At 38.8% G+C, this 60,100-nt stretch overlaps 1 protein-coding gene across 1 annotated transcript; it reads right to left on the reverse strand.

Moving 5' to 3' along the window:
• Positions 1 to 31,526: 31,526 nt before the first annotated feature.
• LOC148872364 (protein RETICULATA-RELATED 4, chloroplastic-like) lies at positions 31,527 to 40,785 on the reverse strand. Its single transcript, XM_088969359.1, has 8 exons — positions 39,906 to 40,785; positions 37,744 to 37,812; positions 35,185 to 35,316; positions 34,731 to 34,784; positions 34,572 to 34,616; positions 33,501 to 33,640; positions 31,821 to 31,946; positions 31,527 to 31,726 (listed from the first exon to the last, which is right to left on the reverse strand). Exons 1-8 carry the CDS (start codon positions 40,437 to 40,439, stop codon positions 31,678 to 31,680), a joined length of 1,149 nt encoding a protein of 382 aa, XP_088825485.1. The 5' UTR covers positions 40,440 to 40,785; the 3' UTR covers positions 31,527 to 31,677.
• Between the last annotated feature and the right edge of the window lie 19,315 nt (positions 40,786 to 60,100).

A 60,100-nucleotide genomic window follows, 5' to 3' on the forward strand; every position in this document is an offset into this window, starting at 1 on the left:
AAACTCGTTAACCAAGAAATTCTCAAACAAACTATCCAAATAAAACTATATATTTCTACGTGATTCATTTAGTTGAATCAAACCTATTTCTTGAACCTGCTAGCCTGCTAATTAGTTTTATTTCTTTGTTTTTAGTATCCAAATAAAAATAACCAAAATAATGGAAAAGATAATTAGTCTATTCAAATAAAACCGGTTGGGTTTGACCGTTTGAGGGAGATGATAGTAGTAGGAGAGAAAAGTTCTTAATTGGGTTGCCAATCGGAATTGATGGCAACTCTTATGTGCATATTTGTTTGTGTGCACATGTATATTAATCTTCAATGGAAATATCTTCCTCTGAGTAATTGATGTGAGTAACCGAGTATAACAATTCCTCCTATTTTTTAGGCAATAATTAAGATGGATGAAGATGGACTATTCTTTAAGAAGAATCTTGGAAAGTCTTCAATCTTAGTCAATGGCAAGGAGGTAGGACTGGACAATGTACAAGTTTCAGTTCAAGTAGTTTGATTGAGGTATTGTGCCTACTTCGACAATGAAATTTCCTTATTAATCTTTCAAAACTGCAGATTCTCTAGATTGCTTGGATGAATCACATTGTTTTTATGATTGAAATGCATCAATCATGGTTTTAGAAGGCAAGTTCTTAAGGATATGTGGAAGGATTCTGCCTTAAGGATTTAGCCTCACATTGGCTTAGTGAGGTTTATGCCTCTAAGAAGCTTAAACGTAAATACTAAGACTCAACGCAATGAGAAGTACACTTCTTATGCTTCTTGTTTGGTATGAGAAAAAGGAAAAGAATTATTTTCTTGATGTTTACTAGGGCTGTACACAGGCCAGTTTGTTTGGTTTTATATACTTTTATCAACTGAACCGGTAGCTCGTGTATTCAAGTATAACATCGGTTCTACCATTTATGGCTTAGATTTTCTCATTTACACATGAAACCTATCATTTCATTTGCATTACGTGACTTTTTGTGCGAGACAACCTGACACAGTTTGACAACAACTTAATTAACAAAACAACAAACATGAAGGAGGTTGGGGCTTTTGCATACATACGTCAGCTCAGGTCGGTTTTATTTTGGGTTACAAAGACATAACCTACAACCAAACCAAGCTTTTGGTTCTAAATTTTTTTAAACTGAAACTGACCAAGTTTCGTTAAGAATTGACCATTTTGGGTTGAGTCGGTCTAGTTTGGTCAATTTGATCAATTTTTAATATTTTATGAACAACCCTAATACTTACTAGCGGGGACTCATGCGATGCATGGGATTTGTCAAAGAAAAGTAAACAACAGAAAATGATAATTATTATAAGGAAGGAATGTAATGTTGTTTAAAATGATTAATCTTTATTTTAATAATTTGTTATAAAAAAATTTTGTAATTTTGTAATTTGGATTAACTATATGAATAATTTTTATCAAAAATAATAAATTACTATTAATTACATAACGAAATAATTATTTTATCCATATTTATTTATTAGTGTTCTATTTTATTTATTTTACTTTATTAATGATTAAATTTTACATTTTTTTTGTAAATATTACTTAAATATTAGTAAATATATAGAATTAAGTTGTAGTTGTAATTAAATTAGTCTAAGCTCAAGCTCGAGGTTTAAGACTTAAGATTGGGTTTTGGTTGATCCTCAATCTGATCCAATCCCCAAGTTGCAACCCTAAAAGCAATGTGAAAGTTGTAATTAGATAAACCAAACTGAGTATTTTTATCACAATTTGAACAAGAGAAAAAATAGAATGTGAGGGTGTGTTCAATCATTGAAATTGATATATTTGTTTCTGTTAAGGCTGGGAAAGGACAATTATGTCCCTCACTTACAAGAAAGAATAAATAGAGAAATAATATTGTACATATGATACAACATACAACTGTACTCCCAAGAGCCAAAAATAAGGAAAGAAAATGCAAGAGACACAAATCGGTCTCTACAGTACAACCCATGCATACATTATTTTTAGGTTTTTAATTATTTTTAAACAAAAATTATTAATGATGAAGGATGATTTGACCCGATCTATGAAACGGCGACACGTGGACACTGACCCGACGTAAGAGACAGTTCAGCATTGCGGCCTAGTACAGCTAAGTAACGGGCCCATAAAGCAGCTCACCACATCATATCACCCAAAAGGAGGAGCTCGCCACGACGCAAGCTCCGGGTTCCCCGAGCTACCCCCAAGGGGATATTCCGAGGCAACTTCAGCTCGCAAGCTAAGAAAACCAGCTCACCCGAGCTCCCGAGCAGACAAGTCATCCCGACGACTAATTCTACTAAGGGTACTCCTGGAGTATTTCGAGCTCTCTGCAAAGTAGCTCGTGAGTGGGCCGCACGAGCATTCCACAGGAAGCTTCTATCTGACAGGCCGTACCAATCAGACTGCACCATATACCTTATGGGTTGCGCAGTCCCTGTCCTTTCGACAGTCTGCGCCCACGTCTCTCAATAGGCAGAGGCGTGCCTGTCACTTTGGGGACGTGTCACTCGCCACCCATACACAGTACTAACTTAAGCATCGGAGTATTCTCACCAGGTAAATCCCCGAGAATCTTTCCTTTCATCTTCTCAGGTGCCGTTCGTTGCCAGCAAGGAGCCAGTCAGCAGTCAGCTAGGAGTGTCCAGATCGCGCTACATCATTTGGCGTCGTCTATGGGAAACACTTCAAAAAGCCTTTCTCTCTAAACTCTTTCAGTTCCTTCTTCTTCCTTAAAACAATCCAACATTCATGGCTTATTCTAGCAACATCGGATGAAGCACGGAAATGGATAACTCCAGGGAACAACCCCAGCTTCCTACTGTCTATATCGGACAGTTCACCGTCCCCCTCTCAGCGGACGGGATTCCCAGCTTGAACATGTCTCTCACAATGGCACCTATCATCGCCCCACTCTCTACTACAGTCGGAACGACGTTCATCGAACCTTTGGTCGCGCCCCCAGTGGCCAGCCTAAACCGGTTGGAGGACCTGATGCAGTGCATGAGAGCCATGCAGGCCCAAATGCAACAGTTCCAACAACTTTAGCTCTATCAACAGCACGTGCTGCACCATGTCTCCTAGTACCAGTATCAACAACAATTCCCCCACCTGCCCCAACCTCAACTTCAACAATCAAAGTTTGGGACCTCGATTCTTGAGAATCAGTTCGAGATCCTGGCAACAGACTCCAAGCAAGCCCCTTTTGTCCGTAGCCATCACCAGCAGATAGGACAACCCCGGGCGCAAACCGTTTTGGATAGCGCGGAGGTGAGCAGCACGAACATCGAGCCCGTCAGGAAGCAGAGACACCGACGCCGAGCTCACTGATCTGTCACTTGCGATTTGCCTGAGCTCATGGGCAAAGAAGAGGTAGGCTCGGCTGAAGCCAAAGCTCCCCTCCTCTCAGTTCCATCCCCCCTGTCTTCCGAACTCCTAGCGGTCTCGATGCCCAAGGATTTCAAGCTCCCCCCTCTTGACAAGTATGACGAGTCGTTCGACCCGAGTGATCATGTAGATGCCTTTTAGTCACAGATGCACCTGGCACGAGCCAGTGAGTGGCCTTCTCCACTACATTCAGGGGAGCAGCCCGCACATGGTACCGGAACTTGGCACCCGGGTCAATAAGAAGTTGGGTGCAGTTCGCACAAGCCTTCACGTCCCACTTTGTCACCAACAAGCGATGTCCGCAAACTGAAGAAAGCATCTTCAACGTAGCACAAAGGGAGGGAGAGTCCATCAGGAGCTATATTAAGCGGTTCAATGACGCTTGTATGCAGATATCGCGCCTAGATCCCGCCGTATGCCTTGCAGCAGCCAAGAAGGGCGTGAAGCACAAGGAGTTCAAGTGGCACATGGTCGTCATCCAACCTGCGACCATAACCGAGTTTCTGAAACTTGCAGATAAGTTCATAGCCACCGAAGAGGAAATCAACCAGAAGGGTGAGGGAGCACCCGAAAAAAGAAAGAGAGAAGGAGAACCTTCCAGTCAAGAGGACACCCGAAGAAAAAAGGAAACAGCTCGGGGTGCAAAGCCGGGTCAACTGTTCCGAGTTCCTGCTCCGAACCGAGCTAATTACACTCCACTGAAGGCAAAGTAGGCCGAAATCCTTATGGCGATCAAGGATGCCCAGTACGTGAAGTGGCCACCCCGTCTGAGGGGGAATCCCAATGATAGAAATAAGAATCTGTGTTGCAGCTTTCACAAATACCATGGTCACAGTACCGAGAGTTGTAAAAACCTCCGCGATGAGATAGAGGAGCTCATCCATCACGGATATTTGAGAAACTTTGTACAAAATAATAATAATAATAATAGTAATAGAATAGGTTGGCAAGGGGAGCACGGTAAAGACGTTCCCGAGTCCAGCAGCAGGCCGACCGAACAATCGCAGAGGCAGTCTCCAGAGGAGAGGCCAGTTCGGGGGACCATCCACATGATAGTGGGAGGTTCAATCGTTGCGGGTTGCACTTCCGCGGCAGCTTGGACGTCGGTTCATGAGGTCACCCGAGAGGAGCAAAACTCCCCAAAGCGGCCAAGAACAGAAGAGAATTTTCTTCACAGAGGATGATGCGCGAGGGGTTCATTACCCCCACGATGACGCACTCGTGATAAAGCTGAGAATCAACGATTTCGAGGTTAGGCGCGTACTCGTCGACTCAGGTAGCTCGGCCGACATACTTTTCAAAGCTGTGCTTGACCAGCTCTAGTTGTAGAGAAGCGACTTGAAGCCCGCAGACACTCCTTTGGTAGGCTTTAGCAGAGAAGAAGTCCGACCCCTTGGGAAAATAACAGTACCTGTAGAGGTCGACATGTGGCCATGTGTGGTCAGATTCGAGTACAACTTCTTGGTGGTAGAGGCCCCCTCGCCCTACAATGCCATAGTAGGTCGACCGGTCACCTATGTCCTACGGGCGGTGGTCTCCACTTACCATTTGGCTATGAAGTTCCCAACAAACTTCGAGGTGGGAGTAGCACGGGGCAACCAGCTTGAGTCCCACAAGTGCTATGTTGCCGCCCTAAAGGGGAAAACCAAGGTAGCCGATGACCTTGAACTGGATCGACCCATGGAGCAAGACAAAGAGCGAGCCGCGCCCACGGAAGAAACGGTCGCGTTCCCGACCTCGATAGCAGACCCAGCTCAGACGCTCCAAATCGACGCTTCCATCCAAGAGCCCCTACGATCCGAACTGGTAAGTTTTTTACTTCAAAATTTAGATCTTTTTGCATTGTCCATGATAAAAATGCCCGGTATAGACCCCGGACTCATAACTCACAAGTTGAACACTGATCCTGTAGTTAGGCCCGTTAGAGTGAAGAAACGCAACCTAGCCCTAGAGCGGTGGAAAGCGGTCGACGAGGAAGTCGAGAAGCTCCTCGCAGCGGACTTCATAAGAGAAGTCCAATGCCCGAACTGGGTAGCCAACCCGTCTTGGTAAAGAAGGCCAACGGCAAGTGGTGCATGTGCGTCGACTACACCGACCTGAACCGAGCTTGCCCGAAAGACTGCTTCCCACTCCCCCGAATCGACCGTTTGGTGAACGCGGCAGAAAAGACTTCCTTCATCACGGAGTTCGGCCTATACTGTTACAAGGTTATGCCCTTCGGGTTGAAAAACGCAGGGGCAACTTTTTAGAGACATGTAAATAAATTATTTGCACCGTTAATCGACAGAAAAGTAGAATGCTATGTGTATGACATGGTCGTCAAAACTCAATTCTCACATGAATTAATACAAGACTTGCGTTTTGTTTTTGAAATTTTGCTTAAGTTTAATATTAGATTGAATCCAAACAAGTGTGTGTTCAGTGTAACCTCGGGTAAGTTCCTAGGATACATCGTTAACCAGCGCGGCATTGAAGCCAACCCAGATAAGGCTAAGTCCATCTTGGACATGAAACCACCTCGAAAGCTGAAGGAAGTTCAGAGGATTAATGGCCGCATAGCCGCCCTAAGTCGTTTCATGTCTAAATCGGCGGACCGCTGTCTGCCGATCTTTAAGGCAATAAAGAGCAAAGGGTTTGAATGGACCCAAGATTGCCAGCTCGCGTTCGACAAGCTCAAAGAATACCTTACTAGCATGCCGATCTTAACCCGGCCCGATGAGGGCGATATTTTATAACTCTACCTCTGGGCGACCGCCGAGGTGGTCAGTTCGGTACTAATAAAGGAAGTAGATCGGGTCCAACGACCCATCTATTATGTTAGTAAAGTATTGCAGGGAGCAGAAACGAGATACCCGGAGATGGAAAAGCTAGCATATGCATTGAAGCCAACCCAGATAAGCTCCGCCCATACTTCCAAGCTCATACTGTTATCATCCTTACCGACAAACCTCTGAGGCAAGTATTGCTTAAGCTCGAGGTCTCTGGTTGGTTGACGAAGTGGGCCATTCAGCTCAGCGAGTAGACCTCTAGTACAAGCCGTGAACTGCCATTAAGGCCCAAGCCTTAGCAGATTTCATAGCTGAATGCACATTCAGCTCTGAAGTTCCCAGTCTAATTGAGCGCAAGGCTCCCACCTCGGGTGAGCCCGAAGCTCCCGAATCGGCCGAGTTTGAACCCCGTGAAGTAGTAGCTAGTGTGGCACCTCTCCTAGCTCGGCCAACTGCGAGCTGGGATGAGGAGCCATGGATCCTTCACGTAGATGGCTCCTCGAACCAACAGGGCAGCGGTGCCGGAATAGTTCTGCACGGCCCAAGTGGCATTAAACTGGAGTACGCGCTACGCTTTGAGTTCGAGGCATCCAACAATGAAGCAGAATACGAGGCGCTGATAGTCGGACTAGCCTTAGTCAGAGAAGTAAAAGCCAAGAACATCATTATCTGCAACAACTCCCAGCTCGTTGTTAACCAGGTCACGGGCAAATATGAAGCTTGCGAGCCGACCATGGTCGCCTACTTAGCCAAAGTTAGAGAGACCCTGCTAAACTTCCAGTCACACTTTATCAGACGGATCCCTAGGTCAGAAAACGCCGAGGCTGATGCCCTGTCCAAGTTAGCCAGCACTAGCGACATCACCATGAGAACCGTGTACATAGAGGACCTGTCTCGACCTAGCATTCTCGGGGGGGCAGAGGAGGTCGCTCTTGTTGTTCGAGCAGAGCCAAGCTGGATTGACCCACTCACGAGCTTCTTGTTACACAGGATCCTCCGTGTAGATCGCAATGTAGCCAGAAGGGTTTAACGCCAGGCAGCTAAATACGTTATGATAGATGAGCGGCTATACAGGAGATCCTACACGCGCCCCTACCTGCGTTGCTTGCGACCTACCGAAGCCGAGCCCGTACTCCGTAACACTCATGAGGGTCTGTGCGGCGGACACTTGGGGGGTAGGGCCCTTGCCTAGAAAGCACTTCGGTAAGGGTATTATTGGCCAACAATGAAGGCATACGCCATTGAACTCGTTAGAAAATGTGACAAATGTCAAAGACATGCCAATATTTACCACCAACCCACTGTCAACCTCAAGTATCTCACCAGCCCGTGGCCCTTTGCGTAGTGGGGCATCGATCTACTCAGGCCATTCCCGCCAACAACAGGTGGAAAAAAGTTCTTATTAGTGGTGGTGGACTATTTTACCAAGTGGGTAGAAGTCGAGCCCCTCGTGACGATCACAACCCGAAATGTCCAAAACTTCTTTTGGAAGAACATCGTATGCCGCTTCGGACTAACTCGGGTATTGATTTTCGACGTGGGCAGATGAACTACCCAGTATCCTATGGGCCTACCGAACCATGGAGAAGATCGCCACGGGAGAAACACCCTTCAATCTCACCTACGACACCGAAGTAGTGATTCCCGTAGAGATTGAAGAACCTGCATTGCGCCTAGAAGCATATAGCGATCAAACAAACGAAGATGAGCTATGTACCAACCTCGACCTACTCGATGAAGTAAGGGACCTCGTGTACATTAGGACTGCAGCCTACCAGCTGAGAGTAGCTCGGTACTATAACGCGAGAGTCAAGAGGCAAAACCTCTGTGTTGGCGACCTGGCCCTTCGTAAAGTTATGGTGCCTGAGCCCGGTGCTGGCAAGCTTGGGTCCAACTGGAAAGGTCCTTACCGAGTGAAACGAGTGCTCGAGGAAGGAACATATGAGCTCGAGACCCTCGAAGGGAAACAAGTACCTCGAGCATGGAATATTGTCACCCTGAGGCAATATTATCTATAAAAATCAAGTGGACTATGAGTCCCTTCCAAAGCCTAAGGGCCAGAAGACTGAGCTAACATGACCTCGGTAGAAGAAGACCCCAGCTGCCACTTCAGCCTGGGAGAAATCCAGTAGCAGACTACGGGTCCCTCCCAAAGCCTAAGGGCTAGAATACTGGGCTAATATGACCTCGGCACAACAGGACCCAGCCGCCTCTACGGCATGGGCAAACTCTGTGAGTGGGCCACGAGCCACTCCCTCAGCCCAAAGGCCGAAACACCGAGCTAACAAAGACCTCGACGTTAAGAAAGACACTTCGGTGGCGAAGACAAGGTATGAAATATCAAAAGCGTAAGCAGCTCGGGTTTAAACCCTACGAAGCATAGCTCGTCCTAATACATTAGTAGAACTGAATAGCCAACCAATGCTTAGCTCGGACATACGTTGTAATCACTCCATGGTATACCACAGGGGCCTTAAACGTGACAAATCGGGATAATGCCTACCGAAGAGCCCTACTTCAAGTATGTAACTTTAACGGCTCAAATGATGAGATTGCTTTAGTAAAAACAAAGAGAGTTCATCATACTCGGAAGAAGGAAGAAACTTTCATTGACAAAAAAAAAAATCCGCCTCCTCATCATACTCAGGAAAGGTTTGATCATCATAGGGCACAACCGCCCAACCGAAAACTTGTGAAAGATCGGGTTTACGGCACCTGAAAGCCATAGAAGCCAAGAGAAACGCCACCTAAAGAATCCGCCTCCTCATCCTCCAGAGAATCAGGCTCCTCTTCATCCGCTTGGTCCGTTGTCTCAGGAGATAGACCCTTCATAGTAATGCTGTCGAGGTTGAGCCCGGGGAACTTCTTTCGAATCAGCCACCGATAGAGCTTAAACCCTGAGCGGTACGATCCCAAACCATACTCCACCTGGAGGTCATGAAATTCCTGGGAGTCTTTTGTTAGACAGCTTTGTATGCCCTTAGCTTCAATCAAAATTGATGTACTTTATGAATTTGTTGTAAATGAATAAAAGTGCATATTTGATTCATGTTCCCTTGGTATGTTTCTGTGTAATACCCTTAAACTGGACACTTATTGAGACTCGTGTTAGTTTACAATGTTCACAACCAGTGGGTCGGTCTGGGGAGACCTATCCTGACAAGGCTGACACTGTGGTGCCACCAAGTCGGTTGGGGTGGCTTGTCTCAGCTACCGGGGTGAGACCCTAGGCACATACAGTGTGGGATTAATTGAATCTTTGAACTGGACCAGATTTCCAGTATTGCCCTGCACCTTGGAGATTGATGGGCAAAACTGGAAAGTTACACCCGACCCCTAGACTCGATTATGATAGTACACTAGGTGTCGGATTAGGCTGTCTTTGATGTACCAATCAGTGAGATCCTTAGCGGGGGTCAAAACCTGGGTATGTTGGGACAATCCGAGAATTCATCTGAGTGGGTGATCATAGTGACAGGATCAACCCCTTTGTCGGACAAAGGTAATGATCGGGGATGCACTCTCACTGTTGGAAACTAAGACTGCCGGCAGCCGATTTCAACCGTTGAGATTAGTTTTGCAAAGTATATTTTATATGAGATATAAAAGTATATATATATTATGGTTTCTAAAATATTTGCAAAAAGGTTTTAATTCCCGGGATCCATATAAGTGGAGAGTGCAACACTGTTCCTTGCAGCCGAGGGAGAGGTCCTCTCTTGTCGGGCAGTGTATGATCATTAAGGGATGAGAGGTTAAGTGTAAGACCATTGAGGATAATACCTGATGGGCTAATCTTGCATCTGCCCACAGTCCCTGGGTGTTACAAGGTGGCTTGGCCCAGGGACCACTTAGGGTAAGTGTTGGGCCCATAGAGCCCATTCGATGGGTGTCAGGGGTGCACTGTCTTTAACAGTGTATTCGACCATGCCTTGTAACAAAGGTTGGGCCGAACCCATGTGGCTGATTTGTAGATCAATGCTTGGGTCCCATGCCATACAAGAAAGCCCAACTGTGTAGCAGTTAGGAAGGTTAAGTGAGCACATAAGCTTAATGGGCCTAAAGCCCATTTCGAACTGGGCTATTTATTTAGTTAATTAAAGGGGCGAATTCTGAGATGGATTAGCAGATAGGATAGGGTCTTAATCCTATCCACTCAGAGAGTCCAAATCTGAATGTGATTTAGATCTAAAAACCTCCTAATGGGATTAGGAGAAAGCTAATCTAATCTGCAGATAAGATAAGGGTTTATCCTTATCACTAGAAGAGATGTCTGATCCAAAAATGATTTGGATAAGCAGCTCCTAATGGATTAGGAGCTGATCTTTTAAGTTAACAAAAGGAAGGAGGGGGTGGCAGCCTTTGGAAGAGATACATCAGATCCTCTTTAGTGCTGAAATCAAGAAGAGAGAATTCTGCACCCTACGAATACTCTTTTGCCGCCTCCCTGTTCTTGCCACCCTGTTTGCTAGTTTGATCTCCAGTTGTGGGAGAAGTCAAGATTGGATCTTGACATTAGTTCTTTGATAAATGAGTGAAAAGGAAGTTGTGCTCACGTACCATTCTACTGATTCTTGCGAAGGACAGAGTTCTTGGGGAAGAACACTGCTGATTCTGCTCCATCCTGCACTATGCCATTTTCAGTGGGAGTAGTCTTTGGATCCTTCCTTGGGCGTGAACACCTTCGTTGGGAGATATCACTTCTCCGTATCAAGTATAATTCTCTCCTATTCCTTTTGGTTCAGATCTGGTTCAGTTTAAGGTTCAAGAATGATCCTTGAAAATATGATTTTCTAAATAGGGAATGTGATTCCCAATTGAAGGGAGAGAAAAATTTTTGAAATTTTCCCCTTTATTCCGCAATCTTTGGGCATCCATGGGATGGATCTCTCATCCCTTCATCTTTAAAATCCCATACCACTTTCTCTCGCTCAGCCTCCACCATCTGATCAAAGTTTCAGGTCTTATTCAGAAGAGTGGACTCCAAGTCCCGCACCTGTTGCCTGAGAAGCTCCCTCTCCCCCGCCATCCTCGACGATTCCTCCCTATAGCGTGCGCTCTCTTCAGTAAGCTGAGCGATTTGAGCCTCCTGGTCATGGACGAGCAGCTCCTGAGACTCGCTCCCCTTGCGGGTGTGATGGAGCTCGCCCTGGATCCGGTCGAGCTCGACCTGGAGCTTCTGGTTGGCAGTACACTAGTCGAGGGCGTCGACGCGATGGATGCACGTCTGGAGAGCCATGGCATGGATGACAGAATTTACCTAACGGCGAAAAAGAAAGATCAGAAGACAGCGAAAAAGGGCAAAACAAGAGAGGAAGAGGGAAAAAGGTCACTTACCACCATGCAATGAGTAGAGGCGAACGTGGAGAAATCCTCGGGCTCCATGTTTCCCCACTAAGTGATTTCATCATTGGTGATTGCCTTCCGACTCCTCCGGTGAGCTACTAGATAATCATTTACCCCTTCCTATTTTCCACTGGGAATCGGGGGTAAGGACGGGGCTGAAGGGGGTTAAAGGGTACCTTCCCCGACTGAGGGAGCTCGCTTCCCCCAAGGTTAGTCCCACTAGTCCCCTCAGGAGGGGGCATCGGAACCTCGGGCGAAGGAGAGGGCAGGACCGACTCGGTACACCAGAACTCAGTGCTTCCTGAAGGCGGGGTTCGGTCGGGGCGCGTCCTCTTCACCTAACATCTCTGGCTACCCGAGAGAAGGTGGCACGAATCGACAATAGACATGATGGCTGCCACAAGACCACAAGGCATTAGTCCAACAATAAACAAAATGCATGTGTACACAATAGTCACAATGCACTACGCAACCTAAAAGACCGACCTACCCGGGCTCAAGCCTACTTGCACGAGCTTCTCCTCGGCTAAGTAGTCCGAGCAATGGAAGCCTACTGATGCCCAGGAGAGCATAGTTTTCTGAACCTCAGGGTCCAGCTTGGCCCCGGGGTCCTGGATAGTGCCCCTCCAAGCAGTGGGAAAGGGCCACCCCTCGGGGTTACGGACCACAAATTAATCCCGCTTCCAGGCGGGAATCTTATTCGACAGCTCGTATAAGAGCTTATAGCCGTGACGGGGGGAGAGGTAATAAAAGCGACTCTTCGGAGGGGCCCTAGGAGCAGCATTCTTTATACAAAGGATAGAGGCAAAAATATCAAGGTCCAAAGGAAGGCAGTACTCGTGACACAGGGATATAGTCCCAACCATGTTCCGAACAACGTTGGGATGAAGCTGGTCAATAGTGACATTGAAATGATTCAGCACCTCCACTATCAAGGGGTGCAGGGGGAGATGCAAGCCAGCCTCGAGCTATTCTTGAAAGATCACTATATCATTGGGCCCATGCTCCCAAGGGAAGTTGCTAGTAGGTAGGCTATAAACTAGGTCCCCAGGGAGGTAAAAGTAGTGGATCAGAGACCTGAGTCTCTCCATTGTCATTAAGAAAGGTCAAAGGTATTAGGCTCCCTCCCCCTAGAAGTAGATGCCATGTCACTAGAGGCTTCCCGAGCCTCCGGGATATGCTCCCAGGCTCCTCCCGAGCTCGAGGGAGCATCATCATCCTGGCTATCGCCCCTGTGATAGGTATGGTGTGGGTACCTAGACATGGCTGAAGGCGATTGGGACTCACCAGAGTAGACGGGATGGAGCAGACTAAGGAACTCGAATAGGCTAGGTGAAGTACGTGACCTCATAATCCAAACGATGGCATGGAAGAAGATAGGGTCCGAGGGGGGGCCCCTATTTATAGCCCTCGTCCTTTCAAACTGACGGCCCGGATCAAAGCAGATCCAATGGTCCGCAGACATCCTGACCGCATGCCTTCCGAAAACCGGAGGTGATTGGCGGCACATCTTCCACAATTAAGGTAGTCATAGCCGCATGACATTCGGAATTAAAGGCCACCTCAACACGTTTTCAGAATCCAAAAAGTCAGGAAAGTCAGAAGATCTCTTGATTCCCGCAAATGCATTTAATGGGGGTAGTCAATCAAGTTTGAATTTCGGTCAAATCAGTCAATCGCGCTTCATAAACTCCTCACACTAGGCGATACTCTTAGCCCGAGGAGTGGGGGGCAATTGATGAAGGATGATTTGACCCAATCTATGAAATGACGACACATGGACACTAACCCGACATAAGCGACAACTCAGCATTGCGGCCCAGTACAGCTAAGTAACGGGCCCATAAAGCAGCTCGCCACATCATATCGCGCAAAAGGAGGAGCTCGCCACGATGCAAGCTTCGGGTTCCCCGAGCTACCCCCAAGGGGATATTCCGAGGCAACTTCAGCTCGTAAGCTAAGAAAACCAGCTCGCCCGAGCTCCCGAGTAGACAAGTCATCCCGAGGACTAATTCTACTAAGGGTACTCCTGGAGTATTCCAAGCTCGCTGCAAAGTAGCTCGTGAGTGGGCCGCATGAGCATTTCACAGGAAGCTTCTATCTGACAAGCCGTACCAATCAGACTGCGCCATATCCCTTACGGATGGCGCAGTCCCTGTCCTTTCGACAGTCTACGCCCATGTCTCTAAGTAGGCGGAGGCGTGCCTTCACTTTGGGGACGTGTCACTCGCCCAGGTAAGGAGTACATCACAACGGCCACTTGTGCAGCCTTGGAAGGTAATGGCTGTGCCAGGAGGCCCAGTGGCGGTTATGCCCGATCTCACAAAGAGCGCCCCCATAAAAGCCCTCAGGGCCGAGGAGAAACTTCTTCTTGAAACCTCCAATCTCTCGAGTATAGGAAAAAAGCGCGACCTCCACTCTTAGTCTTCGTTTTTTCCTTTACTTCCCATACACAATACTAACTTAAGCATCAGAGTATTACCACTGGGTAAATCCCCGGGAATCTTTCCTTTCATCTTCTCAAGTGTCATTCGTTGCCAGCAAGGAGCCAGTCAGCAGTCAGCTAGGAGTGCCCAGATTGCGCTACATCAATTAATATTGAAAATGAAAGAGCTATGGGGGATGGGCTACCCCATTGTGTAGCCTAATGAACCAAAAAAAGATAAAACATAAAAGATCCTGAGCCAAATGTTTGTCACACTTATTTGTGTTTAATATGATAAATATATGATAATAGAGAAGTGTCTAAATGTTTTTTTACTATAGCATCAAGGGATGATACATTTTGACCTAAAAGGTTGAACGTTAACTGCCACCAAATAGGAAAACAACTCCAATTTTAAGTTGGTTTTAAATTTATATTTTATGTCTATCATTAATAAAAATAATTATTCTTTATCACACTTATTTTCTCTTTAACATGGTCAATTAAAATAGGATTTAATGAAATAATGGAAGTTAATATTCAAAAATACTTAAGAGAAGGAATTGAATGAAGAGAAACATAGTAATTCAAATTATATTTTGTGACCTCATAATTAGAGAGGGACCAAATTCAAAAAATAGGGGTATTCTAGTTAGGAATAGGATTCAATAAATATTAATAGGAGATAATACCTTAAATGTAAAACTTAATGAGTATAATTTGAATGAGGAGAAAAGTGGTTGTCAAAATTACATTTGTGTCTTTACAATTAGAGAATGACCAAATTCAAAAATTAAGGTATTTTAGTCAAACAAAAGTTCCACACTCTCATGTACACTTTTAATAATAGTATAGATATGTAGTAAAATTATGTATACATATGAATATTATGTATAATTATATAAAGTTCATAATTGATAAATTTAATATTTTATTATTTATATACATTTATTATACATATATACTTTAAAAATAATTAGTTTTTTTTAATTTTTAAATTTTTTGGTCATTTTAAATGCAATAAGATGGTTGTGGATTAAACCCAACCTACGTAGCAATTAGGGTTGTTCACGAGTTGGGTTGGGTCGGTTTACTAATGTTTTTCCAACCAACCTGACCTAGTCGGGTCACCTAAAAATGAAACCGAAATCGACCCTATGTTAAGCAAAATCAAACTGATCGGTTTGAGTCGGTTTCGACTCTACGTAGTGGTGACTTAGTTGCTATTAAAGAAAACCGACATTTCCTTAATGGGTCTCATGATGCTTGTCTGTACTCTTCCAATTACTTTGATATACTTCCCCCAATGAGGTGGAATGTTTTGTGGCCCATCCATGGATCCGGATTTTGTGGAGGGAGCAGAGTACTATTTGTTGTAGTAAGATTTCAATTTGCAGGAAACTATGTAATGGATGGATCAAACTATCAAAGTCGGTCAACTCCAACGAAAGCTAAGAAGATGTTCTCTGCTACTATAGATAAGTAATGGTGAAATTTAAGGCAAACACTTATTCATGTATTCTTTTTTTATTCGTTAATGGGCCATCTTTAATTTTACAACATACCTACTGATCAACTCGGTAGTGAAGGGCTCCATATAAAACTCTTTCTTTCAACCCTTTTTATTGTCAAACCCAAAGCTTTAAGAAAAATATTTGATTTCCTTTAATTAATGAAAAGAAATGGAGCCTTTTGATTAGTTGAAACTCTATCTTTCTTTCAACCCTTTTTATTGTCAAACCCAAAACTTAAAAAAAAATATTTGATTTCCTTTAATTAATGAAAAGAAATAGAGCCTTTGGATTGGTTGAAACTCTATCTTTCTTTCAACCCTTGCATTGTTTGAAATTCAAGTAAAGATGCCAAAAAATTCAAAGTCTAAAGTCTGGATGAAACTCAATCAAAATCCATTGTACGAATAGTGTAGTGTAGTGCCTTGTTTCAATTCCAATTTCCATAGAGTTTTGTGGAGGGTAATTGGTGAGTAACCAAATTTGAGCATCAAATTTCAGACTCCAAAGCATTGCACTAGTCATTTTTCCAACTGGTGTCCACTTACACTATAGAGATGAGAGATATATAGGTGTTCACTTACACTATAGAGAATAGAGATGAGAGATGTATATGATAGGCTATAGATGATCATTAATCATCCACAATCAATGGTTAAGTTTAAAAACAAGAATTACCGAATCCTCAATCAATGGAATTGGAATCCAGCTCTCATTTCTATCCAAACTCATTACCCAAGACAAATTTGAATTCAATTCAGGTAAACAAATTCTTCATGTAAAAACAAGTGTCAAGTAAAGTTTAAAAATAACCATAAATTGAACATCATTTCAGCCATCCTATGCTAAAATTTAAATGAAAAATTAATGACAAAAGTTGTTCATTAATCACTAATCCAAAATTGCTTGTAGCCATTCAAAAACTAGGTGGCCTAATAGACTTTGGAACTTCATGTTTGAAGAAGAAATGTTGCCATGCTAATGACTCAACTGTCAAGAAACAAATAAGAAAAATTTGTTTTAGATTGTCACATTACTTGGAAAATGAAACTTTAAATTGTAAAAAAAATAATTACATTTGTAAAGATTATTAAGTCTTACCAAAACATCAATCATCATTACTTAACTACACTTATTCTGTTGTTCCCGAGAATTCTAAAACAAAGAAACAAATATTAGTATGTAACCCAAAAAAATTATATAAAGTTTATTCACAAGATAACAAATATTACCTAATGCAATTTCTTCATATTTTTTCACTTCATCCATAGCTTCTCGAACATCAATTGGGATTGGTTTGGACCGTAACCAATCTTGGCCACATATAAGAGCCTCCACCATTTTCTGGAGATAGTGAACTCCTAAATAGATCAAGTAAACACCCACTTGTACTGAATGCCGATTTAGAAGCAACTGTAGAAATTGGCATGGCTAAGACATCTCTTACTATTTGAGAAAGTATAGGATACTTTTGAAAATTCATTTTCCACCAAATCAAAATGTCAAATGAATCACTTGGCTTTTCACAACTCTCTAACAAATACTTTGTAACATCATATTTACTTTCTACACTTTTTTCACTTTCTAAGTGTTTTGCAAATTAAAATGCTAAGAATCTCCATGTATCCTCTTCATTATCATCAAAATCCATTTCATTAGAAGTTTCACTTGAACTTGATGCTTCATGTCCAACATTAAAATTTGAATTGCATTCATGATCATGATAATGGTATTATAAATGATTAAGAGTTACCTCTACTGTCTCGGTTATCTCTCTAACCCTCAAACTATCATATATTTAACCAAAACAAAATTTCACATATTTTAATTTGTAACAATGATCCAAAACAATGTTAACATATAACAAGAAATTTATATTTTCAAGGTTCTCTCAATATTTATCAAAATTCCGTTTCATGTGCTCTGCCATAGAACTCAAGAGACTACCTCCACTTCTAGACAAATGAACCAACCTAATTTGCAATGCCATGAGTTTATGAAAATATGCATTTGATGTGACATAAAGAGATCCCGAAAATCACAATGTTACATTATAGAAAAGCTTTAGAAACTTCACAAAACATCTGACATTGTCCTAATCATCGTAATTAGGAGGCCCAACATGCTTATTCCCTCTCCCTTTTCCTCTCCTATTCCTACCTCCACTCTCCTCATTTTCATCCTCATCACTGCCTCCAAAGTATAAGAGATATCTTGGGTCATCCTCACCTATCCAATCAAAAGATCTTTCAAAATTTTCAGCAACTTCCAACATCAAATAGTAGAATTCCATCTAGTCTCGACATCAAGGTGAAGGGATAGGAAATCCATCTCATGGACGCCCAAAATTGTGGAATAAAGGGGGTGAATTTCAAAAATTTTTCTCTCATTTCAACTGGGAATCGAATTCCCTATTTAAAAAATCATATTTTCAATGATCATTCTTGAACCATAAACTGAACCAGATCTGAACCAAAAGGAGTAGGGAGAGATAATACCTGATACAGAAAAACAATATCTCTCAATGGAGGTGTTCACGCCCAAGGTAGGATCCAAAATCTGCTCCCACTGAAAATGGCGCAGTGCAAGGTGGAGCAAAATCAGCAGTGTTCTTCCAAAAGAACTTGATCCTTCTCAACAATCACCTAAACGGCTTGTGAAAACAACTCCTACTAATCTTTTCTCCAAAAGATTGGAGATTCCAATCTTTATTTCTCCCAAGGAATGGAGATCGAACTACTGTAGGCAGCGGTTGCAGGAAGGAGGCGGCAAGAGAGTATTTGCAGGGTGCAGAATTCTCTCTTCTGTGATTTTAGCTCTGAAGACAAGACTATTGTTTGTGGTTGTTTGTTGTGTCTAAAGGCTGCCGCCCCCTCTTCCTTTTATAGACTTAAAGGGATCAGCTCCTAATCCCATTAGGAGTTACTAACCCAAATCATATCTGGATTATCTGCAGATTAGATCAGCCATCTCCTAATCTAATTAGGAAGTTTCCAGATCTAAATTTTATTCAGATCTTGGACTCTCTAAGTGGATAGGGTGTGGGCCCAATCCTATCAGCTGATCTTATCTCAGAATTCACCCCCTAAGTGACTAATCAAATTAGCCTAGTTCGAAATGGGCTTAAGGCCCATTTAGGGCTATGTATTCATTTAGCCTTCCAAACTGCTGCCCAGTTGGGCTTCCTTGTATGGCGTGGGACCCAAATATTGATCTACACATCAGCCACATGGGTTCAACCCAGCCTTTGTTACAAGGCCTAACCGAATACACTGTTATGGACAGTGCACCCCCTGAAATCCATCAGATGGGCTCTATGGGCCCAACACTTACCCTAAGTGGTCCCTGGGCCAAGCCACCTTGTAACACCCAGGGATTGTGGGCAGATGTAAGATTAGCCCATCAGGTATTATCCTCAATGGTCTTACACTTAACCTCTCAGCCCATAATGATCATACACTGCCCGACAAGAGAGGACCTCTCCCTCGGTTGCAAGGAACAGTGTTGCACTCTCTCTTATATGGATCCCAGGAATTAAAACCTTTTGTAAATCATTTAGAAACCATAATTTATATACTTTTATATCTCATATAAAATATATTTTGCAAAACAAATCTCAACGATTGAAATTGGCTGCCGGCAGTCTTGGTTTCCATCAGTGAGAGTGCATCCCCGATCATTACCTTTGTTCGAAAAAGGGGCTGATCCTGTCACTATGATCACCCACTCAGATGAATTCTCAGACTGTCTCAACATACCCAGGTTTTGACCCCCGCTAAGGATTTCACTGATTGGTACATCAAAGACAACCTAATCCGACACCTAGTGCAGTATCATAATCGAGTCTAGGGGTCGGGTGTAACTTTTCAGTTTTGCCCATCAATCTCCAAGGTCCAGGGCAATATTGGAAATCCAGTCCAGTTCAAAGATTCAATTAATCCCACACTGTATGTGCCTAGGGTCTCACCCCGGTAGCTGAGACAAGCCACCCCAACCGACTTGGTGGCACCACAGTGTTAGTCTTGTCAGGATAGGTCTCCCCAGACCGACCCACTGGCTGTGAACATTCTAAACTAACACGAGTCTCATTAAGTGTCCAGTTTAAGGGTATTACACAGAAACATACCAAGAGAACATGAATCAAATATGCACTTTTATTCATTTACAATAAACTCATAAAGTACATCATTTTGATTGAAGCCAAGGGCATACAAAACTGTTTAACACAAGGCATACAAGTTTCTTATTTTCTATTTTTTCCTTTTCAACTCACCTTTTGAAAGTTTGAAACTTAGATGGAGATGATCTCCCATATCTTACTGCATTTCGGATTTTGAGAATAGACTCATGTAAGTTTTCCAATCCTTCTTTCACTATCAAATTCACAATATGAGTAGAACATCTTAAAAGCATGAACTCATGTTTTAAGATGGTGCCTTTCCAATCCCTAGTTCTTTTTAAATATCTAATTGCACCATCATTAGAACTTGCATTATCAATAGTAATTGTAGAAATTCCATTAATACCCCATTCTAGCAAACAATCATCAATAGCTTTACCAATTGTTTCTCCCTTATGATTAGGAACTTGATAAAAGTTTAAACTTTTTTTGTTCATATTTCATTCACTATCAATCCAATGTGTTATCAAGCACATATAATTTAAATTTTGGATTGATGACCAAGTATCAATGGTAAGACATATACGTTGATTTTTCATCACTTTTTGCAGTTTCATCTTCTCCTTAAGAAAAATTTTCATGCAATATCTAAAAACTGTGATACGGGATGGGACTATAAACTTAGGTTGCAAAGCTTGAGAGTAGTTCTTAAATCCTTCCCCCTCCACAATCCTAAAAGGCAATTCATCAATTATAACCATTTTATTAATCTCCTTTCTAGCTTCCTCAACACTAAAGGTCACTACTTTTAGCTTACCAGTAGAGAGACCATCTTCTCTTCCTTCATTTTTAGGCTCCAAAAGACAGTGTCTTTTGCCTTTTATCAACCCTATAGGAATATTTCATGCACTGTTGCTGCAAATGACTTCACATGTTACTAGTGTCATGATTTGTTGTGTCACATGCATAGTCTTTGCCACAATAGTTACATGCAGCCCTAAGTTCATCCTTATCCTCCATTTTAGTGAAATGATCCCAGATTTATTATTTTAATCTAGAACATTACCTTTTATTTTGCTTAGTGGGTTATGTCCTAGTAATTTTAAAAGGAGCAAGGGGATTTTTTTACCGGATTAACAGACTCAGAATCTTGTTGCTTTGATCCCATTGCTACTGGATCTTCAACCTCATCCTCCCCATGCACATTTTCACTTCTTTTAGTATCCATCTGAAAATAAAATACCATTAGAAATTTATAATGATTATTAAGTTTCTCAAGATGAACATCCCTAATGTAACAAATTAAGAAAAAAGCAACTAATTGGTTATAATAAAAAAACTATATGTTATTTTTTATCTAACATCAATAAAACTGAGATATATAAAATAATAAAGCTATGTTTCTGAATATATATATTTTTGGAAATGTATATTCTGATATTATATATATCTAATATATTTCAGATTTTGAAATATTTATGATATATTTTAGTAAACAATATATATATATATATATATATATATATATATATATATATATTCGGAAATATACATATTATATATAATATTTCAAAATATATTTTCTGGAAATATATATCTAATATATTTAGGAATATATATTTTTTAGATATAGATTTTTTCAGATATTTTGGTTTTTATGCAAAATCGAAATATCTTTATTTAATAGTTTTAAATATAAAATATATTTAAATTAAAACCAAAATATATTTTTAAATAGATTAGGTTTTTCATACAAAACTAAAGTTTTTTGTGCAAATATATCACAAATAACCGGAATTTTTTCAAAGCTTAAACTTAAAAACAAAACTCAAATAAAATACATTAACTTGTAACATGCATTAAATTAAAAAAAAAGAATTAAATAAAAAAATACTAACCTTCGAATGACTAAATGTGATACTTGTTGCTTGAGTCTTGAGAAGCTGATGAGACTTGAGACTTGAGCTTGAGTTGAAAGAATGAAAAGATGGGAATTGGGAGAGCCAAGTTCGAGTGATGTCTTGAAGTTGAGAACTTGAAATTTCAAATTTTTTATTCTTGAGAGTCAAATTGTATTAGAGATTGTGATTGAGTTAAGGGGCTAAGTGCGGACCAAGTTAGAAGTTACCAAGGAAAGAGAAAGCCAAATTGTATTAGAGAAAGAAGACTGAAATTTGGAAATTTCAAAAAGACTTCTAATCTAAGTAAAAAAGGACACCTAATTTTAATTGCTTATATGGTGTAAAAGACCTTGGAAACTAGGATCCTTTCTTTAAACTTTTCCAAAAAATGCAAGAAGCTATCATCTAAAGGAGGAAAGGTGTAGGGAGTAGGAATAGGGATTCCTTGTCTTGCAATACTTTCCATTAATGTCATTCCTAACTAGAAGACTAGAAGCTAAGTTAGGTTATAACTACAATAGAGATAACTTAGTTAAGTAGGAACTAAGTAGGTTGTAACTACTAACTAGTAACTAAGTCGGTTCGGGTTGGGTCAAACCAGGTTGGTCAATTTGGTTGGTTTGGGTCTCCTTATGAACAGCCTTAATAGCAATTGGGTGTGGATACAAATCTGGAGATTTCATAATCGAATGCGGATGTGAATGGAGATGAATCTAATCTATTTACAGCCCTATTTCCTGCATTATGTGTGGACTTGGTGTAGATCTGAATAAGACTTAGCTCATAAGAAAATAGTTGCTTGAGATTGGAAAATTGTTAGTCTAGCCAGGTTGGACTAAGTTATAAATGATCATCCCTAAGTAAAAAGGAGTCTTATGACATTTCTAATTGGGCCATTATTAGTTTTATTACTTTAATTAAGTTTTATATTTTTATATGGAATGTAAATGTTTATTTTATTACTTTTAATAAACTTTTTTACTTTTATTATTAATTTTAATTATCTTATTAATATTAATTATTTTTATATATACTACAAACTTATTTTATTTTGTTTTTAATTTAGGAAATATTAATTTTTATTAATTTCTTAATTTTTAATAGTTGCTAGATAAAAGCTTTCTATAATTTAATATTTTTATTAACTTTAATAATTTTACTTATTATGTTTCAAATTATTGTTTTTTGACAATTACCTGTAGGTACGTACAGCTCACCCAGACCCTCAAAGAACACTCAAACACCAAGAGTAATACCACAGAAGCACTTACGAGCAGCTTGCAATCAACCCCCATGCTGCGATGAACTTGCGGTACACCGCCACCTTTGCGATGAACATGCAAAACATTAAGCAAAGCTGCGATAAACCCACAACTCACCAAGTTCAGTTAACATCCAAACCTAAATAAACCTCACAAAGACCCATCCAAGAGACCCAAACACACCTAAGTGTGCGATGAAGCCACACCCACTATAACGTGCGATGAACTCACAATCTACGAGCCTGCTTTGGATAACGGGATAGAAAGGACAGTAGGCCGAGCCCATGGGTTGGCCTGCGTGTGCCCAGATACATGTGAATCCAAGACAGCAAAGGACTTGGCAAGCCACTATGTAGAACTGACATGGTACCGACTATCGAACGGTGACACCACTGTTGCCACATAGGACTAGTTATGACGAGCAAAAAGGTAGCACACGTGAGTAATGAGGAATCTCAATGATAAGGAAAGACAATCCTTGAGAAGATCCTCATGAAACACATGGTGATACCTCAGTATCGCACCCAATGGTTGACAGCGAATCAAATATTCCCTTCCCCAATATAGAGCGAATATCTTGAGTATCCACAACTCTCTCATTTTTCTAAGCCCTTTACCTAAAGACCTTCACCTTCCTTCACTCTCGAGGCTTCTTTTCGTCTTTCAAAGAGACTGCTCCCCCTATACAAGCCTTACCCCCCGTCCTACATTACCAATTAAATAGAATTTGAATATGAAACAAAGAAATGGAATTTGGATGAGAGTAAAATTCTCTCTCTTGGAATACAATAGGCTAATAATGGAAGATGTCTATTAATATGCTAAAAAGGATAATGATGGAACGGGTGAAACCAATGTCTTAGAATTCTCTCTCTCTCTCATTATTTTTAGGTGATTTAACTATTTATGATATTTTCATTAACTAATTATTAAACTGTTATTTGTTTCTAGCTTGGGCCAACCCCACATTGGCCTTGAAATTTGTGGGTCTACTAATTATGATATTTTTATTAACTAATTATTAAACTGTTATTTATTTCTGGCTTGGGCCAATCCCACATTGGCCTTAAAATTTGTGGGTTTGAAGCGGACTCAGGACTGGGCTGGACTGAAATGATCAATCCTAAGCAAATTGCTTTTGGTTTATTAGATTAATGAGGACAGATAAAATAAAATAAAAGAAAAGAAAAAAGAAAAAAGAAAAAAGGAAAAAGATAATGAAATTTAAGCAATATAATGGAGTAATGGAGAGGAGAGAGAATTAGTGGAGTAAGTTATTGGAAGAGAGAGAGTTAATGGAGTGATTAATAAGGAGAGATAATCAAAGGAGTTAATGAGAAAGAGAAGGGAGAAAGGAGAGCCATGCTGATATGGCATAGTTCTTTGGTTACCAAAATGTGTGGAATGAGAATTATGTGTATTTGATAGAAAATAATGTAACAAAGTTGGGGAAATTGGACAAAAGGCCATGATTTAGGTCTTGACTCAAGGATGCCATCGGCCAAAAGACTTGTTATCTCTTAAGCAAATTGATTTCCATGTGTTTTTTTTTTTTCTAAGTTTTATATACTTGGACCACTATACATCAAGTGGAAACTTGTAAGACATTTTGGTTTGGTTCGTTGTCTTGTTTTATATATTATGTTCCTCTTTATTCTATTACTACATGTATTTCAAAATAAATTGGGTTTACTAGATTTTTTAGTTGATTCTTTATCATGTTATTGTTTTTTCATTTTTCTTGTTTCTTTGGTTTTATTGCATATTTACATAGATTTTGTTGCATCTTAGAAGTTTTGTTAATAGGATTGGATTCAGAATTTACTGAATCCGATACTTTAGATCTCAAAGAGCTTAAAAAAGTGGTTCCAAATTTGAGACAAAAGGTTTCTGTCTTGTGAAGATGTGATTCATTGATTCCCTTGTTTCTTTGTATAGGCAACACATATAATAGGTCTTCTTATAATCTTATTATTTGCTTGCCGACGGAGGCCCTTATGAAAGAAGGGGCAGGATTTTCTTATCACACATTATGAGGATAGGGCATTTGATTAGCTTCTTTGTGTAAGTCAATTGAAGGTGGATGGAGAGAGGTTTCCATTAGATTTTAATCAAGCCTCCTAATTTTGGAATGAAAGTAGTTGGATGGTTCTAGCTACTTCCATGTCAATGCCTTCCCCAATATCCATGTAGAAAACAATATGCCTTACAAGAATCTTGTTCTGTCACCTATTTGGATGTGCAATATCCCACCTATTAGATTGTATACATATTTTTTCTTTTATCACAAAATGCATAAATGCTTGGTCTTTGTAGGGAATTTAAAACTACTTGACTCACTACAAGGCATTTCTTTTCCTCATCCTCCTAATCGCAAGACTACCTTCTACTTTGGCAGAAATGGTTTAGTAAGGTTAATAGGAGACCATTTAGTAGTAACTGAATCAAGTTAATTTAATGCTGAAGAGAACTTTTCTTGTAAAAGTTCATGATAGGACCTCAAGAAAAAGACGTAACTGTTCACTATTCTCCCTCACATTACCTGCCTGTAGATTTTATTTCTTTGAAGTATCTTTGTGGTTTATAGGGCCATTTCTTGGTGTAATGGTAAAATCTCATATCAACAACCATGAGAACACGGGTTCATATCCAAGAGCAATGCTTTGTGCTCCCCACCCTCCCAAAAAAAATGATTTCAGTTTTTATGGTTTAAAATTTTGATAGACAACTTTGGTTTTAAATTATGGTGTTGCTGAATTGAGACTCCCATGTATTATTTTTCTATATTTCTACTATTGTAATTACATATTCCCATCGGCTGGACTCATTGAAAAGCAACTAATTCTTTGAAAATGGATGAATTTGCAGATACGAGGAATGAGGTTCATGTTTGAGACAAGTCAAAATAGTATGAGGCAATATCTGACTAACACTGGGTAAGCAAATCTTAGTGTTGGTTTACCATCAACCATTAGGGACATAAGAGCCTGCTCCTCCCATTCATATTCATGTATACATTCTATTTTCTAAATGTACGATAACCCATTTTCTTTTCTTGAGTTAAAGCACATCCTTAATTAAATACATCATATTAAGGGGAGATGGGTTCATGTCTTCACAATACCATGTAGATGTGGCATGTGTTAACTTGGCCATGTCGAAGATATGGGATTTTAGGATTCCAAATTGTCAATTTCACATTTGTGGTCTGAAACTGTGTTGATCAAACTTTGATTAATGTAAAAATAATGTTCAAAATTTTTGAATATTAGGATCAGCAATAGGGAAAAACTCCATAGGAATAACACATCCACTTGACAACATGGTTAGGTTTGGATGCTATCCAAACCAAATTGGTGTCGAGTCAAACATGCAACAGATGATCCTACCAACTTGGACGAGTTGAAGTGGAAGGATGAAGTGATGCATCTAGTAGATCTGCAACCAAAGCATGGTCAGAGGTCCTAAGGATGAGGTCCTTGGGGAAGGCACTCTAACACTCAAGTCAATAAGATATAAGTGAAGATTGGTCAGGTCAAGCTATTAAGGGCGACCTGGTTTGGGCCGGGGAAAGTAGAAAAGAATTGGGAGAACAAGAAGTCTAAAGAATGAGAGATTAGAGAGCTTAGAAAGTGTGAACCTTGGTAGAATATTCCTTTAAATAGTCGAGTATTGTGGTGGGCTCGAACATGTCTCTTCCAAGGCTTAGGGAAGAAGTCTACTTGCCAAAGTCTTTGGGTGGCTCTACTTTCCCCGATGGGGGTGCTTATTCGGATGATACATCATATTCCTTCTAAGGTTCTCATTTGTAAGATCATTCCTTAACCCTGATATGTGGCCTCTTGATCCGTTGACGTGGTTCAAAGAAATTGGTCGGGCTTAGGACATGGTGATGTCCACATGATAGCTTGGTTAAGGCATGGCCCCAACACCAATCCCCCAGTTCTGAAGTCGAAGAAAGAGGTGTATGGTCGAGGTGAGGCGAAAGATCTCTTGTTGTGCTCAGCTAAGGAACTTAGTATTTTTGTTGAGTTGGTTGAAAAGAAATCGGGTCAGAGAAACATGATGTTGGTTTGGGAATTTTGAAATTTGATCGTTGATCGTACAATCCAATGGCCACGTCATTTCGTCTTTCCGAGCTTATGTGTGTGCGGAGTACAGGGATTGATTTGGACCATATGATGGTCTCAATCTTAATTGTTGGTTGCCTCTACAAAAAGGAGGGATGAGTCATTTACTTTCATTTTGAGCTATAGCACCCTCTGGAGTTTCGTTGGTTTTTCGAGTAGTCCTCGTCCTCTTCTTCATTTACTTCTTTTTCTAATTTGAGTAGTTCTAGTTCAGGAGTGAGTATAAGTCGAAGTGGTTGTTATTGAGACCAATGCCAATATGGTCGAGGTCAAAGCGGAAGAGTGTACAGTGGGGGTGAGGTGGCCGAGGCCCAAGAGGAGGTTAAGGGGCCAAGGTAGAGATCTTAAATGAGGAGCCCAAGGTTCCCTTGAGGTTTGGGGAGCAATGTGCAATGACTCCTTGTATGCTCGGGGAGGCATATAGCATTCCCCATCAAATTCGAGCTAAGATGTCTTGCAATTGGTGAGAGGGCAACTTCAACTTGGTTTGGCGAGCAATGCACTAACGAAGATAGCATGATTGCAAGATTGAGGTTTCTTTTAGACCACAGTATCATGACCATGCTGAGGTGGCACCATGTCTTACCTATCTAGTTGATGTCGAACTCTTCACGATACCTGGTCAGGTTCCTTTGCTTCTACACACTCCACGACATCCTTATCACCCGAACGATGTTTAAGTATTTCCTCTACTTGAAGCACCAAAAGGCCTATTATTACTTCTCAGTTTGGTCAAACACCAAGGTGTTCGACAAAGCCCCCTCCTTGATCAAGCATGATCGAGGGATTTTTCTTTGTAAAGCACAAGGATAGATGGCCCATTGTTCCCGAGTTGGCCGTTCCAAAAGTGAAGGTGAAGGCCCCAACAAAGGAAGAGATGGTAGTCTTGAGGCAAATTACAAGGGCATGTGTTAAGTAGTTCACCTCGCCTACATGTTGATCTGAGCTAGGTTGACGCAGCCCTTGTCTGGTCAGTCCTTACTCTACGGGCATTAATAGCAGTTCTTTCCTTATTCTAGCTTTTTTTTTAGTACTTATTGTCTTCTTGTGTTGTGCAGACACAAAGATGGACTCTAGTGAAGAGGCCAAGGGCTTTAGAAGATGAGGTTGTCAAGGTGGACGCCAAGGAAGCACTTCTTTCACGCGACCATCTACGAGTAACCCCTAGGGGAGTCTCGAGGGGCAGACCCCAACTACTGAAGGGGAAGAGGCCGAATTGGAGCATCCATCCCTTGGACACGTTAGAGACTAATGGCGTCGTCAAGCAGCTCACCCAAGGCATTCTACTACCCGAGATCGGGATGGATGCTGTAGGTCATACGAGCGATGTGTTGGATAGCTCAACCATTCAAGAGACCATGGCAGTAAGCACGATGCTTTTGCTTGCATCAAACCAACTCTTTTTCATGATTTTCAAGTCGTCAATGTAGTGACAAGTTTGGTCAACTATATATATAGCCTCTGGAAGCTCAACGAGTAAAGGGAGATAGAGGGTGCCTTGCTAAAGGCCAAGCTTGATAAGGTAAAGAAGGCCATGGAGGTGAAGGATGATGGCCTAAAGAAGCTAAAGAGTCACCTTCACGAGTCTAAGGAGAAAGCGAAGAAGGTAGTAGAGAAGGCTGAAATGAAGGATTCTCAAGTGAGGCAGGAGGCAATAGCTAAGACAAGGCCTCTAAGGAATTCCAATCGAGCTGAATGATTCTCTCACTAACTCTTCAGAAACCGGCTTCATGTGCTACAAGAGAAAGGTCATCGAAGAGTGATGTCCGCCAAAATCCCCAGTGCCTACTTTACTTTTTGTTGGCTTCTTTTTCCTTTCCTCCCTTTTTGTATAGCTCAGTATGTTGAGCTTGAACACTTGATAAAAGTTTTCTTCTAATAAATGAAAGTTATTTTGTCTCAATTCTTCGACCTCATTAACTTGTGTCCAATCGTGTTCGAAACGTGGCCTCAGCCTTTGGGTAGCCGAGGTCTTTATTATGTTAGTACGGGCTTAACTGCTTTCATGGTTCGGCTTCAGTCTTTGGGTGACCGAGGGCACCGGTTAGAGTTTGTGTGAGGCTAGATATGACTTCATCCCATGAGTAACTGGGACCTTAGACTTAGGCGTGCTACTCTTCAACTACCGGTTAGAGTTTGTGCGAGATTTGGATACAATCTTTGGGCAACCGAGGCCCTAGACTTAGGTATGCTAGCCTTCAACTACTAGTTAGAGTTTGTGAGACTTGGCCTTCGGGCACTCTCTCCCCAATTGGCCAATCCCCAACCACCATTTTAATGTATGTATCATGTCTAGTTAATCTGAAGGGTGGAATCTTGCCATTGTTCCTCAATTCATTCTTCTTTTCCAAAGGGCTAAGATGATCATAGTACAGTTAATCTAATCAAATGGTGGTTGCGGATTGGGTAGATAGTGCCTTGCTTGAGCCCTGAGCCACTCATGGTCTGGGAGAGTAACGCATAAACACAAGATCATGAAAGTAGTCCATGTATGAGAAGGATGTAGAAGGTGAAGTGTTTAACTATTGGGAGCACATCCATCAATAAGCTTGAAAATGGATGGTACCACAAAAATATGATAGAAAGACACTACAAACATTTGGATATATTAATTCAAATCTCACAAATACATTTATTAAAACTAAATCCATGTTTAAAATATCAAATAGCCATGAATAAGGTATAAACACATTAAAAATGCATATTTTGATAATTTATACGAAAATGTACATTATAATCTACAATACCGGAGTCATGGACATATATATATTATACAACAACTTTGTTAATGATATACCATCCAATGTTTCTATATTTAATCCTAAGATATATTAAATCCACGAAAATGTGCAAGATCCATAAATCTAAGGGTCCAAGACTCAAATTAAAAACAACTCTTATATTTTAATTTTTTTTACTAAATAAAGTAACTATATTCATGGTTTTTGAACCACTGTTGACCCGGACGGTTAGACCGTTCGGCCTAGGAACCATCTAGGCAACCAATTTCATTTTACCCCAAATCTGGTCCTTGGCCAAAAACCGTTGAATTGGTCAACAACCCATTGACCCAAACAGTCGAACCATCAACTCGTCAACCCCTTCAATGGTTTTGGCTGTTTTTTATTTTTAATTACTTTTTTTTTAATTTTGTTGTCAAAATGGGTCGTTCGTTCAAATTGGATAGTCGAACCATCAACCCAGAAACCGGTGGCCAGAATGGTTTCATTTATGGGTCGTTTTTAAAACCATGACTACAAAATATCTAATTATCCCAATAAAACCTATCATGGGCTAAAGTTTTTGCCTTAGAGGCAATCAGGTGGGTTGGAGTATTACTTAATAAATTTTTCTATATTTTATTTGTTTAATTTTTAAAGTACCAAAAAATTAAATTTAAATTTACCAAGGCAATCTTTTAAATGATTTATTTTATTTGTTTCATTGTAAACTAAATTATCAACTAATTGGGTTTGGATCAGTTCTTGCTATATTCCAAACCAATTCAAGCCCAATTGTCCTGATTAATAATTGTATCAATTCCATGTCTATCATATGTAGAGGTGTAAAGTGGGTCGTGTCAGGCCGACACAACACGGCCCATGCAAAGTGTGGGCCATGCCACCCTCCCCAGTGAATAATTTGGGGGTCAGCCCATGCAAACTCATGCCATTCCATGGGCCGAGCTGGCCCATGGGCCAAGCCTTGGCCCAAGCTAGGCCATGTACCGGGCCAAAGTTATTTTTGCCTATTTATTTAAAATTTTGAAAAAATAACTTAAAATTTTAATTTTATATGAATTTTGATGTATACAATTGGTTATATATATAACAATTAAATACATTAGTATAATAAAATAGAAAAGAATTGTTTATTTTCTTAATTTATTATATACTATATATTATTATATAATTATAATTTATATAATATATTATATATTATATATAAATAGTATATATGGGCCATGCTGGGCCGTGTCGGGCCAGGTTGCGAGCTAGGTCATGCCAGTACGTGGGCCACGGGCAGCACAGCCCAGCCCACGGACCTAAAATCTTAGGCCCAGCATGGCACAAACCATCGTGTTGGGCCTGGCATAGCCCACGTGCCATTATGCTAGGATGGTCCAAAGTCAGTCCGGGCCATGTCGAGCCAGGGCGGCATGGCCCAATTTACACCTCTAATCATATGGAACCAATTTGTAATCAGTTTGGGACTGGTACACCTTGTCCCGAACCTGATCCAATCCATTGACAGCTCTAGACAAGTCATTGGTGAATCAATGGTTTAATAAATATAGATCCATCTTATAGAACTTTCTTACTCAAAACCATTTAAAATAGTTCTTTTTTTAAACGATTTCTGAATCTGCCAATGCAAGCAAAAACACCACAAATCCCATAACAAATCAATATGTCATTGCATTTTAAACACCAAGTTCTACTGTTGAAGAGCTAAATTAAAAAAAAAAAAAAAAAGCATTCTTCCTCCTACTCTTGATTCAAATGATTTTTTCCCTCTTCTCAATGCAGATTTCAAGTATTTTTAAAGATGGAAATTCTTCCAATATCCATGACCCAAAGATTTATTCCTTTGACCTAATTTATGCAACAATTAAATGCTCAAAGCTAGAAGCATAGTGTATCATTTTCTTTATGAAATTTAGATGCATGGAAGATATTTTTCCCTTTACCTCTTATTAAATTTCAGCAATAGCCAACATCAAATGGAGAAAAAGAAAAAATAAAAGAAACGAAAATTGCAAGCTTAAATAATGACGCAAAGCAATGCGATCTATGCTTCATGTTTTGTTTCTTTTTACTCTCGAATTTTTTGAATTCCTACCCAACGAGCATAATCCACCCACCTGTCCAAACGAAACATTCTGTTATGAGAGCTGCAGAAAGGAAAACTATAGATTTGCCATGATGAAATTCCAAAAGTTAGCTCAAAACTCTTACAGCAATGACCCCAAGAATGTGTTGCCTGTCCGGACAGCAAAGCAGATTGCACTCAATATAAGCTTTTGATGGTGTAAAATGGGTTCCAAAATTCGTTGTTCAATAACACCAGCCAGTACTTGGTACCTGTTGAACATTAAATAAATTATCATTAACGCAATGAACCGCAAGTGTATTCAACCATCAGTCCATTATAAATTATAATTGGCAATTTTTTGTCCAAGAGGATATGGAATCCCCACCGTTCCAATTTCCCATGGTCAACATGCAGCGTATCTGGTGCATGATCCTGGCAGGGATTCAAACCCTCCCAGATTCAGCTATGAAAATTCTGAGTTTGTGCTCCATATTGAACTTACAGAAGCTAATGAAGTAAATGGCTATGAAACAATATAGTTTTGTACTTCGTATAAGCTTCTGGATGTAAGTCCTAGGTTAGGCTAAATAACCTAAAAGTGAAAGTTGGACATATTGTTAGATACTGGAGACTACAGATCCAGAAAATCTCAATACATTTATGTCCAAATTACATTAGAGGCTATCTGTAGCGGAACTGTGGAAGTAAACTGGTCTCACATATCAGAATTTATAACTAATATTGACGTTCCATGTTAGACTAAACTAAACAATCTATTGTAGAAAGAGAATTTTTGAACTACAGGAAAATCAACCATAAGACTATAATTTAGAAGTCCTTCATAACCAAGGTTTTTAAAATCGAATCAGACAACGAACTGGTCAGGCTCCGGTTCCCGGGTCGAACAGTCCAATCATTTGAACTGAACAGACAGTCTATTCTGACAAAAAATTAAAAAAATTAAAAAAAATAAAAATGACCAAACTGTTAAACGGTTTTTGACAAAATAACAGTTCCACAATAAAACGGAACTGATCACCTGACCGGTTCCCAGTTTTTCTGATCTGACCATCTGATCCGATCTGGTTTTAAAAACCATGATCATTACCATATCTATACTTGGAATAACATCCAACAATACCCTATCTGTAACTGATGCTTATCCACATCCAGGTGGTATGTCATTTTATCTACATGTTTGTGCCAGGCTGTCCGGGTGAAGAGCTACATTATTTACTAGCCCAGCTAATCCAGATGTACATGGATAGTCTTCATTGGCACGACATAAATCCTCTTTCCTTTTTTCTTTCTTTTTTTCTAACAATAACGGCACACAAAACAAATCCTCTTGCAAAGTAACAACCATCCTAAAAGTATATTGAAAAATCAAGGGGTTTTTATCTTGTCTCATGGTGAGTGTAGCATCACATTGATATCCATGATTTGATGCTACAACAAGGCAGAAAGGTTTAGAGGATGATGCCAAATTAGAAGGAAGAAAAGACATTTAGTGATAAACACCAAGTAACCAATCAAAATATGCACAATAAACACCACGTAAAAGGTATAATTACAGAAGTTAAAGAAAAACAGAGAGAAAGGATTGCATGGTGAAGTAGCTCAAATAACGCCAACAAATTGGTGTGAAACATGCCTAAGGTTTCAAGAAATGACATTCGGTGATAAACGCCAAGTAATCATTCAAAAAATGCATAATAAACACGAAGTAAAAGGTATAGCGATAGAAGCTAAAGAAAAACAGAGAGCAAGGGTTGCATAGTATTGTTGCCAAAATAAAGCCAACAAATTGGCGTGAACCATACCTAAGGTTGCTAGAAACAGCCATATAGACACCATAGGCAACACTAGTTGATAATATAGGGACATCCTCAGCTTCGCCAGCAAAAGACTTGTCAATTGCCTTTCTTGCATTTATCAAGGCATTTGTTATACCTGTTCCAACCTGAAAAAAAAAATGGTTTCCAACTTTCCATTATTTATCCCATTCCCCATTTGCACAAAGAATACATTTTGACGTTTCAACATATAAAATATGAAGAGATAAAAGTGATAGCAAATTTTTGTAACCGAACATATAAAATTGAATATGAAAATGAAAAGGTGACAACTATTCGCAATTGGCAGACTGTTTTGGGCATATAGGGTGGTATACATCCCATAATTAATTTATAATTTAATAATTTTTTTATTACTTATGAAAAAGAATATTTTTTATCAATATGACAAAAAAGGATCTTTAAAATAATTCTGCAATTATTTCAAAAATAGGAACTCCCAAGTCTTTCTAAAACTTGGAGCCTTTGCAATAGACAAGATTTTTTTATCGTTTACTTAGACGAGCCATATCCTTTCCCATTGAACAAAAAATCTTGGCTGCGCACAGCGACTTACCTGATGACCTAATGTGTCACTTGGATGAAATCTCTCTAGAGAATATGCAACAGAGGCATAAATATCAGGTCTTAATTTGATAATGCTTGCCCTATCAGCGAGTGGTTGAAGGGTGCATTTTAGCCTTCTAGGCAGTAACTCCAAAATGAACAAATGAACATTCTAGCAACGTATAAGCGAGTACATGACAAATATAGTGCAGAAATATGATGAACCCTAGGATAATCATTCGAAAGAATGGCAAAATCAAAAAACAAAGTTTACTTTCACAGGCTTGTTATTTGCCAATTTTTCTCCCAATCTTCCATTTTTCAAATGCTAAAGATTAGCTCCATATCCAGTCCAACCCTCCCAAAACCCTGGATAGCCAGAACCAAAATTGGGTAATGGCCTTATTTATCTTTGTTTTCATTATTTCATTTTTTTACTTTCCTGGTTTCTTTTACTTCTAGATCCAGACAGAAAATAGTAGACTGGCTTACCAGAGATGCACTGGTTCCAACTGCAAAAAGCTTGGCCCCATTACGCTGCATAAAAGACCCAATATAAGAAAATGCACTATATTTCCAAATGCATTTGCTATCTTATTCATTAAAGCAGAAAGGAAAATAAAATAAAATAAAATGATCTGTCAACATTACCACTATGGCTCCTATTCTCTGTAAAAATGAGTAGGATGTTCCAGCCAACGCTACCTGCAGACAGGATTCCAAGGCTAAATAAGTAACTGTATTATAGAGAAAAAAAACTACTACTTCAATTTCTAGAGCAGAAGATGCCGTGGAATATGGTTCCAGATGCAGTGGTGTGGACCACTTGGGGCGAAAGAAATGCTCATCTCTTTGAAAACAAATTCCTAGAGGGTACCACGATTTTTAAGAAAGTTTTAGGGACGCTTTTGTCTTGGACGGCTAGGCATGAATTGTTCAAGGGAAGATTATACAGTTCTTTTTGTATTCTGATTTTCTTTTCTATAATTAAAGCATGATAAGTTCCGCAGATTTGATTAACACAAATCTTATACTTCCTTTTCTTAAAACAAAAAAAAAAAAAACAAAAAATACTAATTCAATTATTTAACAAGTTAACAGTAACCTGAAAGGCATTATCAGGACAATTGTGGAAGAACTTTGCAATAGATCCAGCACTGACTGCAAGAGGTGGCCGAAGAGAAACTGTAGGAGCAGGAAGCCAAACAAGCATAAAATCTGCAATTATGGCCATTACCTAAGAAATAAAATGCATTAGCAAGATAAACAATTCAGTGTTTTTTTTCGAATCAATAACAAAAAAAAAAAGAAGTGAGATAAACAAATAATCCACTTTGATTAACGTGGTTTGAACTTGTCAGTAAAACCAGAAATTTATTTAGGGCTTTTGTGTTGCAATTATACCCCAATGTTTTGGATAATTTGTAAATAATTCCTCTTCGTTTTACAAATTTTGTATTTATATCCCATGTTAATAAGTTTATTGTACCTGTACTCTATATCCTCAGATGATGCAAACACAGGAAATAACTACAGGAGAGACATGTTTCTCAAAATTTCTCAATCTCAGTGATAGATTCATAAATTTTAAATTTCCTAATTTCCGGTTGGTTTCTTTTTATTGTTTGTAGCTTATAGTTGTTGAAATAAATGGGTTTTAATTAGTTTGATGAATCACAAATTGGTAAGAGTCTTACTGAATAAACTATATATATTTTTTTCTTTTTGGAAAAGATTGTAGGTCTGTAACTTTCTTGTGGCTTGATCCCTTAGGGTGCCAAAACTAATCCATTGGTTTGGTATAGTGTGTCAGTTGAAAATTTTAACTTTTAAGTGACCCATTGTTACTAAGGTCTTTTGAATCCAATACTAACCTTTGCCTTTGATAGCAAGTATCAGTTGGAATTTGAGCCTTCAATCCAATGATGTAAAAGGGTTCATATAGCCGACCAAATATAGTTGAGACAAAGCTTAGATCATGATGATGATGAAAAGTCATACTTTAATTAGGACTTTTTCCTGTATCTCCTTGGAATTATAGAGCATGGTTTCGTAATGTTGGCAAGATTTGTCAAAATCTCTGGAATCTCTCCATTTTTCTAGGGTAAAGGGCGTTCCCTCTTGTTGGCAAGATTTGTCAAAATCTCTGCTTGTCAACAAGCTAGAGATCTAGCAAAGTTAACATGACCCCAAACCCTCCTTCAACAAAGATGCAAAACATATGAACCTCCCCAAAGATTTCCAGATCCATGAATTTTAAGTATGAGATTAAAGCTGCTTTCTAAATCAGAATGCAGCAGCATCTTACTTCTTCCATGGGAGGTTATTCTCATCCACCTCCAAAAATCTGCTCAAAGCCTCAAAGAATTACTACCTATCTCAAGTTCTCAATAAAGATGGGTCTAAACCACACATGGATAGGGACTCCATAGACTCCAACCCACCAACATGCAAAACCCATTAATAGACTGAACCATAATTAAGAACATCTAGGGCTTGCAACTCTGAAGACAAAACGAACAATAAAAGCCTCCTCCAAATCATTTGATTGACGATTTCTTATGCTGATTCAAATCTAATGCCACCCAATCTTCTGAATGTGCTATTGCCCAGTTCACAACCAACTACCCAATATCAACTACTAATAACTAATAAGTGTCAAGCAAATTAAGCATTAAGCTAGCCCTGCAGCTACCTAACCCCTTGTTTCAATCATTTTTAGTTTATTTCATTTCTCCCCTCTGGGAGATGACCCCCTAACACATGCTACTTATCATCCCTTGCCTAGCCATTGTTTAGGCTATTGGACATTTCCTGGGTTTATATAAATGTTATCCTCAAATCCCTAACTGTGTTATTTCTATCATCTTGTGTCTATATATCCAGGACCCAGGATTACAATTTTTGAACCAGCCAGGAACCAACATTAAGTCCTGTTCCACCATTACATCTATGTAATTAAGAGTTTGGCCAATCTTAACTCATGCAGAACAGCTGGTAATTGAGTTCTTGCAGAGTCCTTATGGCATATAGAAATTCTTAGATATGCCACCAACAGCCACCAAAATATCTGTCAATGATGTTTTGAGGGGATGGCAGCATGTGGTTCAGTCACCTTCAGTTAGGATCCCAGTCATCAAATTTTAATTCTTCAAACCAAATCAGTGCTTCCTAAAAATCCCAATATATGAAGTGCATGTCCAAAAATCTTTCTTCTTATTCCTGAACTCCCATATTACACAATGAATAAGTGATTCTCAATATTTATATAATAAAAGGAAACCATATTTGACACCTCCAAAGCAAATGACCAGATTAACCATAAACCAATCTAAATCACAGAAAATTCTGCTCACTTGGAGCTATGATAATAGAATTAGTATATTGTGTTAGGAATACAAATGTATAGATAGAAAATTTGAAAACACAAGCATCTAAATCAAAGGTTCAATCATCAACCGTCTGTTCTACCAATCAAAGCAAACTCTAGATTTTCAACCCAAAAATACTTTCTAACCTTTTCACCTAGCTTAATATTATAATTGTATATAGTATTATGGTTCTCTACTATACAAGGATATGTTCCTCTACTACTTTGCAGTGTGTCCACAGCAACACATAACCAGATAAGAATTAAATCAATAATGCATTTTCCTGTCAATACCACATCAGCAAAAACAAAATCCAGCTCCTTGACAAATTTCTCCCTACGCCGTTCATACTCTGCAGCAGTCTGAAAAGCATAACACAAACAGATTAATATTTTACATCTAGAAGTACTAGAAGATTTACTGCCACTATAAAATAATTACAGAAACTTAAAGAATAAAAAACCATAAAAGGAAAGAAAACTCAGACAAAGAACACACGGAGATTCTAACTAAAAATGATATTATGAAGTATGCTTTACGCTACATTAAAAATGTATAGAGCTGAAAAATATACCAGGAAAATAACCAAGATAATCTAGACCTACTAATCTTTGTGCAAGCTCTTTAGCAGATTGGAGCACAATCAGTAAAAACGTTCACAGTTGAAAACAAATAGGCTAAGTCTAAATTAAAAGGAGAAAGCATTAGGTGTCTTGGAAACAAAATTTAGTACCATTGAAACATGACAACCAGTAAAGCTTTTGAACCTAAAAAGGATCTGAACCTAAGTAATGAAAAAAATAAGTGACTTAACACTGCTTAGGATACTCACAAACTTGTGATATGAGCTCAGTCACAGATAACTGAAGATTGGCCAAAAGTTAAGGAAGCATAAGCATGCTCGTGACACTTGGCTGAAATCTGCCTAAAAAGTTTACCATTTTAGTAAGCATGTTGACTAAGTTGAATCATAATAAACATAAGCATACTCATGACACTTCTGACCTGCACATACATATTTACACAAGGCTTCCTAATTGGGTCAAATATGGCTCCCTACACGACCTGTCATAATTCTGCCATGTGGAAGGTGTAATGTCAACAAGTAGGGGACCTTCAGGATTGCCCATCTAGTTCAAACTTCTAATCAACATCAGCCCTGTTACCTGTATCCCATTTTTCGTTAGTGTTTCTTACACAAACCATTGGCTGTTGAATTGTTTTTTTAGGCAGTAAACTTGTTCAAAAAGAGGAACTTGTTCTGACCATGTTGTAGAGATTTTGGGACTCAAATTAAAGTTAATACAAGGTAAAAGGAGGAATGTTTGGGGCCATTTTGGGCCAATTTTCAACATGGAAGATTCATTTGTTGATGCCTGATAAGCCTTCTAAAGATCCAATTAGAGGATCCATTCCCCTTTATATATAATAAGAAAACATCAAGACTGCAATGTAAGTCCTTCTAATGCAACGGTTAGATACTACCAAGGCAAAAACAAAGTTATCATGTTTAATGAACCAACAAGGACCAAGTAAAATAAATTTCATCCATATTAGCAATTGCTGCAAGTGTCGTTTTCTATTTGCATCATTGACCAAGATACCAAGATGCAACCAGGAAGAGGATGTAACATTTGTTAAATAAATGTCATTGCAGTCCATTGAGATTCCACCAAAAACAATTGCTTAATCTGTCTAATCATGATAACAAAATGTGCACCATCAATTAACAAAGGTCTATAACCTTGTAAATTTACCCGATGATATAATTTTTCATATTTTATACTTAGTAGTTTTATCTTCTGATATGAATCACATGGCAATCCACTTAAAACATCCTCACTTTGATACTGAAAATAAAATTATCCTACTATTCTTGAAATCTCAACTGCTTTGTTATTGTTAAAAAACCAGTCAAGCTTTCTACCTTATGCAAAAACAATGTTGAATAATTTGCCAAACCACATTTATTGGTATAGATTCATGATAGTTAAGAGGTGGCCCTGATTATGAGAAAAATGAAAGATTAAATACAACACCTATTCCAGTATCAATGCAATATTTTAAACTGTCAATTACTAGCAGATTCACTAAGCAACCTCAAGTTCCCTGGCTAGATAAATCTTCTTATTCCCCTTTTTACAGTTCAACTGAAAGACTTCTATCTAATCAAGCATACACTAAACCAATCAAAGATATTCTCGATGAGAATGACGCACTTAGAAGCCCAAGCTGGTATTTTCAGAAAATAACGAGAAATTCAAAAGCCGAAAAGATAAAATAATCAGAGATCTACTTCAATCCTGAAAAAATAGATCATTTCAAACAGGGTAGCATCGGACACATTACTGTTACAAAAGATCATTACACGGAGCCATGATGAGAAACATTTATGGTCAATCAAACAGTTAGGAAAAAAAACATGAGAGAAAAGAACAAAGAAGAAGAGGAAGACCTTAGTGAAAATGCCAACGCCGCATTCCATGGAGACCTTAGCCAAGAAGAGGTCATCGGCCAACAATCGTTCCTTAAATCCCCCAAACTTAAGCAACCACCGGAAAACCGGCGACTTCTCCAACTCAAAGAAACGGTATACAATCTCCCCCGGAATCCTTCCAGCGTCAATTGCCGCTGCCAGATCCGAGGGAATACTATCTAAAGACCTCCCAATTTCCGCCAGCGCCAGAAGCGCCTCTGTTTTGTTCTTGTCTCCGGCATCTCCTCCTCCTCCGCCATGACCACCTCCTCCGCCACCACCGCCACCATAGATCCCGCCATTTCGACCACCGGTACCGTCACCGGACGAGATGAGTACAACCATAGGCTTCCGACTCCGCTTCGCCTTCCATGTCAGCGGGAAGCTGGAGACGGATGCGGTGGTGGCGATGGGACAGGCAATAAAAGGAGAGGCGTAGGATGAACACTGGTAATTGAGCTTTAAGAAACCGATATAGCGTGTCGACGGATTGAACGTGGCGGCGATCGCCATTCGCGATTTTGTTCGTTGCTTCTCTTCTTCCTTCCACTCACTCAGTCTCGAACTGTGTGTGTGTGAGAGAGAAAGAGATAGAGAGAGAGGTGGTAGACTTCGGTGGTTGAGAAAGAGAGAAGTAAAAAACTAAAGCAAAACCGCCCATTACAAGTTGGATTGGAATCTTTGATCCGGAGGGCTAATAAGATATCCATTTCCGACGTCCAGAATGTAATCTATTAGTCAGTACCAGACCCAAAGTCTAATTCTATGAAATCATGAGAAAAGGATCCAATCCAACGATTGTAATCTAATAGTCCTACCAATGGGGGTCGGTTTGAGGAAGATTAAGTACAATTCTGGTTTTCCGATAAAAATGGAAGGAATTTTCAATTTTGACACCGGAGAAAACAAAAAAGGAAGAGAGAGATTGACACGTGGCAAATTTGAATAAGGCAACGAATAAAAAGGGGGGGATGAAGTGATGTTACATGCGGAGTAACATTCATGGTATTTTGTCGTGAAACTCAAGCCGTTGGATTTAAATACCTGATTTCATGGTATCCCAGGTTAACGGCACGATTCTGATTGGGCATGAAATGACGTCGAAGATACCTATGGGAACCAGGCAGGAAATGACGTCGAAGATACCTAGAACCAGAATCACAATTCGGATCCTATCAGAATCCGTTTAGAGTTTAGACCTCCAACTTTTCAAAAAAGCGCCTGATTCCTTCTTCTCGATGGCAATTTTCCCCGTCCCGGTGGGTATCCGGACCGATCGGGTCGAGAAGGAGAAAAGCCGCCCCAACTTTCAATGAAGGAGCTGTTGGGAATCCTTTGGTACGAGCAGTTTCATAGGGAATATATAATTGGTCATCGTTGGATTGGGATATTGTTCTGGACATGGGTCCAAGCCTCTAGGACTAGGATTCCCTAATAAAGATTCCAATATAGTGGTTTCATCCTAAGCTTCCATTCCAACAATTTCAAGGTGAATAGATCCAATTCAATCACTTTTGTACAGGCCTAAGTTCATGGTCGATTATGTCACGTCCTCTTCTTGATTCTCTTTGAATAATCAACTTGTGGTTCTCATGCTTTTCTGGCCCTATTTTGCAGACTTTATGGACCTTTTTTTGGCCCTATTTTCTGGTCTTCTTAGGCCTCATGTTGCTGGTCCCCATTTTCTGGTCTTTGTGGACTCGTTTTTTTTGCCCCATTTTATTGCATATATTTTCCCCTTGTTGCCTATATTTGTTTGTGGTGCAAATCTGAACATACAATTTTTGTACCTGATTTGGTTTCACATTCATTAATTTGTTATTATGTTCTGCACTCATGCAAAATTTACACTTTTTTTTTCTAATTTGCGCTCTCTAGAAATGCATCCTCTCCAAAAGTGCATATTGGGTGTATTGATACTTTAAACCAATTGACGATGGCTCTGTTGGTGGGATCTCGAACTCATTGAAGAAAAGATTTGGGACCAAATCTTGTTGCCACCCAAGGTTTGAGAAGGTTAAGGGGATGAGGGATGGGTTAACCCCCTGGTTTGTGTAGCCCCATGAAAATGAGAGAGAGAGAGAGACTTTGAACCATGCCCTACATTACAAAAATATAAAAATAAAATAAAAAACTCAAATAAATAAACTTCTCTGGCTCCATTTTCTTTTGTATGAAAAATGTAGGCCAAGTTATTTTACTTCTCATAAACAAGCAAGACAACCTCAAATCTGAAGCAGAAGTTCACACTAGGGGTGAGTATGGGTTGGTTCAATTGATTTGTTCCAAGGCAGAACCTGGATTCCAACATCAAATCTAGGGTTAGTTTTGGCCTCCACAGTTTCTATGGTCTACTGTGGAACTTGTTATTTCTTTTACCCCCTAAAAAAGGAATAAATCTTATAAATATTATCTTTTACATTATTTATTATGTACATTTAAATGTGAGAGTGAAGAAAATTGATCAAAGTATTTACGCAAATGGTCAAGTGAGACCATAGTCAACATAACTATGAGTTCTTGGCTTCAAATCTTCGCAACTCAAAATATTCTGGAATTTATTTCAAAAACAAGTTTAGTTCCAAGGCCGGCTCTCCGATTCAGTCTGGGAAGGATAAACCCCTTGAGGCCTTGACTCTAGAATCGACCTAGGTGGGAGATCAGTTCCAAGAATTTGAAACCAGACTGTACCCAATAACATATTGGTAGGGACGGTTTGAAGTTGGTTACATTTAGCCTACCCATTGTTCACCCATATTTTACGCTCTGCATTTTTGCATTCCCCTATATTTACAATAGTGTAAATGAAATTTGCAATACAAAGAAAAGAGAATGATGTGATTTTGAAGTTCTACATTCAATATTAGACTAAGCTACATAATTTAAAGCAAAATGAAAATTAAGGAAAATCGAACCTAGGCCTAGTAGGTCAAAAAGAGTCTAAAGACAGCTGCCAGCCCAAATAGGACCCACCACCACCTAACAAAAAAAGAAGTCAAATACGTTCGAGACAAGAATGATAATTGGACCCAAACTGGCTTCCAAACCACACAATACAAATGCAACATTCAATTGGATGGTCTCTTTTCAATAATTGATATTGTGGATTGTAAGCAGCAGAATCACTGACTGGATTCATACGAGTCAACAATTAAGGACAAAAATGGGTGCAACTTGGGCCGTGCTGGTTTAAAATCTATATTGATTTTAAGTTTTTATTTTTTTTTCCCTTCAATAGATTGATTTAAGTTGGTTGGTGGGATTTTTTTTTTCCTAGAAAGTAAGTTGGTTTGGTTTGGCAAATGAAAATGGGGTCCGATTAGAATTGAGTTTTTGAGTAACCTTAGTCATGCTATCCTTATATAGGCATGTGAAAGTCAATAGTGTTAGGGGTCTTTTAGGGGGCGTTTGGTTTGCTAAAGATAAGTGACAGTTACGTTTATATCAACTAACCGTAGGAGATAAAACCATGTTTAATTTCCCACATATGAAATAGCTTTGATAAGTGCAAGTATATTAGGCTGAGAGACTTAACTGTGGTTTGGTAACAATTAAGGTTGTATAAGCTTCAGCCTTTAGGATTTATGTTTTCAAAGCTCAAAAGCAAAGGCCCCAATTTATGCTTTGTGTTTTACCTTTAGCCCTGTTTGACGGTACTTTTGAAAGTACTTTTCATACTTTCAAAAGTATGAAAGTACAAAAAGTATGGGAATGCATTTGTTTGGGTTGTGTTCTTATTTTTAAAAACATGAAGTAAAAATATAAAAAACACCAAAAGTATGAAGTTTAGTCTTCTCACATACTTTATACTTTATAAAACATGTGCATCAACCACACGTTGATGTTTGTACATCCCACTATATGATAATTATATGCTACCATGTAGTTTTTTTTAGTAGCATATACAAATGTCATGTGGAAGTATTGGTATATTAATGTATTAAGTGACAGGTGACATATAGTATCGTTAACTTACCTTTAGGTGCCACATAGCATCCACATGTCATTGCATTCAAATGCCCTGTGGCATCCATATATGATTTCATGTGGCATATATATTGATAACTCGAGTAGACTCAAAATCTCTTCCTCTGTTTTTTCTTGTTATTTCCTCTGTAGGGGTTGAAAAATATATATACAAACATCTCCTAATTCTACATAAATTTCGGTTCTACCTCTCCTAGTTACATACAACTTAGGATGAGATTTATCCCTGAATTTAAGGGATATCCCTTAGTTTTACAGCTCACACCAATACTCCCCTTCACGTTGGTGCGTACAGATCTTGGATGCCCAACTTACCAAGTGAGTTGTAGAAGTTTTTACTGGATACAGCCTTTGTAAGTATATCTGCCAACTGGTCTTCAGATTTGACAAAAGAAAATCGAATGGTTTTGTCTTCGACATTTTGTTTGATGAAATGCCGGTCCACCTCCACATGCTTTGTTCAATCATGTTGGACGGGACTCTGAGAGATGTTAATGGCAGCTTTGTTGTCGCAGAATAGGTCCATTGTAGAGGTTGGGGGAAAACCAATTTCAGTCATTAGTCTTCTCAGCCAGAGTAGCTCGCACGGCCATTTAGCCATTCCCCGGAACTCAGCTTCAGCACTTGATAGGGCCACGACCTTCTGTTTCTTACTCCTCCATGTGACCAGATTTCCTCCGATGAATGTAAAGTACCCCGAGGTGGATTTTCTATCTGAGACATTTCCGGCCCAGTCAGCATCTGTGTATCCTTCTATCTTTAGATGATCATTCTTTGAGAACATGAGTCATTTTCCAAGTGAGGACTTCAAGTATCGAAGAATCCGCATTACAGCATTCATGTGGTCTTCGCTCGGGCAGTGCATGAACTGACTCACTATATTGACGATGTAGGCGATGTCTGGGCGGGTATGGGAAAGGTAAATGAATTTTCCCTCCAGTCTTTGGTATCTGTCCTTATTGGTAGGTACTTGGTCTGGGTATTCTCCAAGTCTATGGTTCTGAACGATAGGTGTGTCTGCCGGTTTGCACTCCAACTGTCCCACTTCAGAGAGTAAGTCCAAGGTGTACTTCCATTGGAACAGAAATATGCCTTCCTTTGATCTAGCAAGTTCAATCCCTAGAAAGTACTTTAGCCCACCTAAGTTCTTCATCTCGAACTCGGATGCCAAATGCTTCTTTAGTGTTGCTATTTCTCCCAAATCATTCCCTGTGATAATCATGTCATCTACGTATATTATTAGGGCTGTCACCTTTCCTCGTTGGTGCTTTAAGAATAGTGTATGATCTAAATTGCTTTGCTGGAAGCCATATTTTCTCATCGCAAGACTGAACCTCCCAAACCATGCCCGTGGAGATTGCTTTAGTCCATATAATCCTCACTGTAGCTTACACACAACTTGGTTCTTGGAGTTCGCTGTATAACTAGGTGGAATGTCCATGTATACCTCTTCTTCAAGATCACCATGGAGAAATGCGTTCTTCACATCGAACTGGTGTAGTGGCCAATCAAGATTTGCGGCAAGAGATAATAAGACTCTAATCGTATTTAGCTTGGCCACTGGGGAGAAAGTTTCTTGATAATCTATGCCCTGTGTCTGGGTATATTCTTTTGCAACCAGCCTTGCTTTGTATCTCTCGACTACCCCGTCTGCCTTGTATTTGACGGAAAACACCCATTTACACCCTATTGGTCTTTTCCCTTCGGGTAAGGTGACTAGGGTCCATGTCTTGTTCTCCAATAGTGCCTCCATCTCTTCTTGTATGGCCCGAGTCCATTTTGGGTTTGTCAAAGCTTCTTGGACACTAGTGGGAATATGATTAGAGGACAATTCTTGCACAAACAATTTAGAGGTTTGCTGAGTCTCTTTGTAGATACATAGTTGGCAATTGGATACTTTGTCCTCCTATCCTCAATATCTAGAGAATATTTGTTTGGCGGTTTGCCACGACTATGCCTGAAAGGTAAGGTGTAGCCAGCCGAAGTATCATTAGAGCTTGAATGAGTGGTAGGGGAGGTTACCTTAGGGATGCTTTCACGTGCTTCCGAGATATCCTCAGGAGGTGGGCTTTCCGGTACTGGGGAGGTTGGGCTCTCTACTTCTTCTACTGGTAAAGGCGATGCCGATGTTGAGGTCTCTGTGGATACTTCTGGTGTAGTCTCTGTAGGTGCTTTACCGGTTGCTTCACTTACCACCATTTCTGTTGAAGCACTCATATTCGGCCAGTCGGGTAAAGACTAGTTTTGTTCTTCACTCTGACTCTCCCCCTAAAGGGAAGAATTGGTTGTAGAATGAGAGTAGAAGGTTTCAGATTCCAGGAAGGTGACATCCATTGTAACATAGGTATGGTGGGTGACTGGGTCATAACATCGGTACCCTTTCTGGTGTAGTGCATACCCCAAGAATATACATCGAGCTGCCCGTGGATCCAGTTTTGTACATTGATTTGGATGTAGATGCACAAATGCCACACAGGCAAAAACTCGAGGTGGAATCATCAAAACAGAGGGCAATGAGACGTAAGATGAAAGAGCTTGTAAAGGTGTTTTAAACTGTAAGACCCGTGAGGGCATTTAGTTAAGGAGGTGCACGGTGGTAGTAACAGCATCAGCCCAATGCCGGTTAGGTACATGTGCTCCAAGTAGTAAGGCGCAGGCAGTTTCGAGTATGTGCCAGTTCTTCCTTTCTGCAATGCCATTTTACTGTGGAGTTTGAGGGCAGGAAGTCTCATGAAGTAATCCATGGACCCGAATATAATTTTGGAACCGTTGATTCATGTATTCCTCGCCGTTATCAGACCGGAGTACCTGAATCTGTGCTTTGAACTGAGTCTTCACCATTATATGGAAGGATTGAAAGACAGTCAGCACTTCATCTTTATGTTTCAGCAGATATAATCATGTCATGCGAGTGCAATCATCAACAAAGATTACAAACCATCGGAATCTAGAGACCGTAATCACCGGGGATGGCCCCCACACATCCGAGTGAATCAAAGCAAATGAAACTTGATTTTTATTCATACTTAAGGGATAGATTGTTCTATGACTCTTAGCTAGGATGCAAGTGTTACATTGAAAAACATGTGGTTGTATATTTGAAAATAACTCTGGAAATAAATCTCATATAACTGAATGATGGATGTCCTAACCGGCGATGCCAAATCCAAATCTGTTGTTCCTTGGTGTTACCCTGATGATGTGTATGATGCGCTTGACCTGTGCTAAGATCATCCATGTAGTAGAGCCCCCCTCGCCTAGTACCACGCCCAATTATCTCCTTGGTGAGAATATCCTGAAGAAGACAGAAAGTGGGATAAATGAGCACAACACAATTCAGATTAGAGGATATTGACTAACAGATAGTAATTTGTGGGAGAGCAAGGGAACAAGCAAGGTGTTTTTCAAGGATATAGCAGGTGACAAGGTCACAGTGCCTGCTCCTGTGACTTGAGAGATTGCCCCATTGGCATTGGCAATTGTAGTCCGTCTTGGTGGTGAAGTCTTTGAAAAGTCATTAGCATCATAGGTCATGTGGTCAGTGGCTCCTGAGTCAAGTATCCATGCCTTGTTGTCAATGGTCTTGTTGGGAAGATTGTTACCTGAATCCGAGAGGTGAACTTCTCCCTGTGGTGCGAATGAGAGTTGAGATTCTGTTGTAGTTGTTGCATCCTTACCACTAGTTTCAGCCTTTTCTTGGCATTTCCGAGCTTGGAATTCATGCCACCAGTCGGGATAGCCATGTAGCTTGAAGCAGTTCTCCCGGGTATGCTTTGAGTTGCCACAGTGAGAGCATTTAGTACTACTAGAAGATGCTTGAGATTTAGAGGACGTACCAGATTTTTCGATGCTTGCAAGCAGAGAGCTCGTTGAAGAGGGCATAGGTTGCCCAATCCTAACACCTTTAGAGGCCAAAACTGCTCCTGGAGTTTCAATATGGTTGCCGGTTGTCAAGACCCTCTGTCAGATAGCTTCTCTTCGAACATGTGCATAAGCCTGTTCAATAGTGGGAAACGGATTCATTTGGTGTACATCTGCCCGAATTTTATCTAGTCTGTCATCAAGGCCATCCAGGAAGATATACACTCTCTCCTCTTGAAGGAGAGTATTGTTCTGTAGTTGAGATCGGTCTGTGCAGAAGTTCAGACATTCTGGTGGTCAATTCACCAAACGGATCTGAGGTTTCCGAATCAGACATGATTATCAGCGGGTTGTAGCAGTTGTAGAACCTATCAGTCTTGCAACCACAGTAATAGTAGCCAACCTCCTGGGGTTCACGATAGTTCTGGATAGATCCACTGTCGGGGTTGAAATCGGGAGGCGTCGGGATGAACGTCTACAAAGGAAGGCTCAACCATACAACAATTGCCATCAAACTACAAGATTCTCTCTGTCAATAGTCTCAAGAAGAGTTCTAAACTAAGATGGAGCTACTATGCAAAATCCGGCACCCCCATCTGATTAGCATGATCGGAGCCTGTACCAAGCGGAGATGGCAGCGGTCCCCTCCCGATGACCAAGATTTTGCGGCGACCAGGATTTGCAGTGGTGATAGCAATGGTCACCTCCCGATGACCAGGATTTCGCGGCGACCAGGATTTGTGCCAGTGATAGCAGCGGTCCCCTCCTGGCGACTAAATTTTCGCAGTGATCAGAATCAGCGGCGGGGATAGCAGCGGTCACCTCCGATGACCAAGATTTCGCAGTGATAGGGATTTGCAGCGGTAATAGCAACGGGTGGAATCTCCTGCCGGTGACCAAGATTTCGCATCATATCGTCGAATTTATCACGGATTAGTATGCTCTGATACCATGATAACTCGAGTAGACTCAAAATCTCTTCCTCTGTTTTTTCTTGTTATTTCCTCTGCAGGGGTTGAGAAATATGTATACAAACATCTCCTAATTCTACATAAATTCCGGTTCTACCTCTCCTAGTTACATACAACTTAGGATGAGATTTATCCCTGAATTTAAGGGATATCCCTTAGTTTTACAGCTCACGCCAATATATATGCCACCACATGACATCTAAACATAATTAATGCTATTGTATGCCACATGACATTCATCTATGTTGTCACATGATATATAATACCATTGTTTGCATTCATATATGCCACCACGTGGCACCTACATGTCAATGACTCATATTCAAATTCCACATGGTATCTATATGTCAATGACCCATATTCAAATTCCACGTGGCATTCATTTATGATACCACATGGCATCTTCATATTATCGGTTTACGACATTTGAATGCCACATGACATCCATATATAATATCACACGTAGGGGTGATCATGAGCTGGGTCAGGCCAGGTTTAGCATTAATGATAAATGCTTTAACCTAGACCCGGGCCTAGCCTGTATCCCAAGTAGGGGTGCAAACGTATTGAATTTGAATTAGATCTAGCAATATTCGAATTCAAATATGATTAAATATTCGAATATTCGATTCAATTTGAATTCGATTAATTAATTATTTTAAGTAATTAATAAGTATATAAAATAAACATTTTATCTATATATAGTATATAATTATTCACATACTTTAATTATTATATATATATATATATATATATATATATATTATAAGTCATTTAAATATTCTATATATTATATATAAGAATTAAATAATCGGTTGAATTCGGATATTTATTGAATCGAATCAAGTCATGTCCGAATTTGAATCCGATTATCTATTCGGTATGAATAGGATATCTGAATTCGACCAATTAGATATTCGAATTATCCAAATTTGATTCGATTATGTCGAATCTCAATTTCGAAATGAGATTTTCGAATACCGTTGGCACCCCTAACCCCAAGCCTAGTTTGCAAGCCCAGGCCTAGCCCTATACGGGCCCAAGCCAAGCTTACGGGCTTTTCGGGCCTATGACATAATATTATATAATTTATGCAAAATATATATATATATATATTGCATAGGTAAATTGGGCTTGGTTAAGCTTTGGCCTACACACACAAAAAAAAAACCATGGACCTCACATAATTCTTAGAGTTGATTGGCTTAGCTTACGTATCCTTTTATAAGTGCTACCATTGAGTGTTTTTCCACATTGCTTAGCCAATAAGAATGAAGGCCTTTGTCTTTATATATATAAGGCCTTGCCTAGGAGGATAATTTACATACTTGAGTTGGCTCAAGCATCCACACGTGTATTGACATGTGTTAACTAATTAATATTTATTTACATGTTAAAACTTAAAATACTCAGGCATCCTTCTGTAATATCCTACATAAGGAGCTACGAATTGAAATAAAGGCATTCAGTATTCAACCAAGAAAGGTATTAGGAGAGTTCAGGTGATCTCTTGGACAAATCACCCATGCGATTGCCACAATAGGGTATGTACGCAAGGGCAAGGGCAAGGGAAGATAGGAGTCTCTCCCAATGGACCGACCCATGACGAGATACTACGCGCGGACCCATAACGTAGAACTTTAAAAAAATACACAAAAAATACATAAAAAAGAACAACATATGAAGAAATAAAAATATCTAAATATAAAAATAATAAAATACAAAAAATATAGAAAAAAAATACAAAAAAGTTTCCAACAAATATAAAAAAATTTCCAAAAAAAATACATAAGAAACAGGGGCTGAAGTACCTCCTACAACTAGTGATGTCTGTGCACAAAATTCTAAGAAGAAAGAGGAGAGTTCAGTTAGTGTTCCTAAAGAAAATGAATGGGACAAACTTTTACGTGTGAGGTAGGTTCGCCGCCGGTGGGCTTGGGCGGTCGGACTTGGTCGCAGGCAAGTTGCCACTGCAAGCTTGCAAGTGTTGCTCCAAGAAGTTGATAGTGGGCTTGCTTGTCAATGCCCAATGCCGAGTGTTGAGTGCCGTTGCAAATTTTTCGGACAACCGCTGCAAGTTCGCCGTTTGCCGCTACAAGTGCTGGTGAGTCTTTTCGCCGCTGCAAGCTTGCCGATCATCATCAGTCGGTGTGTGTCGTCGTCAAATGCCGGAGGTGATGGTCGCCGCAGGTGGTCAGTCGGTAAGGTGTGAGGGTTGAGAGGACTGAGGAGGGAACTCGGGAAGGGTTAGAAACTCTAACCCTAAAGCTAAAGGGATTCAGTGGGATATAATAGGTATTTTATTTTTTGTTTTATTTATCTAAAGCATTGAAAATCAAAATACTAACTCGCAAACCATTGCTCGGGTCCAACGGTTTAGCGGTTCGACTACCTGGGTCAGTGGTTTTATAACCTTTTCAATGTTTTTTTACAATTTCTGGTTTTTAGTAAAGCCAGACCTAGGGGGGTTGACCAGTTAGCCGTTTTCCAGTCTGACCATCTAGTTCGGTCCGGTTTTGAAAACCATGGGGAAAAGTTTGTCGTGTCCATAAGGCTTTACCTATTTGCATGTTGTTATTATTATTATAGTTATTTTTTTATGTGAACCTAGAAACCAAATCAGCCCCCCACAATGTCTCACACCACATCCCCATCGTGTATTGGAAACATCTCCTGATGATGTGGACGTTGTGGGGGGCAGATTTGGACTTGCTTGGCATGTTAGTCCATACAATCATGCCTTTGGCACCATTTAGTTGTGAGTTCTTGATGGCTGAAGCTTAAAATTGAAGTTAGGCCCAAGTATTTTTATTAGGGGAAATCTATGATGCAGGAAAGACATGGTATAAGAAGAGTTTTGACCAATCAAAGCCCATCCATAAATTTTGATAAATAACACCTGATTGGCTACCACATTTATGATTCCAGTTGACTGGCCAGAAGTTTTTCAGATATCATATCTTTCACATGTCATAGTCGAACCCTTTTTATTATTTTATAAAAGGTAAAAGCAATAAAATCTACAAACCATTTGTAGAGTGTTTGGTTCTGTGGACGTTTATTGAGTAAACGCTGCCACATAAGCGCCCCATCAGCAAAGGCCTCATTATGTGCATCCATACGAATCGATGTTTGTAAATTTCTGTGTGCCTCTCCCATTTTAAGAAGCTTCATTTTGGAGCTTCCCCCAACAGGTAGGTGTTTATTGGCACTTTTGCTGATGTGGTGCCTAATGGCGCCTATGTGTCATAAATGCCCTCATTAATTGTTTTTCTCGATTTTGTAGCCACATCAAGAACAAAACATTTACTCAATAAACACCAATGGAACCAAACACATTCTTGGTTGAATGTGCACTTTTTTTTTGTATATTTTTTCATGTAAAAATGAAATGAAAAAGTCAAAAGCTTTAATTGGAGTTTCCCGAATTCAATCCAAAATGAGAATTTTTGCATCTTTTCTGTATACAATCTTCCAACAGTTAGATTTTCTCTAAACCAAATGAGAAAATACCAAAGCCTAAACTACCGGAGTTCTAAGCAACCGATAGCCGGTGCAAAAATACACACCAGATGGGTACGTTAACTTTTATCAAACGACCCCTACTTGTAATTGATGATAAATTACTTATGGGATAAGTTACTTTTTTATAAATAGTTTATCATAAAGTCATTAACGAACCAAATGTCTCCTTAAAATTACTTTTTGACTAATTAATTAATTATTTAGTATCATATATGTACACTATTTATCAAAAAATGGAAGGCCCAAATAACCATCTTTAATAGAAGTTAATTAGTGTATTACAGTAGGAGGGTAGTGAGTTGGGCATCCTCTCTCTCCAATAAGGACTTTTTTGAAATAATTTTGTGTATCCCATGTGGGTATTGCCCCAATGAGAACGCTTGAAGTAGACGAGAAAAAGTTAGCTGCTTTGATTCTTCCGTGATCACATTTTAACAAAAGTTTAAGTAGTTAAGCCCAGTTAAGCCCATGCAAAAACAAATAAAAATGTGTTTAACCATTTCTTCATCCTGCCCACCAAAGGGGTGGGTTCAAACTGAACCAAGCCGGCTATTCGGACTTGGCTTATCAAGAAAGTATGAGGCTCAAACTCAAATTAGAGACTTGAACTCGAGTTTGGTTCAAGTTAAAAACTCGTAAGATCAAGTTTGGCTCGGCTCAAATTTGATTGGGAGTCAAATGTTTTATGAAAATAAAAAATTATATATATATATTATATATTATTTTTTATATATAATATTTTATATTTATTATTTTTATATGTATATATATGTATATATGTATACATATATATATATATATATATAGAAGCTTAGTTTAAACCGAACCAAGTTGAGCTTTTCATGAACTGAGCTCAAATAGCTCATGAAAAGCTTGACCATAATCAGGCTTTGATCTCACGACAGTTTCCCCAATGTTTGCAACCCATCATTCGGTCAGGCCACTGATCTGGTCATAAATTTCAATTCGGGCCAACCTCTAACCCATTATATTACCAAAAAAAGAAAAAAAGAAATCATTGACTCAATCAATGACCCGTTGTCCAATGTGATTTAATAGTTGATCCATCCGATCCGTTCATTGGGTTATTGGTAAATTCGCATATGTGCTCTACAGTACATCCCAACTTTGTATTAGGAACATCTCCCAACGACAAGTATGGAAAATGTTCTCAATGCATGCTGAGATGTGTATGTGGGGCACCTCTGGGGAGCACGCAATGGGGCGTCAATGTAAACTCATTGTTGGTTTATCATATTGCTTTTAGGGATAACTGGACTGCAATCCACTTCAGAAATCTGAATTGCAATCCCCTCCTAGTCTACTAGTAGCCCCCCTATAAACCGCATCCTGCCCGTAAATTTGGCATCAATCCATGGGCAGGATTCAGTCCACCCCTAGCTCCACCTTAGGGGTGGACTGTACTATAAAAACCCCTTGTTTTTTAATTTTTTTGATTTTTTTTTTATAATGATGGCATTAGGTGTTGACTCATTTACCCAAATGTTTGAATCACTTACCCATTAAGCGGCTTGAGCCAAACCGAAAAATGGTTCAATCATGATTTAGTGCCCATTTGGGAGGGCTTTCACATGGTGGCTTGTAGCTTTTCAAAATGGGCCCCATATAGACCGCCTAAAAGATATGTTTGGTGAAAGATCTAGAAAGCCCAAAATGGGCCCTTAAACCATTGTGCTTTCCAATTGCAAGAATTTTTTCTCTCCTTCTTCTTACTGTTCCTAGAGGTGTAAATTGGGACGTGCCGCCTACAGCTCGGCATGAACTTGGACCGGCCCAACACGACGGTCCACAGACCGTGCCAGGCCCAGCACGACCATGCGGGCTATGCCGGGCCTTGGATTTTAGGTCCACGTGCCAGCACGACACGACACTGCCCATATATATATTTAATATATATTATATATATTTTATATATAGTTATATAATATTATATAATAATATATAGTATATAATATATTAATAAAATAAATATATTTTTTATTTTATTATACTAATTTATTTAATTATTGCATATAAGCAATTTCATACACAATTCATATAAAATTAAAATTTTAAGTTTTTTGTCATTTTTTAAATAAATAGCTTTTGCCTGATGCACGACCCAACCTGGCCCAAGGCTTGACCCATGGGCCAGCCCGGGCCGTGGGCCATGTTAGACCGACCCCCAAATTTTTCATCGGGGAGGGCGGCACGGCCCATAACAGCCCACGGGCCAACCCCCAATTTTTTCATGGGAAAAAATAGCACAGCCCACTTTACACCTCTAGCTATTCCCACAAGTAGCATTACAAAAGGAAGCCCATGAGTAGATATAACAGTACCCTTTTTTGAACCATGAACTAAACACCACCTAAGTGGCTTCTCTCTGACTTAGAATTAGGAAGGTTGTCAAATCTGAGAGGTGAGAGGTTGACCAATCAAAACCACCCCATGAATTTTGATTAATATAGTACAAGAGCTATGTAGAGGATTTTGAGAGTTGAGAGGTGATTTTTTTTTTTTAATTTGAAGTATTGATATGTATCAATTTTTCTAGAAACCTAGATTATGTATGAGAAAAATGACCATTTTTCATATGCATTCTCCCCTGTTTTGGGTATGGGTCTATTGATTGGTATAAACTGGTACTGACGTGTATTTGGTCAACATGGATGAGGAATGTCTTTATTATCCCATCCAGACACTAAATCCATCAACGGTTTAGACAAAAAGGGATTCTTCTTAAATCTTTTAATTTATATAAATAAAAATAAATTAAATATATTTAAATATTTTAATAATTAAAAAAATATATAATTATTTAAATATATCCTATGGTTTCATTAAATTAGTGGTTTTCAAAACAGTTTAAGTATGCCCTGCTGGTTACCAAAAAGAAAGTATACACTAGTGTGGCTCTACTTTACACAAATACACAAATAAGCCCCTAAACATTTTAAACCGTTTACATGTGATATCATGTGTGTCTTATATAATATTAAAATTCTAATTTTGGCCCCATTGTGACGTGGAGAGGGTCTACTCTCTATTTTCCTTGAGAAATCAGAGCAATAGTAGAGGTTATAAGCATACCTCACTAGCTCTCTCCCAATGTTTGGTCATGAGTGAGAATATCTCCTACACCAAATTGGTAAACCCCTACAAGTAGTACAAATACAAATATGTAGAGTATAAAATTTTGTATTTTGTATGTATTTTCACAGTACATATTTATATTTGTATTCTTTCCAAAGTGAGCCAAAATAATAAATTGGTATAAACAAAGATGTATGAAAGCTGATGTCATTTCACTGACTAAGCTTGTATTTGATACCACTGCCACTTTTACTAGTAACATTTTAGGTTGGTCAAAACAAAATTTTGAGAAATTGCCCTGCCACATTACACTAGATAATCACTTCAATTAAAAAAATATATAGGCATTGGATTGGGTGTTAGCAAAGAATAAAGTATCGGTATTGGATATCGTATCAAACAACTTAGATACGGATATGCTTGGAAAATGCATGGATACAGACGAAAAAACATGAAAATGCTTGGATACTCTAAGAGATGCACACAAATTCCATAAATATATTGATAGCATTAAGTTTAAGGTCAAAACAACTATAAATAATATATAAATATATAAGAATTGTATATTTAAATGATGTATATAATATGAAAAAAATATATTATAATTAACATAACAGGACATGTAGATATTATACAATTTTATTAATAATGCATCAATCAAGAGTCCAAGGAAAATATTATATAGATTTTTACAAATTAATACATGCAAAAGCCAATATTATTTTATTATTTATTAAAGTGTAAGGCATAAAGAATATGCAACTATTATATTTGAATTATTATATCATTTTTCTATTTTTAATATTTTTATTTTTTAACATTAACATAAAATTCAACTAACAAATTAATTCTTAAATGTTTGATAAATAATATTTATATTTTTGTCAACAATAAATATGTTATTATAAAATTTAAATTAATAATTTATAAAAATATATAATTTTAACTTAAAATATATCAAATCTATTAAACTTTTGAAAATGCATATCAAATAAAAATTCATAAATTTTAATTATTAAAATAATTATTCCATTATCAATATTTTTATTTTTATAAAATTTTGAAGTTAAAAATTATTTTTTATATAAAATGTAGATTAATGGATTTGATAGATTCAATTTATATTATGTTTTCAAATACTTTGTAAACAATACTTTGATTTTTGTAAATAAAAAATACATTGTCATTTATTGCAAATTAAAATATTAATTAATAATTTATAAAAATTTAAGATATATATACCATATGCAAATTTATAAAATTTAAGTATTAAAATAATTATTCTATTATGAATATTTTATTTGTATAAATTTTTGAAATTAAAATTCATTTTTGATATATATATATATATATATATATATATATAATACTAACTTTGAATATTATTCTTTTCAATTTATAGTTGAAGTTTTTGAAAATAAATGTATGTTGTTTTTTATTTTCATGTAAACATCAAGTTTAATAAAAGTTATTTTATTACACATATTAACATGAAATAACAAATGGGTTTGTCTTTAATGTACATACATGCCTGGGCATTGGGCATTCACCAACTTGGGTTCGAGTCATGCTCCTCTCTTTTTAATTGAGAGACGTTGGTCGATATACTTTTGTATCGCCGTGTATTGGCTAATACTATGCCATACGCGCTGATATGATGGCGTATCGAACCGATATGCACGACTAGCAGGATACATTTGCAATCGTAGTGTATCCCGTATCAATGCAGGTATACACCAAATCTAAGGTTGCCAACTAAGTTTGGAAGGAGTACAAATACAAATATGTAAAGTGCAAACACAAAAAAAATAATACAAAATACAACATTTTGCACTCTACATATTTATATTTGTACATGCATACACAAATACAAATATGTATGGTATAAATACATACAAAATAATACAAAATACAAGCTTTTGCACTATATATATTTATATATGTACTCCTTCCAATTGGAGCCTAAGAAACAACAATGGTACCAAATGTTGTATTGATAACTCAAAGCGTTTGTAGTAGAAAAAATATATATTCTTATAAAATTTGTATTGACCAACCTAAAATGTTGCAAGTGGCAATGGCACCAAATACAACCTAAGTTTCAAGGAAAATGAGGTGTTTGTGTCACTAATAGAGGAAAACCTAATTGGAAACGAAGGATCATGTAAAGGTGTATAGGGTGAGTCTAAAATCTAGACAAATAGTGGTGGTGAAGAAGGAAGGTGGAGATAGATGGAATGTTTCAATCAGAGGTGGAAACGTTGGAGAGAATCAGGCATGGCAACATCATGAAACCGTTGTTTAGTGGTACTGGCAATAGAGAGAGCAATGACTAGGTGTTGGTGTACACGTACATGGAGAAGCCAAAAAGAGGAGCTTGAAAGGGAGTAGGAATGGCAATGGAGTAGGGATCATATTCCTAGTCTCCGACCTTGATTTTGAAACTAATCCTTGTCCCCCAACAGAGATGGATTTCCCACAAGGACTCGAATCCCAAAATTTGTTAATTAACAATATTTTTAAAAAATAAGTTTACTTCAGATAAAGAAATATTTTAAAATATAAGTAATATTTTAAATATATTTTGATATATAATATAATTAATATCATATATATAATATTTAATATATAAAATTGGGGTTGGGCAGGGTGGAGACTTCATTACCATCCCTAACCCCGATCCTAGTTGGGGATCTATTAATGCCCATCCCCGTCCTTCCCCATCAAAACAATACCCATCCTTGACCCCCAGTGGAGATAGGGAAAATTGTCATACCTCCGAGGGATATGTTCTACACGCAAGAGAGAGAGAAAGAATGAGGTCCAACTGGACTAGCTGAAGAGGTTTAAAATAGAGGTTGGGCCAAAAGGCATATCATTGAGAGATGTTCCCAATAAATGACGGGGATGTGTTGTAGGACGTTCTGGGGAGTTGTCTTGTGGGGGGCTGATTTGATCTCATCTCCACCACGACTGTATAACGGCGATTGTGCACTGGGATGTTAAGTCCAATAACATACACCAAATTCAATATGTAAGTGGCTGATTTGGAGTTGTCTTGTGGGGGGCTGATTTGATCTCATCTCCACCACGACTGTATAACGGCGATTGTGCACTGGGATGTTAAGTCCAATAACATACACCAAATTCAATATGTAAGTGGCTGATTTTGGGCTGGTGAGAAGTTGCAGCGAAAGGTCTATGACTGTGATAGTGAAATCGTCCATCTTTTAATTTTTTTTCCTCCAAATTCAACCTTAGACAAATTGTCGGTGATGTGCTTGGAGAAGTGTCGAATTACTGTAAAGTTCATATTTTGAAAATTAAAAAAAAAAAACATTCGAAGGGATTTTTGCTCTTCAATGTTTTCTATTAATCTAACAGCCAAACGATTTTACAAGATATAGTTAAGTAGTTTTGAAATCACATTATACAATTTAGTAAAACTAGGGTTGTTCATGGATCGGGCTGTGTCGGTTTACTAGTGTTTTCCAACCGACCCGACCTGGTCAAGTTACCTAAAGATGAAACCGAAACTGACCATATACTAAGAAAAACCGACCTGGTCGGTTTGAGTTAGCTTTGACCGACCCCAAGCTTTAACACTCATGAAATTGAATACCCATGATATTTTAATAGATATTTTTCCTAGAATATATATTTTTCAGATATTTCAGTTTTTATGCAAAACCGAAATATCTATATTTAACTATTTTAAATATAAAATATATATTTAAATTAAAACCAAAATATATATATATATATATATATATATATATATATATTCAAATAGATTAGGTTTTTCATACAAAACTGAAGTTTTTTTGTGCAAATATATCATAAATAACCGAATTTTTTTTTAAAGCTTAAACAAAACACAAATAAAATATATCAACTTTTAACATGCATTAAAATTTAAAAATATTAAATAAAAAAATACTAACCTGTGAATGACTGAATGTGATGCTTGAGTCTTGACTCTTGAGAAGTTGAGCCTTGAGATGAGTTGAGAAAATGGGAATTAAGAAGATGGAAGAGCCAAGTTGAGACTTGAGTGGTGTTGAACAATGAACTTGAAATTTGAAAATCTTGATTCTTGAGAGTTGAGAAAATGAGAGTGCTTGAGTTGAGCCATAGGTAGGACTGTTCATGGGTCGGGTTACTGTTGTTTTTCCAACCGACCCGACTTGGTCGGGTTTCCTGAAAATGAAATTAAAACCGCCAATTCGAGTCGGTTTGGGTCGGTTTGAGTGCTTGAGTTGAGGGGCTAAGAAAGTAAGGGTGGACCAGGTTAGAAGTTACCAAGAAAAGAGAAAGTCGAATTGTGTTAGAAAAATAAGGCTGAAATTTGGAATTTTTAAGAAGGCTTCTAATAGAAGTAAAAAAGACACCTAATTGTAATTACCTATTTGGTGTAAAGGACCTTAGAGAATAGGATCATTTCTTTAAACCTTCCAAAAAAAATGCAAGAACCTATTAATGGCATTCCTTGTCTTGCAATGCATGCCATTAATGGCATTCCTAAAGAGAAGACTAGAAAGTAAAAACTATAAGTAACTATAAGTAATTAGAAAGTAGAAACTAAGTTAGGTACTATCTACTAAGTACTAATTAGGAACAAAGTCAGTTCAGGTCGGGTCGGTTTTGGTTTTCATGTGTCAATCCTAAAGAGAAAACTAGAAAGAATAGATAAGTAACTAGAAAGAATCAAAGAAGTAGAAAACTAAGTAACTA

The sequence above is a fragment of the Nelumbo lutea genome, chromosome 2 (assembly GCF_056320005.1).
Source record: "Nelumbo lutea isolate HS-2025 chromosome 2, American lotus-T2T, whole genome shotgun sequence".
In the NCBI taxonomy this organism is placed as follows: Eukaryota; Viridiplantae; Streptophyta; class Magnoliopsida; order Proteales; family Nelumbonaceae; genus Nelumbo; species Nelumbo lutea.

Excerpts from the sequence above, each read along its gene's own strand:
- LOC148872364 (XM_088969359.1), bottom strand. The coding sequence starts at position 40,439 with ATGGCGATCGCCGCCACGTTCAATCCGTCGACACGCTATATCGGTTTC. Across the intron at positions 33,641-34,571 it reads TTGGAACCAGTGCATCTCTG|GTTGGAACAGGTATAACAAA; the intron begins GTAAGCCAGTCT and ends TTTTTTTTTCAG. Across the intron at positions 31,727-31,820 it reads ACATTCTTGGGGTCATTGCT|GTGGGTGGATTATGCTCGTT; the intron begins GTAAGAGTTTTG and ends TCGTTTGGACAG.